The sequence below is a fragment of the Adiantum capillus-veneris genome, chromosome 19, assembly GCF_014529385.1.
Source record: "Adiantum capillus-veneris isolate H3 chromosome 19, ASM1452938v2, whole genome shotgun sequence".
In the NCBI taxonomy this organism is placed as follows: Eukaryota; Viridiplantae; Streptophyta; class Polypodiopsida; order Polypodiales; family Pteridaceae; genus Adiantum; species Adiantum capillus-veneris.
This window is the reverse complement of record NC_140949.1, coordinates 112,212,638-112,284,726: the sequence shown is the minus strand read 5'-3', so window position 1 is coordinate 112,284,726 and position 72,089 is coordinate 112,212,638.

Below are 72,089 nucleotides of genomic sequence, written 5' to 3'. Positions count from 1 at the left end.
AATGTGGATCGTTTGCTCATGTGAACAGCATATCTTGTTTGCGCATGGTGCATTTTTTATGCACAAGTATGGATCGCTTCAAATTTTTAGCACTCAAGGCATGGAGAAGTCCCATTATCGAGCAAGGGGAGTGTTCTTCAAAAATACTCGACATGGTGGTGGAATGGTGCAATCCAATTATTTGGAGGAGATGTTCAACTGGTTTTTTCGCACAACATTTGCTCGTAAGCTCACAATGGAGCATGCGCGACAATCCAAGATTGCTATTGAAGTGCGCAAATGGAGTCGTCAAGAGCATAGCAACAAGTGGAAAATGTCGCAAGGTCCCACCAAGCATGCTGCATGGCGGCGATGCAGAGTGCGACAAGGATCAAAGTGGATACTGCGCGAGTCACTAAACGTGAACGCAGGGTCCAACTCTTAGCGACATGTTTATTTTAAAAATAATACTTCTTTTAAAAAAATTAGTGTGAACAGGGCCCTTTTTAAATGGGCCCTTATAAATATTGCATGCTCTCATAAATCACTCATTTCTTAAGAACATGTGAGCTCTTACCAACGAAATGGCGCGCACCAAACAAACCGCGAAAGAGCATCCGCCTGCCAACAAAAACACCCTCCAAGGATGTGAGAAGCCGTCATGGCTTAAAGGCACAAGAAAACGACCACGAACACCTGGCCGTTCCAGGAACTCTTCTGGTAGTGGGCATGGTGGTAGGGCACGAGAGTCATCAAGGACTGTTGAATCTCCACCTCCTCAAGATATAACACCTAGAAAGAGAATGAAGCAACGTGCCCAACGCTGGAGAGAAGCAGAGGGCCAGCAAACATTAGAGTCCGATAGGGAGCAGCCGTCGCGCCCCCAATCACAAGCAGGACCATCCAGGACTCGGGTGGTCAATACAGACACCGAATCAGAGAGTGAGCCACCATGGCTACGAGAAAACATACCGCGCACACACCGGGTGGCCGTTGGGGGGAAGACATTGCCTCAAGGCAAGGGAGTTCTCCCCACACGACAAGATCGGCAACCAAGGGAAGAGGAAGAATCAAAACAGGCTGCAAAACCAACCCCTAAGCATGTAAACAGACGCAAGTCTAAGTTTTTCAAGAAGCCTTCACGCCGCCCGCCAGCAAATGTGCAAGTGCCCCCAAGACAACCGCAGCGACGCCGAAAAATAGCAAGGGCATTTGCAGAAATCCGCCACTACCAGAAGACGACGGAGCTCTTGATTCGACGCGCCCCCTTTGCTCGCACTGTGAAGGAAGTGCTTCAAAGCTATGGAAATCAGTATAGAATGCAAGCAATAGCGCTAGAGGCTATTCAAGAAGCTGCAGAGGCCCACATCATTTCAGTGTTGGAATATACCAACCTGTGTGCCATTCATGCAAAGTGAGTGACAATACAGCCAAAAGATATGCAGCTTGCACGACGATTGCGACGAGACTTCGAGCATTAGCCGAAGTTACCCCTCTTTTTGTATTGCACATCCTTATCTTTGTAATGATTTGACTTTCCAATGACAATATGATCAACATTTGTGTCTACTCTGTCTATTATCTTTGTAATTTCAAGTTCTGTATGTAATTGTAGTCAATTTCAGTAAATTTGTGCATTTTAAGTAACCTTAGGGTTAGATAAGCCTACAAGGGGCAGAAAAAGGCCTGGCCACAAGGGCGCGCAAATGGTCCATCCAAAACTGATGGATGGGCCATTTGCGCGCCCTTGTGGCCAGGCCTTTTTTTGCCCCTTGTAGCCTTATCTACCCCCAAGGGTACTTAAAATAACCAAATTTACTAAAACCTATTGGTTTTGCATCAATATTTTATATGGATCCTTATGGACACCTTTTTTTGGTCATTTCAAGCTTTGAATTCCTTATAGGATATCAAAACTAATAACATATTGTGAAACCAAGTGTCCAATGTAATTTGACTTTTTGGTGCAAGGGTGTAGTAGGTAGAGCAAGTGATAGTTTGCTGGAAACTTCATTTTATAATTGATTTGAGCTTTTCAAGTGTCCTTGAGTGTGAACATATACTGGAATTGCCATAAAAAGGTTGCATTTAAATGAATGATGCAAAACCAATCCATTGCAATAAATTTGTGCTTTTTAAGTACCGTAGGGGGTAGATTGGCCTATAAGGGGCAAAAAAATGCCTGGCCACAAGGGCGCGCAAATGGCCCATCCAAAACTGATGGATGGGCCATTTGCGCGCCCTTGTGGCCAGGCCTTTTTTAGCCCCTTATAGGCCAATCTACCCCCTAGGGTACTTAAAAAGCACAAATTTATTGCAATGGATTGGTTTTGCATCAATATTTTATATGGATCCTTATGGACACCTTTTTTTTGGTCATTTCAAGATTTGAATTCCTTATAAGATATCAAAACAAATAACATATTGGGAAACCAAGTGTCCAATGTAATTTGACTTTTTGGTGCAAGGGTGTAGTAGGTAGAACTAAAGCAAGTGATAGTTTGCTGGAAACTTCATTTCATAATTGATTTGAGCTTTTCTATTGTCCTTGAGTGTGAACATATACTGGAATTGCCATAAAAAGGTTGCATTTAAATGAATGCTGCAAAACCAATCCATTGCAATAAATTTGTGCTTTTTAAGTACCCTAGGGGGTTAGATTAGCCTGTAAGCTGCAAAAAATGCCTGGCCACAAGGGCGCGCAAATGGCCCATCCAAAACTGATGGATGGGCCATTTGCGCGCCCTTGTGGCCAGGCATTTTTTGCAGCTTATAGGCTTATCTAACCCCCTAGGGTACTTAAAAATCACAATTATACTCAATTTGACTTCAATTACATACCTTGAAATAACAAAGTCAAAAAACAATTCATATCACCAATTGAAACAATTTTCAAGATTGAAAAGAATTTGCAATATAGAGAGACAATTTCAAATATTTTTTATTCCTTCTAGCACGGTGATTTTACATCATGTACCTGAGGAGTTCAGAATTTTTTTGACCATTTCCTGGCGCCTATTTTGCGCGTAAGGCAACTCCCCAGTCAAGAGGGACTGCGCTATGGCATTTGGGTCAGTTGAGCCAATGGAAGCATGTATCCCTATCTGGGCAAGCACTTTACCACGAAAGCCAGTGCCAAACGCTGTGCATACAAGGGATCTACGCACTAGGAACACTTGATGCGCAGTTTGAGCAATGGTTCTCAAACACAAAAACTTGCTCAAAGCTTTTAACGACCAAGTCATAAAATGGGCTTGGGGAGTAAATTCATTATGGATAATGGCCACATCGCCAGGGGGGAGTTGTCCGAGGTAATGCGCAAGGGAAGCTTGAGGTCCAAAGCCCGTCCGCTTGCCACCCGTCCTTGCAGCAAAATCATCAACCTCCACAACATCCTGTCATAAACCGATGAAGGTTGAGAAAAAAGACAACGAAGGATAAAATAGTAACATGAAAATTAGGTACAGTTTACCTCCTGCTCCTTGTCATCCTCCTCCCTGTTGCCCTTTGCATCCAAGTCAATGGTCCCATGCACCACAGATACAAGCTTTGGATCATCAGATGGGAGGTTGCATAATGGCATAGGCATCCTAGCAGCCTCAACCTTGGCTTGCGTGGCTTGGAAATCTTCATCAGCCACGTGCAACTGCTCTGCTGCCAGGACCTCCGCACATACAACTGCAATAGTGTCAGCAACAGAGTCCCCATCTGGCAAGAGCTTGCTTTCTAGGGCATCTGGCGTATTGTCTAAGGGACATTTGCTGCTGTTGCATAGCACGCTCAAGCATTCATCCATGCGCAGGCCAAATGCTTTTTCCAAATCATGCAGGAACACAAACTCCTCCCTATCCACTAACACTGAGGAGAAGCGGCTAATTTCTACCTCTGGGATAGCCACATCCGTCAGTGGTAGTGGCACTGGAGTGTCACTAGGGCCAGCCGCAACTATGGATTTCTCAACCACTTCCTCAAGACCCCTAGGGTACTCCAGCTGGTGTGCTTTTCCTTCCGCTGCAGGGTTCATGGGGATAACCTGCTGCTCCTTGGTGTCCTTGATAAAGGACCCAACTTGAAGGTGTGGTAAGCGGAGCTCCTCCAAATCAGGTTCCTCGCTCACCAAGAAGATAAATGTTGCGAGCCGAGAAAGGTACTCCACCCCCAACTTGCGCTTCTTGAGCGCTGACACCCTAGGGGCTTGCTCGTCCAAGTAATGGCTTGCATTGGTTGCAATTTCTTGGAATCGTTGCAACCGCTTGGCGAATGGACGATCACCTTTGTGTATATAGCGCAAAAGATCGCAAGGCACCCAGATCCCTGTATGTGGGGGGATAGATACAGAATATTTTATGATGTGCTCCTCCATGAACGCAGAAATCTCCTCAAATGCATCCATGTGAAGGGAAACTGTGGCGTCAAGTTCGGGGAGACGAGTAAAAAAGGTGTGGAGGTCCAACTTCCCTTTGTATTTGGTGTCCTCGAGGAAGAGGATGAAGCGTGACAAAGGGGTGGATGTGGGTACAGATGTAGAGGCTGTGGCAGCATCCATGTTTAGCCTGGGGTGTGGATAGAGAGTGGAGGAGCTCAAGAGTTGCAAAAGTGAAAATAGTGAATGAGTTAGGTGGCCCCCCTTTTATAATGTACCCTTTTTTTAAGACATTAAAAAAAAAAGGCACTTTCACCAAAAAATGATTTGTCATCCCAATGCAAAAAATTATATTCAAAGGCATGATTTGCCGAAGCAAATCATGTTGATTACAGCGGGGATCAATATGAAAATTGCAAGAGTTACAAAGTTATAAGATCGATAGCATAGTTCCATCTATCCCCCAGTCCTCCTCGACCTTCAATTTGTCTTCCATTCTCTTCCCAATCTGCGGAAATTCATAACAATAAGCATCTAATGATCGGCAAACCATGATGTATTGAAAATGTGGTGGAAGGATTCTCACCTTGTGACCTTGTAAACGAAATTGTGCTTGTTGAAGGGCCTCAAAACCCATAATAACCAAATGTTCTCGAACATTACTGAGAGTCCAATCCTTGTTCACTTGGACTGCCTCCAAAGCATCGTTGGGCATCTTCACTGCAATGTCAAAGCTTGCAATAGCGCCGTCTACACTCTGTAAGGGAGTCCACACTCCAAGCTTGCACATCCAACGATCATAGTGAAATCGTATGTACAAGGAGGTGCGGGATTTCAAATAGCGCATTCCAATACCTGAAGCTCCAACCTTACAACGGTACCGGTCCCCGTTGTGCATGCCCTCCACAAAACCCTAGTCCTCTTCTAAAAGCCTTCCTAATTCCTCGTAATGCGCATCTTTACATACAAGCATTGTGGTAGTCTCCACAAATCCAAACTCTTTAAAAATGTGCACAAAACAATGAATAGGCAAACACCAGCTCAAGCCCACAGACCTAGAAGCTTTAGAGTATTTCAAAGAGTTTTGAACATCCATTATCATCTTTTGCTTGAAAGATGCTACCGACCACAAATCTGGGACCGGCCACTCCATACTTAATAAGGAAGTTACTTTGATGGGTTCAAGCGTTCCAAATGCTTGTGTAGAAGTAGGGACAATATAGGAGTGAGAATAGAAGAAAATCCTTCTTTGAACCAGTTTGGTTGGGCAAAGATGCGGGAACATTATTGCTCCAATATCCGCATGTATAGCATTGAATGTGCCGGAGAGACTATGTAGTGGCTGCTCCTCCACCAACGTGGATGGAAATATGACTATAAATGCATGACAAATGTTAAGTATGAATCCATAATAACATTACAATGTGATTTCACACGTAGCTTTGTATTCTCAAAACATGTACTTACAATGTGTTGGAAATCGAGGTGGTTGTTGCAAGTGCATGGTTGACATTGAGAAAACATGTTGCACAATGGCTATGGTCCCCTTGTCTTTGCGGTTCTTGAAGCCAAGGAGCTTTCCTTTCCAATGAAGATCCAAGTTTGCACGATTCCGCACACGATGAGGGCCAACAGCAGATGGTTGCATGTATACCCAAGCACCTTTGGTGAACTCTTGTGGCACCCACTCATCATCTACACCTCTAGTGTTGTGGCATGCAAGTGCTGTGACCTCATCCTTTGGTCGCCTTTGCGAAGTAGAGTTGGCCATGGTTGAGCAAAGCAAACTAGGAGGAGGAGAAGAACCTTGCTTGTTGCTACAATGTAGGTGTGATAAAGTGATATGAGAAAATGGTCAACCCTTGTGGCAATGGGAGGAGAAGGTGGACAACCCTTGCTTGGTGTGGCACTGGGAGGAGAAGGTGGATAAGCCTTGCTTGGTGTGGCACTAGGAGGAGAAGGTGGATAAGCCTTGCTTGGTGTGGCAATGGAAGGTGGTAGGGGAGGAGAGAGGAGCTTCCTTGCTACAGCAATGGAGATGGTGTAAAGAGAGAGAGTGTTGGAGTAGAGGATGAGTGTGATGGTTGCAACCAAGGAGGGATTGGAAAAGGGGTTTTAGAGAGAGAAAATCCCTTTTTGCATAATAACTAATTTTGGGGGAGCTCTGGATAGCAAAAAAAGATTTTTTAAAAGTTTTTTAAAAATTTTGAATTTTAGGGTTTTTGGATGCACGTTTTGACTTTTTGAGATCAAAAAATGCTTTTTTGACCATAAAATAGTTTTAGGGGGGTTTTCAGAAGATGAAATTTGAGTTTTGAAATTTTTGAAAAATTTCAAATTTTTGGGATTTTTTCAAATCCGGATCAAAAAGGAGGGAAGTTGGAGGTTCCATATGGCCCACCCCCCCCCCCCCCCACCCCACCTTCTCACTAGGTAAGAGCCCATTTAAAAAGTGTAAGACTACTTTGTCCCCCTACATTTTTGAGGGCATAGAGTGTGTCCACCACCCTCTTCTCATTGGCTGGCCTCTAATTAACCTTAATCCCAAAGGGCCCCTAGAGGGTTCATATTTTTCCTAATGCTTACGAAGGGCTTGAAAACACTAAACAGGTAGACTTGGCTGAACCAGGAGAAGAGCTTAGACTTGCTTACATTGCAAATGACCTAACAGAAGAAGAAGAAAAGCTTTTGTTGAGATTGTTAAAAGAATATCGAGATATCTTCGCTTGGTCTTACAAGGATCTCAAGGGTGTTGATTGTTGAAAGGACACCCTTTAAACAACGTTTCCATAAAGATTCTGTAAAGATTCTACATGAAGATGGTGATGAAGTAATGAGGATTAGGATGGATGCAACATGAAGATACGAGTTCATGGACGTCATCGAATATCTCGTTATTATTATTTTGAGCCATTACAGCCACTTTTGTAATGTTTACGGGAACCTCATATTTTAAGTCGGCACTTGTATTTTGGCCGCAGATGCTTGTATAATGAGTAAAGCCAACTCAGTTTCTTGTAATTAAGCTCTGTGGAAGTCTAGGGACAATTCAGGTCATTTGGCCGGACATTAGGTTTGAAGGCTTGGTATATAAGCTGAAACCTAAGGCTTTGTAAAAAACACATTATGTTATCTCAATTAATATACAATCGTGCGTTCTGCAGCACAGGGTAGTGAGCTTCATGTACACACACTGTCGCGCACACTAATCACATTGCAGATATGAGAGTAGGAGCGTGTTAGCATCGAGGAGCTCTCCGCGTCGACACAAGCAATGCAAGCCGAGGACCACATCGCGAGTCTGCCTGCTACGAGCTATATTTGGTCGTAAGTACCTCAAACGACATCCGATCTGAATGATCAAGTAGTCATTAGAATCAAGGCGAGAAGCTCTTCGTGTTGATGTCTTTGTAGATCAGTTCCAGACACTTTGAAAATTGTTATTTTGAGTCTATCGCGATAGCGATTAGAGGTCTTACAGTTATGGTTTTCAGGGTTTAGGTGTTTGGCCATATAGGATATGTCCTTGTGAGTCTTGCCCTCCAATTTCGAGTCATTCCAATATGATTTGAGACTGTTTCGAACTCGTAGTGTTTCGTAGGATGCGTTGTCTGTTTCTTTGCTTTATGGTAGTGTTGTGGTAGGATTAGTGACTGTAGAGTGTTGTTAGTGTCTAGCTCAGGGTTGACAACCCAGAGATTGCCTCCATGCCCTAGTCAGGTCAGCTACGTCCTTGGATTGACAGTTTGTTGGTATGTGTTCTCGCTGTGCTCCATCGTCCGTCGCAGCATACCCGCTAACATTGGCGCCGCTGCCGGGGACGAAGCGCTTAAACTAGCGTAGACCACATAACTCGTGTTTGATAGTATAGCGTTTCTCTAGAGTTTTCTAGAGTGTTGTCACCATTTGCCTTCTTAGTGGGAAGTCAGAGAGCGGATCTCTTGACTGAGGGATAGCCAGGGAGCCTGCGTCTCGCCGAGGTGCTCCACCATGAGGTTGAGGTATGGTTATATTATTTTGTTGTGTGTTTAGATTAGGTTTTATGGTTTGTGTGTTTGGTTGTGACTTATAGTTGTGAAGAACTTGAAAGAAAAAAATAATAAAAAACGCAAAAGGTAAGCAGGAGGTTGTTTGCTTGCCAGAAAGCAAAAACAACCATTCAACCATCCAAAGTAGGACTTTAGGTAGTGTAGGACATCTGATGTTGATCTAGAGCAATTTTGACATGAAAATGTGCTTGAAAACACAAAAGGTGGAATTGTGTTGATTATGGTAAAAGTGCTCTAAAATGGTCGTTTGAAAGCCGATTTGAGTGCTTGTTTTTGCATTGGAGACCTTAAGGTAGGGGGAAAACACAGATTTGGTCCAATCCGGAAAAAAAAAACTCTAAGAAACCAAAAAAACAAAAATTTGAAACCAAATCTGCAATTTTCAAAAAAGTTTGACCTCAAGACCTTGTTTTGCATATGCTCTAGAGCTTGTATGTGAAATTTCAAAGCATTTGCATCAGTGCTTGTGCATCTAAGTGGGAATTTGCTTTTCTTTTAGTGTAAGGAAGTGAACTGTGAAATGCTTGAATCCAAAGGAAAAGAAATCCAAATTGAATGAAACTTTCGGGATACGCTTCTAAGGGCATTGGGAACCAAACTGTCCAAAAACAGAGAAAAAAATCACTTCCCAGTGGCTCTCTGCTCAGTCTATCGCGATAGACTGGTGAATTGGAGATAGGATCACAATCAGGAAAAACCCCTCATACCACAGGTAAAACACATCAATACAAGGCTGCTCCCAAAAATTGAGTGTACTTGGACACCTGCTTGACCACCAAACCTCAAGTCTGGTGTTTAGAGTCTATGTTCAGAGACAAATTGGGTAAAGGGACTTGACCAAATTTCCAAACCTTGTGAAACTTGGTATACATGATCTACAGAGGGTAGGGAACACATTTGTGAAGAGAAAATTTGAAAAAAGTATCATTTTAGCATACTTGGTGAGTCTATCACGATAGGCAAAGAACCTAGTGATAGAAACCGAATTTTTGAAAAACCTCTGTGGCATAGCTTGGAAAGGTGCTATCAAGGACACATAAAAATTTTGAAGTCATTTGGACATCAGAAAGTGGGTCTAAGACCATTTGACAGGATTCAGGTTATAGAAAATACCAGATCTGTTCTAACTGACAAAGTAAAAGTCCAAACCACTTGAAAATTGGTAGGAGGACTAAGGAACGGCTAGCCAAGAGCAAATTCATGGATCTCCCCAACCCATCTCACCGTATACAAAACAACAAGACCATCCCATTCCTAGCCCACCCACTTGCAGGCAAAGACACCAATGAAGAGGCAGAGCCTGAGAAAGAGAAATATTCTGAGTCCACTCAACAAGCAGAATCTACACAAGAAGATGACCACCCGATGGAGAAAAAGAAAAAGAAGCCAAGACGGAATAGGAGAAGGCAGCAGAAGATACTCAAAAGCCAGATGAGAAAAAGGCAAGTGGATCTGGACAAGAGACTGATAAAGAAGCAGATGCGAAAAAAGCGCCTACCACTGCACATGAGACATAAACTGATCCAGAGAAAGAAGAAGGTCGGCACCTGAAGAGATAGTAAGGGCTAAGACAACACCCTCCACTTCTACTCAGCCAAAAACTGCTGAGACATCAAAGCCTCAGGATGGCCAAGAAGAAGACCGGCCATCTACCTCCACACAAGAACCACCAACAGTTACGACGCAGAAAGAAGCAACACATGAGGCTACAGGCACATCTCAATTGGGCACGACAAGAGGATTGGCAATAAAATAATGAAGTAATAATACAGGTCAATGAATACGCATGGTAGATGCAGGAAATGACAGAGAGACTCCATTCAGCAACTTTAAACCGCAACACAAAGGCACAAAGGAACTTGAAATGGTTATTGACTCTCTCCAAGGAGAGCTAGAAGACAAGATGACTATCATCACTGATCTCCAAAGGTAGGTGCAAGAGCTAAAGGCAGAAGCAAAACACAATCAGATAGCCAGAGATAGGCAACAAAAAGAAATGGAGGAGTTAGGTGATCTACTCACTAAACTGTCCGATGCCTGCAAAGCAAAATATGAGCAGCTGACAGAAGTTACAAATGAACTTATTACGACCTCTCGGTCAGCTCAAAAAATTCAGGTGCAGTTAGATGTTTTCAATGCTTCTTTGTAGTATTCTGAACAAAGGATCATTGATCAAGCCATTTTCTTATGGAAAATCAAAGAAAATCCATCCGTGGCCTCGATCAGAGGAACTGATGAAGTGTACAAGGCACTTGAAGAGAAAAACAAAGACCTAGAATTTGAATTAAAGTTAGAACAATCATAGCGCATGGACCTGGCACTGATGAGGGTTCAAAGAGAGGAGGAGCTCCTAAAGGAGATAACAAAACTCAAACGGATAAATCAACTAATTCGCAGAGATGGAAAACCAGACACGCAGGAAGAGGCAGGCACTTCAGAGCCACCACAAATAGACATACTCTCGGTCTCTTTTGCTGAGTTTGAGACACAATCAATAGCAGACCCAAGTGGTAATGAAGATTTTTAGATCAACATCACGGATGAAGACTCAGTGCCAATTGATGGTCCAGCTGTCAAAAGCTGGAGAAGAAGCACAAAAGGAGAAGATCACCCTAGGGTGGATGAGCAATGGAAAGCCGCAAAGGATTGGGAGTTGAGAGTTTTACACTCTGTCAACATCACTCAACTCACTCCCAATCAGATCAACGCTTAATGGCACCAACAATCCCTGTCGTACCCTCTCATCAAAGTAGAACTATTACAGGTAAATGAAAAGTTGTACAAGGATATGCAAGAAGATGGCACAGATGAAGACCACCCAAAGTGGAGGTTAAGCTGGTTGAGCAAGAATCCAAGATATCTGATTCTGTTCACAAGAGAACCTGCAGCCCTTCAAAGAGATCCAACATTCTGTCCTATACCCAGAGTAAGGACATGGCAAGCACATGAAGCACTGCAAAAGAAGAAGCCAACTTGGCTCAACTTCCCCAAGCTGCCAGCTCCAGAGAGAGGCCAAGCGACAAAGGAATACATTGTGAAAACCCTAACGGGCGCCATATCTTTCTTCAAGAGTCTGCCAGATCTCTCTTGTGCCATGTTATGTAAGATCTGCAGAATGCTACTCACATGTATACAAGTTTTTACTGAGCCTGAGAAAACAGGATCCCCTGGCTATCAATCTTGGAAGGAAACAAAGGCTTATGCTACGATCTGAGTGGGCAACCTTCAGAAGAGGCCCTTTAAGGATTCTATGCCAGGTGCATGCTCCTGCCATCGAATTAATATTGTAGCCTTTCAAGAAGCATTCTACACTGGATTCTTCACCTAGCGAACGAAGATATTTGTGCCGGTGATCAGCAACCTAACATCCAGGTTTGTAGGCTACTCAGTGGTGGAGCTGAAGAATCAAGTACCAATGCAATTTCTGCAAGTGCCTGACAAAGAACAAAGAATGAGATACCAGAAGGCACTGGATGCGCTTAAAGACCGCCTCGCCAGCCATCAACCCGAGACTATTTCAGCCTATAAATCTATGTCAAGGGACGACACATGCGAGGAGGGGGGGGATGTTAGCAGCAAGCTAACACAGACACCATTTTTTGGAGTTCTCTTTGTAAAACATTTATTATTTTTATGAATCGGGAATATTGTAACTCCTACTTTCTCGGATAAACTCTGTAATGAATGAGCCGGGGCTACAAGCTTCCAGATTGTATCAGCCAATCATTTCCCAGCTTTGGTAGAACTCTAGATCATTAGTTTTGACCACCCAAAAACCTTGGCTAAGGTATAAAAGCCAGTTTTTGTAGGTTTTTTTATAAGTTAGGGATAAGAAATACACAGGGTGAGCTGATGGTGCTCACTTCTCTCAATCTCGCGCTTCCTACTCCCTCTCTAGTTGTCACATTATGATTGAGTTTGTTGCATTACAACCGTAGGTAAGATCTCTACGCATTGACGTAAGCCATTCATAGTATTTCGTAGCTTTTGGCGTCGCCGACCCACGGCCTAATTTCATTATAACTAGGAATTTAGATTTTTAAATCGAAAACTAAGCATAGGCGGGCGGGGTATTGGGGCATCATTGCATTTAGATGCATTTTGGGTCGAAAACGACTAGGTCAAAAATCCATTACTGTTGATAATCGCGATTTTGGAACTTGACCTAAAGTGGGGTTTGAGACCATAGGCATGTGTGCTTAGGTCTTATAAACTTGTCCTAGAAGTTTCATTACGTTTGGATGTCATTTGATGCTGTAACGGATGTGATTTGCTTGCCGATGAGCAATTGGCTTTTGGTGATTTCAATCACTTGAGTGTAGCCTGAGTTAGATGCGAGTTTTTAGTTTTTTTCCGAGATATTGACAACCTCTTTTAGCCTCTATACACTAGTTGAGTCATCTTCGTCCCATGGTTTGACAAATTAATCGTGGTTCTCGCTAATACTGGCTCTCTTTTTTTTTATCCTAGCACGTACATTCGCTTGATATCATTGCCTCTTATATCTCTTACTCTTCTTGTCTACTTTTTTTCTTTTAGGTTGCTTTTGGTGTAGAATCACTGGATTTGTCCTCACTTGTGTCCTCTTCACTCCAAAATACACCATTATAGGACGTGGTACTTGTCCTTGAGGGTTTTGTTTCTCAACTTGAGCTAATATGCAAGTCAGATTCCATTTCAAGCTCAAAATCAATTTCTATAAGGTGATTTAGCCTCTAAGTCACATTGATCACAATCTCTCGAGGGACTAGTAGCCTGGATGTCATTCACGTCTTCACTCTTCATATCATCCGAAGAAATATGCATGGAACTTAACATATTCATTGGTGCAACTTGCAGTATTTATTCACCCTCAAGTGTTACCCAAGTTATTCCTCTATTGCCCCAAGTGTCTATGGTTGCTGCGAGGTGTACCCAATCAACCATTCTAGGTAGGACATCCATATAAGGAGAGTATTTCCCAATATCTAAGTCCTTTTTACATGTGTAACAATACTTCAATGAAGTTGACTGAATTGTGGTGTCTCATTGATTGTCAATTATAAACATGTTCCCTAAAGGGTGCACTCGACTGCTTACAAGATCAACTCAGATGACGGAGTCTTGGAACTATAAGTAGACATGATTTCTAGACCAGTCATGTACCATTTTTGCTTCCCTCATGAAAGGATGCCCTAAGATCATCTCAAATGACATAGAATGCTTGGAGAAGTCCATAACGATGAAGGTATGCCTTACCTTGTGTCCAAGGACCTTGATCTTGAGATCTTTCAACATTCCAATAGGCGTAATAATAGATACATTGGCCATTTTTACCACTACATTTGTGACTTCAAGATGATGTCTTTTCATAGATTCCCAATATTTGTTTTGTTACAATGCTCACTCGTGCACCACCATCAAGGATTCCCTTCATAGTTAGTCCTTTAGTAGTGATCATTAGGGTTGCATTAGATTCCTTACCTTCAAACTATTACCCCAACATGTTAACAAGTATTTCAATTCCTAAGCTTTCATCTAGTTTGGATTGTGGGTCCAAGCGTTCCTCCTCAATTGGGATTTCATTATGCCTACGCTTTTGTGAAAATTGTGTAGGCAGACTTTAGAAATGCTCGAAGAGCCAGAAATAGCTATGGATCCCTGTACAATTTAGACATGATATTGGTTCTGACTTCAAAGGCCATGGAATCCATTAATTTGGCAAATGTTCAAGGGCACTTTTTGAGATTCTAGTCCATGACCTAAGGCTGGTGAATATGTGATTCCATTTTAGGATGGCATCAGGTACCCCCTTGCTACAAATTCTTTCAATCAAGAAGGATTATGCTTACTTTTGGATGTTTTGATCTCACTTTCCTCCCAAATGATACTAGGTATGGCCAGTGGATTTGGATCTCCTTGAGGTTGTGGTTGTGTGGGGAACATTGTATCTGTAATCCCAATCCATCTAGGTTCTAGCTCAAGCCCTCTTTGGGTCTCCTCTACCAAATTATTTAAATGCTTAACTCGCTCAATCTCCTCTACACAGTCTGGGTAAGTCCCATTTTCTTTGTGGTTCCCTTGGGTTTTGGTCCTTGTGGCTTCTCTTGGAGGTTCTCGCATGATTTGGTTAGTCTTGAAGACACTCTTTGCATCATCGGTGATATGGGAGTGGTTTCCTCATGTCCTCTCGTAATCGTGTCTTTGCTTGATTCCCTCTTGTGGTGGTCCTCATTAGTTTTCTCCATGGTGGCAGTTTTAGTCTCCATGGTTTCTATTGAATCAAAATCATCTTCAAGATCATTCATACACACAAGGTCATCACCAATCCCTATGTTGTTCTTTCAACTAGGGCTTGAATTTGTAGCTTTTCGGGATCTCTTTCTTCGTGTTTTCTTCTTCCTTGCTTGGCCAATTGATGAAACATCTCTCTCTTCAAGGATGTATCGATCGTGTGAGTGCATTCGTTGGTACTACCGATTTAGTTTGTGGTGTCTCATTAGTAATCTTGATCAAGTTCAATGGTGTAAACTTTGGTGCATTTGGATTATTAGGACATTGAGCAATCAGATGGTCTATGCCACAACAGTTACAAGTGAGTATTGGCATTGCCAATGTGCTCCCTTGACTTGTTTGCAAGGGTGCAACATTCCTTTGATTCTAATAGGACACTCAACTACTCAATGTGGTCTACCACATCGTAGCACTAAAGAGGCGGTCTCTTGGCAATGATACTAATGCTTTGGCCTCTTGCTACAAGATCCATAGCTTGAATACATGCTTGTTGCAAGTCGAAAAGCGGCCTTGATTTTCTGGATGATGCTTGGGATATCCACAATTCTGAGGGCATTTTGGGCAAGGTGGACAAACAGTCAATTGTGTGCAAGTGTATGATAGCATCACAAAAATTAATAGTTTATTTCTACTACATAAGGTGGCATCAGGTAAAAGGTCACTTGGTAGCTATGGACCAAGACCTATGTCATGACGCTAGTAATTCCTTGCGGCGATTGAAGTAATGTGTGAAAATGAGCTAGCGATAAAGTAATGTCACTCTAAGACAGGTGCATGAGGATTTGATTAACGAGATCACATGCCTGCAACTTTTTTGCCAAGTGCAACATACGAGGTACTATGCTACACATCCACTAGTTATTGTGTCTATGGAATTTATGTTCTCATTGTGATCATTTTGACTCAATTCTTCTCCCGCTTGTTTTGTTGCACGTACACAATAGAAAGGAGACTACGGTAGTATGTGCACACATTGCAGACGGTTGACTGGATGTTGTGCATTGAATAGCTTGATACAAAGACAAATTCCATAGATTGCTATAACAAAGCACTTTACCCTAAACACAAGATGGCATATGAATGCCATTTTCTTAACAAGCTACACAACACTTATTGTAAACATTATACAATGATCAATACATAGGAAAATTTGCGCCCAATTTTCAATCAATAAGTACAAATGAGTACATTTTAGTGAGTGTTCTAATGATCTCCAACAATAGGTGAGGCAAGGGCATGAGGGATATAGGGTGAGGTAGGGGGAGATGGCTATTGTGGGGGTGGTTCTCCTTGGTGTGTAGAAGAAGTAGGGGCATTAGAAATGGGTGGAGGGTGATGAGGGGGCCAGATACTAGGAGATATATCTCGGGAAATGATGATGGGGAGAGACAGACTATTGTGTTGCTGTAGGAGCTCGGGGAGTATCTCCTAGGTTGAGGCCATGGAGTGGGCCTTGGTGTTGGTGGCACGAACGCATCGTGCAACCCTTCTAGGCACGTTTTTACAAGGTTGATCATGTTCTCGATCACTGTGACTGAGAAAAAATCAACATGTACATCTATATAATCTGCTAGTTTTCTAGCCTACAAAATCATTCAACCCCATAAATTAGTTTAAGAGTTTATAAGCCATGGATAGTGATTCAGGGACAAGCTATGAGTATGAGATTGATTTGGCTTATGACAAAGGCTACACAAGTATGGAGGAAGAGGAGAGAGGACGACATAAAAAAATTTAATAAAGGTTATTATTTTTACAAAGATAGTTTGTTTAACAGATTTTAAGAGGAAAGGGCTCATTATATTCCTTAAAAAGATAACAAATAAGGGATTTTTGAAAGTGGTTATGAACGCACTCAATATAATGTAACTATTGTGATTGTTTAGATTAGGGATCAGAATGGAAGCACCTCTATGAAATCCGATTGATATTTAGGCGGGAAGGATTGTTAATTGCACATACAACTGGCTTCAAACATCGGAGAGAACCTTCTTAACTTGCTTAGCGGATGGCTCAAAGCTTAAAACGGTACTTTCATCCAACCACCTAGTCACTGAGAAGTTGACTTTTAGTAAATATGATGGTAAGATGGATGCTTCTGCGATTTATTCTTGGTTGCATCAATTTAATGCTTACTTTGCACAACTAACAAGAAAAACAATAACATTAAAGTTTTGACTACTTCCATGTATCTATCGATGGGTGATGCCATTAATTGTATCAAGCCTGGCAAGCGGCATAGTTGACTGAGCATCTTGAGAATGCCGCGTATGGGGCACTACTATCTTACACTTGGAACGACTTCCCAGACAAGGTCAAGGCTCATTTTATACCACCGCAAAGAGGATTGGAGAGGCCTCAAGTAAAATGGCACTCCCATTATGTCTTTTTCTAACCGTATTTTGCTGATAGGTGTATGCAGATCGTAAGGAGGCTTTCCTCTTTATTTTGGACGAGTACATCAAATACGACATGAAATTCTTCCGACCCACTAACTACCATGACATCGTCAAAATCGCTCTCGAGCAAAAAATGAAACATAAAATAAGAACAAGTCAAGTACCCCTCAGACACAATAGAATGGTAAGAACGATGGTAATTCTTGTTCTTTGCAATCTCTCTCTTCACCTAGAGCACAAAACTCTTCGCCTAATAGTGATAGTAAAGGAAAGGCTAAAACTCAAAAAAAACCCTACATTGACACCTGATGAAAAATATGCTCAAGGCATAGTAGGAGGTTGTTTAAGTCTTGATGAAGAACAAACCAAGTATGGAAAAGAAGGAAGATGTTTTCAGTGTCACATTAAAGGTCACCGAAAAAGAGATTGTCCTAAGAAAGAATCCACAAAAGAACCCACATAACCGACATCTTCTGTTAGTGTCATAAATGAAGAAACTAATATGCCCCAAGTTTCTAATGATCATTTAGATGAGTCTCTCATGAAGAGTTATGGTCATGTGAATGGTCAATGTATTGTGATCTTGTTTGATTCTGGCAATATGCATGATGTGATTAGTGATTCTCATGTGAAGAGCACACATTTAGAAGCTATTCCAATGGATCCCATTGTGGTCTCTGGATTTGCCCCTCTGTCTGGATGTGATATAATTTTTGGCATGAAGTGGTTTTGTGAGTTTAATCCACAAGTTGATTGGAAAGAAAAATCTCTCTCTCTCTCTCTCTCTCTCTCTCTCTCTCTCTCTCTCTCTCTCTCTCTCTCTCTCTCTCTCTCTCTCTCTCTCTCTCTCTCTCTCTCTCTCTGTCTCTCTGCCAAAGGTGCCTCTCCCATGGTTATTCGCTATGAGAAGAATATTTTTTCATTGTCATCAATCTATCACTCTAATATTTTGAAGGAGGATAAAGCATGCAATCCAAGAGTCTCTCTCAGTACACAGTCACACAATTCAGAAAAGAATCAATCATTGCATGACAAGGAACCTCTCTCTATCATTCATTCTCTACAGCCTAAGAAGCATTTTTTTCATGATAGAGATTTAATTGTTCGTAAGCATCATCAGGCCTTCCAATGGCTCCAGTTTGTACTGAGAACACCTTGGAGTGACCATGAAGCTAGATGGTTCCAGTTTTGTGAGAAATTTGACTGTTTGATTGATTATGTTCCTAGTAAAACTAACCCAATTGCAGCTACGATCAGTCTCATGAAGGACAAATCTTGGCTTTTGAGTCGAGGTCCACAGTACCCATTCAGGAAGCATCTTTTGTTTGCATGAATAGTCAATATGTATTTGTTGAGTCTCTCATTCGTGACAGTCTCTTGTATGTTAGTCACCATCTTTGTGGGTTACCTTCTCATAGGAAAGCCATATTGCACGATGCACTTGATTCACTCGTGAATGAGAATAGAAGCATGAACCGCACCTTAAAAAATGTATAAAGCTGGCATTCTAGGAATAATCAATGTTTCACCATTGTAGGTCATGCATAGTTATAGAGAATGGGCATTTTCAAGTCTTCGTTCCTCGTTCTCATTTCAACTTCCCGTTTCAAATCCCCGTTCCATGTTTCAAATGTGAGTATTTGTTACAGAGAATGGAATTTCATGCATGTTGCCAATCCCTTATTCCCCATTTAGATTTGCTCTTCTGAGTACCTATGAGGTCATGTCAATAAATTTTTCATTCTCATTCCTTGTCAAGACACAGTCACCGCAAATGCACTAGCATGATTGTCCATCAGGCATTGGTATTCATTCCCTTTATGGTGTGCTAAAGTCAACAGTTTTAGGTAGAAAGGTCAAGTTTAAATTTTTGGCATGTATTTGTTGAAAGGTTTGGCACTTCCTTTGATTTTTATCTAAATTCCACCCATGGTCATTTAGGAAGCATAGTTCTTCCGAAAAGTAAAAGATGTGTCTCTAAAATTGTGGTTGATGTTGTTTTGGGGAGATCTTTCAAAGGAGTTTTATTATTCTACATCACTTTTAAGTTTTGGTGTGGTCCAAAGAAGCAAGCACTACAGTCCTTTTTGAAGTTCAAGTATCGCAGCACCCACGCAGCAGAGTGGGGCAGCAAAGATTACTTCATAGATAACTTGGTTGTTGGCGGACGACATGGAAGCCAGACAACTCAGTATCAATATCTCACCTTGAAAAGGGGGGAATGTCATATGCACATCTAATTCAATGTGGGATGTGGACAAGCTAATTCCTATTTCTAGGGTTTAGGACAGTCTAGGAAGTGTTTTGGCACCCTTGTGAGCAGGACGTGCATGTCCAGGCACTTTAGAGTAGCTGCATACCCTACTAGGCATATGCATTGGGGAGTGTTCCCATACAACACCATTAGTGCCAAGCCTAGGTAAAAACTACATGCGATGCACCTCTTATTAATAGTTCTCTAACTTATTAAAGTGACATTCTAGAAAATTTCCCCAAGGTCATGGGGGGTCAAATAGCATTGCTCAACCAACATGAATTGTGTATATAAGTAACCCGGGGGGTCAACTCTTACGGCAAGAAAATTACCCTCAAGTACCAGTAGTACTACACCACAAGGCCAGCGTTTTTAACACCTATCCTCAACGTTTTCAACCCCCAGTTAAGCATTTCTAGCACCTTGGAACTCAGAGTTTTTCAACATTCCAGCCCATCGCCATGACAAGATAAGAGCTAGGAAACATTTTCAATTCCAAAACTTAGTTCAGTTCATTATCACCATCAAGTTGCATAATTCAACCCTCTGAACCACTAGCATTTTCATAATTTAGCCCTTAGCCTCGCGATTCCGCGAGCATCTACCACAAGCACCCATCAACATTTTAGCATCTAGGACCATTGTATCAGCATTTGTGCAATCTAAAGCAAATACCTCTCTAGCGATAGAGAGGGGGGTCCCTTGGAGGGGGTTTGGGACCCCATCTGGTCTCAATCGTTTCTCTCTCTGTAGAAGGCGAAGACAGTTTCAGCAGGTGGGAACTATCTCCTGGAAAGCCGAACAGTGGAGAAGTAAGTAATTACCACGGCATTTACCACAGTAACTTCTAGAAGGCTATAAATAGGACCCATTACATTGTAATCGGGCTTCTTGCTTCTTACTTCTGAGTTCTTTTGGCTTAGCCTTTGAGTATTTTCCTAGCTACAATCTCTTCGCCTGTAACCTTGTAGTCATTACTACTGTAATCATTTGAGCTTCAAACCTTTACACCTTGTACTGATTGTCCTGAATATGAATCTAAAACTGCAACCACTTTTCCAGTTGTCCAGTCTATCTCTCATTTCAGTTTATTATTTCAGTTCAAATAACCATTTCAGTCTAGTCTCTGGCCTCTATTCTAGCTTCACTGACTGAATTGACGACTTACCATTAGCTCTAAATTCTAAGACTGGAATTAGATTTGTGAAGAGATCAGCTCCAATTCCATTTTGGCAATCACGACGATTACATCTATTTGCTCATTGACCAGAAAACTCTTCTCCCAGTTAGAATTTTTAGCTGAAGGATGGCACCCAAAACCAGTCGTGACCAAACACCATCACACCGCGTTGACCCTGTCCCCGAGGAATCAGAACGTGACTTTGATCCTAAGAAGGACCTGGTGACTAAGACTGAGGCTCAGGAGGAGCACAGTCATGTTGGTGTTCAAAGGTGGGAAGAAAGATGATCCAGATGTTCATATCCAAGCCTTTGAACAATATGCTGAGTTGAAAAATATTGATGAAGATGAATGGGGTGAATACTTTCCTCACACATTAAAGGATGCAGTAAGGAAATGGTACTACCATTACCCAGCTTGCCAACTCGGATCATACAATAAATTGCTCAAAGCTTTCAGACTGGAATATTCATACAACAGAGGAGATGAGAACATCCTCTGTGAACTAGACAAGATAAAGCAAGAAAAATTATCAGTCATAAGTTATGTTGAGAAAATCAAGGAGCTAACCAGGCAGCTGCAGGAGCCACCATCAGAAAAGAGGCTGCAAGCTTGGTTTTTAAATGGGTTCTGCAATAAAAAGCTTAGGGAACAAGAGGTACATGCACGAACAAAGAAATTCAATGATATGGTGCAACGCGCCTTGAAGCTAGAACAATAGGCAAAGAAGGAGAGGAGTCACAAGAAAAGGAGGTCCAGTAGTAGCAGTTCTTCCATTGAGAACTCTAATTCTAGTAAGGCCTCTAGTAGCTCTCAAAGCAGCTCAGGTGAAAAGAGCAAAGACAAGGCCAAGAAGGAGTCTTGGTCCAGAAAGATTGATGAGATGGCCCGACAAATTGCTGAAAATCAGCCAGACCAGACAACCAGTTAGAAGAATGGAAACTTGGTGTTTGAAATATAAATCTAAAGATCATGTTTCCAATGAATGTCCATAGTGTACCTACTGCAAAGCATATGGTCATTGGGCAATCAACCCAACAGAGACCAACTAGACCAGTATAGGGGTCAGCAGTTGGGAGATCAGCAAGTTGGGGATCAACAACTATAGCAACATTGAAGATTCACCAGTACACCAGTCACAACACAGTTTGGATGTGAAAGGTAAAGGTAAAGCTGTGACTGAGATTTTGAAAGGTGATGAGCAACACTCATTACAGCTCATCACACTGAATAAGAGGCTAAGACATCAGTAAGCTCCTATAACTAGGATGTATCTGGAGGATGATGTTCTTCTTTTTGATCTGGAACGATTTCAGTGACTATATATCAGCGCCAAAGAAATGATCCAGCATTGGAAATCAGCCGCTTTTCATGATCAGGAGTTGTGCCAACTACCCGAGCATACTAGCAAAATTCCGTTGCTAGAGAGAGTACCTCAATGGGCACTAACTGCTGATGATAAGCTGGTTAATCCACACTGGTAGCCGCAGTCTACTGCAGACTGTCATTCCCTAGCCATTGAATTAGAGCTCCTGCTGGGGAACATGCCGACATATAAATGTATGAAAGAGGTCATAAGTCAATTAAAAGAAGTTTTACTGCAATACAAATTGCCGGGGGATTTCTGGATGAAAGGGTACAAGCTATTATTGAAGATCAGACTTCCAACAATAAGAGACCGCGAACTCAAATGACAGTAGGGGAGCAGGCAGCTGCTCTCCAAAGGCTTTTTCAGCTAGTTCGAGCCACAAGAAAGATGATGAAGCAGGAGAACTAGGCTATCCTCAACTTTTGGAGGTTGTACCTGATTCTCCAGTTATCCTATATGCATTGCTTGCTAGAGAGACTGAGATGCCTAGGTTTTTCCCAGTGTTATATCCTCAAAATCAAGAACCAGTGGATCGGCTCACATACTATAACATTACTGATGATCTTTAGGATTGGTATGAGAGATCCACTGTAGAATGGAAAACTTGGCAGAAACTGATCAATGATTCTCTACAAATAGATGATGTATTGGAACTGCAAGGAGAAATGTAGAGAATCAAGTTATGTATGGGGCAGTGGAAGATCCAGCTCAAAAGGTCTCACCAAGATCACAAATCAGTTGCTCCAGCTTACTGTGGAGTCCTCTAAGATTCCTGAAAAGGATATTACGGCGAAACCAAGTTTGGGGCCACTGTACAGAGAAATGGTTGAGATACTCTTTGACGCTAGAATTAAAACAAATCAGCCTCTCCCTGAAGGATGGCTCCATACGGCTTCGCATTCTCATAAATTGTCTAAATGCCATCCGACAAAGGGTAGACGTACGCTGTATGATCCCGACACCAAAACATATAATCCTCTCACACCTTATGAAGTGGAGATGTCCACTGCAAGGCGGGATCAACTTGAGTAGGAGGCCATTTATCGACTTATCAAGAAGGACAATGCTGGCAATGGAACTTCTGAAGCACCAGCACAAAATAAGGGCAAGAGGAAGTGGGTTCAGTGGAAGGATACTGGGTAGTTCCATCTCAGAATCAGACAGTGGATTTTCCCAGTAAGGCGCTGGTATTTCTTTGGGTGGACACCCTTGGAATTACAATTATATCAACAAGCATGAAATATGGTATAAAGCTAGCAATACCAAGAGAGCTAGCAACTCCAGAGGAGTACTATCATGAGGAACATAGGCCAACTCAAAGGGAACATCGGCCTACTCAGGAGAAACATAGGACAACTCATGAGGAACATCGACCGACTCAGTAAACAGACATATGGGTTTAGGGTTTAGGGTTCGGACCTCAACCACAAATCCAAATGGGTTCCTCAACACCAATTCAGAATCAAGCGGTGTTTTAGAAATTTTGGAGTTATACCAAAATTCAAGAAATGAGGGAAGGATGTAGAAGGCGAAGACAGTCTCAGCATGCGGAAATTGTCTCCTGGAAAGCCGAACAGTGGAGCAGTCAGTAATCACCACGGCATTTACTGTAGTAACTTCTACAAGGCTATAAATAGGACACATTACATTGCAATCGGGCTTCTTGCTTCTTACTTCTGGGTTCTTTTGGCTTAGCCTTTGAGTATTTTCCTAGCTACAATCTCTTCGCCTGTAACCTTGTAATCATTACTATTGTAATCATTTGAGCTTCAAACCTTTACACCTTGTACTGATTATCCTGAATACGAATCTGAAACTGCAACCTTTTTTCTAGTTGTCCAGTCTATCTCTCATTTCAATTTATTTTAGTTCAAATAACCATTTCAGTCTAGTCTCTGGTCTCCATTCCAGCTTCACTGACCATTTACCAGTAGCTCTAAATTCTAACACTCGAATTAGCTATCTGAAGAGATCAGCTCCAATTCCACTCTCTCTCCCTCTCTTTCTCTCTCTCCCTCTCTCTCTCTATCACTCACGCACAATATCATTCTCTATTCTATCGAGTCTATTGCACCTTTCTCATGAAGTAAAAGGAACATTGAGTACTCACTGAGCACTCATCTTGAGCATTCACCATCAATCACTTCCACTACACATACCCAATCATAAACCCTTGGGCTCGTGGAGCATTCACATCAATAAAAGGTACAGACATTGGTGTTCATAAATTCTTGCCAACCTCAAACGTTGGAGCAACAACCTGTCTATCGTGTGAAGAGGAACCCTCTTCCTTGGTGTCATTCGTCCTATTAGCCATATTGTAATTCCAAGTTCCTCTGCTTTGTGTCTTTGCCAAAAACCAACCAACACCCACTTCTTGATTCTGTCTCAACAACCAAACCATGGAACCGGCTCATAGACTTGCTAAAGGGTGGTAGACTTTAGCTTTCACCCAATCTTTGATTGAAATTTACGACACAAAGAAACTACTCGAATAAACTTGTAATTGGAATTTAACACTTCAAAACAACTACAACTTGGCAGCTACAGTGCTTCCAAATAGACAGTGACACCACGTTGGCCCCAAAGCTTGGCACCCCTTTTGGTATTTCTTTATTTAAATTAACTTTAGAGAAAAACTTGTAATCCCCTATGTGTTGTCTGGTCCCACTTTTATTGGGCTGAAAATGGCCTATTCTAGCCCAATTTCGGCAACATAACTAGTGTAGGAGGTTTCACAGACAAAATCCCCATGACAAAGGTGACTTCTCCGGCACATTAAAGAACTTTCTTAAACTTGGTGAGAAATTACAGCACGTTGAATTCTCTTATTTTGGCCTGTAAAATGCACTTGAACACCTGTATGGCGATTCCCTAGCTTCCCCGAAGCTCCTGGGACTATTAGGGATCAAAACCCTAAACTTGCAAAAATACACAGCAAACTGTAATTCCCTATTTTGAACTCCATTTTGCGTGCCGGTCGCATCCATAGCAAGCCCTTAAGTGCCCACACTTGTCCTTTGATTTGGACGATATTTCTTGCGAGAAATCTCTTCGAATCAACGTGTGTCTACGAGGGATTAGCGACTAGCTAATTCAATATGTGTACAAGAGACTCTTGCTCGGCAATAGCGCATGAACCCACAAAACTGTACATACAGCAGAGTAGCCGTTGAGCTGGGCATCATGTTTCTGTATTCAAAAGATTGAGAGGTGCAAGAGAGCAGAATCATCATGCTACATCAGATAGAGGAGAAGGCACGCTTTCTATTGAAGTTACATCACCTACACCAACCACTCACACACACAGTAGCATTAAATTGACCAAAATCAGCCTTCTCTCTCAATTTTGGGTGCCCCCAACTGAGATATCTTGCAAATTAGCTCTGGAGCCATCAAGTGTCTGGTTTGCCCTTTTGAGTTAAATTCCTAGTGCCCACCAACTTATAAATTGTTGTGTGGGGCTTGAATGACTTTGAACTGAGTCTAGCCACCCTTTTACTACTTCGATTCCAGTGTCGATCAGCCCAACCATCTCATGGCGACCTGGCCTTCATTGTTACGGGTGAAACTCTTGGTTGTCAATCATTTCACACTGGCCATACAAGGTCCGGCAAATTGCGACTTCAACAAGAGGGTCCCAACAATTAAATAAAAAGAAAGGGAAAGAAACCAAAAACTAAGGTTAGTGGTTGCCTCATGACAGCATTTTCAAGCCTGCTTTACGTGATACACTACAACATAACTTCAAAATATAGACGTAGTATATATCGACGACCGTACCTTTCCACACGGTTATCGACGTACTTGCATCCCATCGATATATGCGTTGGAATATCAGTCAATATGCACGTGGAAACATGCGTGGCAAGGCATACGTTTCCACACGTATATCGACGGATATTACCATGAGTATATCAACGCAGATTTCGACGCAAAAAATTGGGGAAAAAAGGAAACCCGCACGCAGGCGGCCATTTTCGCCTGCAACGTGATCAGATCTCTTGGCGAAAACCTGCTGCGTAGGTATTATGAAACTCTCTCCCCCCCCCCCCCCCCCCCCCCCTCTCTCTCTCTCTCTCTCTCTCTCTCTCTTTCTCTCTGAGAGCGGTGTGTGTGTGTGTAGGAGAGAGAGAGAGAGAGAGAGAGAGAGAGAGAGAGAAACGTGTGTGTGTGTGTGTGTAAGAAACTAAAGAGAGAGAGAGAGAAACGTGTGTGTGTGTAGAAAGTCAAAGAGAGAAAGAGAGAGAAATGTGTGTGTGTGTGTGAATAAGAAATTAAAAAGCTAGAGAGAGAGAGATGTGTGTGTGCATGTAGGAAATTAAAGAGAGAGAGAGAGAGAGAGAGAGAAATGTATGCGTAGGAAATTAAAATTAAAGAGAGAGAGAGAGAGAGAGAGAGAGAGAGAGAGAGAGAGAGAGAGAATGTATGCGTAGGAAATTAAAATTAAAGAAAGAGAAATTAAAGAGAGAAATGAAATGAAATGTTATATTAAAGTCTTCAAAAGGCCAAAGTGACCTATGAGACCAGAAAGGTACAATGTGGTGGATCTGATACAAAGTCAGAGTAACAAGATGACAAAATGACAGAGTAAAATATTATGGAATCCTAAACTGCTAGGTGTGGACTAAGCAACTAAAATAGCTAGCTGGGATAAGTAGATCATAGGAGATCCAGCATCGGTTGCTGGCCGATCTCATCAATCTCCTCCATGGTCAGTAGTTGGTCAGTAGTCTGACCGGGCGTTGTGCATGTCGATCCAAAGTGACCTGGATCCTCTGATGCAGCCTCTGTCAATGTTGTGTAGTCCTCCGCAGTCGTGGGCGTCTGGATCTCCCTAGCTCAATTGCTCGTTTGATCAGTATGCCTCTGGTGTAAAGCGACGAGCGCTGCTATGGTAGAGAGGGAGAGAGACAGAGATGTTCGTATAAATTAAAGAGAGAGAGAGAGAGAGAGAGAGAGAGAGAAGTAAAGAGTGATATATATATATATATATATATATATATATATATATAGAGAGAGAGAGAGAGAGAGAGAGAGAGAGGGAATTAGAGAGAGAGAGAGAGATAGGAAAATAGAGAGAGAGAAAGATATAGGGAATATATATATATATATATATATATATATATATATATAGAGAGAGAGAGAGAGAGAGAGAGAGAGAGAGAGAGAGAGAGAGAGAGAGAGAGAGAGAGAAAGAGATAGGGAATAGAGAGAGAGAGAGATAGGGAAGTGGAGAGCGAGACAGAGAGAGAGATAGGGAAATAGGGAAATAGAGAGAGAAAGAGAGATAGCGAGAGCGAGAGCGAGAGAGAAAGAATGAGTGATAGGGTACGTAGATAGAGAGAGAGAGAGAGAGAGAGAGAGAGAGAGAGAGAGAGAGAGAGAGAGAGAGAGAGAGAGAGAGAGAGAGAGAGAATTAACTAGAGATATCTATAGAGGTAGAGAGAGAGAGAGAGATAGATAGCTGATAGAGAAAGTCGGCGTGAAAGAGTTAGATTGGCTGACCAATTGTGTGAAAAGGACAAAAACTCTCTCTATCTCTCTCTATCCCCCTCTAGAAGAAACTATGGAACTAAAAGAGGCAAAGGGGTTTTGCCCGCTACATGCATTGCCATGTACACCTGGGAGTGCACGTATGTGTCTACCCATACAGGATTTGACCAATAAAGACGAGATTTGGACCTAGTGGTCCTAATCTCCGTACACCTCTGGACCGAGGTGTACAGAGATTGGGCAAGACTAGAGAATGCGAGGTAATTTACATTGTGAGGAGTATATATATTAAAACAACATTCATAATCATTTTAGATGGCAACCTCATCAACTAACATGGAGGAAAAGATTGCATGCTCGTGCACGCTCTGCAAGTATCAAATCCTGCGTAAGCATAGGATATGTAATGAGCATGTGCACAAGTACGGAGAGTTTGCTAGAGAAACCGTGCAAAATCTACGATACGACTCCTACGGAACAGGCATTGATTTTTGCGACATAGCACCTACATTTGAGAGAGAGAGAGAGAGAGAGAGAGAGAGAGAGAGAGAGAGGAGAGAGAGAGAGAGAGAGAGAGAGAGAGAGAGAGAGAGAGAGAGAGAGAGAGAGAGAGAGAGAGAGAGAGAGAGAGAGAAAGGATTATGCGTGAAGGTCCGACCAATATAGAGCCAAGGATGGAAGCAGAAAAGGGCTTACAGATAGAAGACGACGGCATGGAGGAGATGCTGGATGCCTTCTTCCAGACAAGCGAGGAGAACGCTAGCGAAGCAGCATCAGAAGCCGTGCGCCTATCTCCTGAAGACATGTTGAGGAAGTTGGCACGTCAACCAATTATGAAGGTGCCAAAATATATGTGCTTCGTACTTGTCTAGTATTTTTTAATCTTCAGTCAGTGTACGGGTGGCCAGATGCAAGCGTCACTGCTTTGTTTAGGTACGTAATTTACAAAAGAGATTTCCCGATTGCAATGGTGACGTGCTTGGGGAGCTTTTTGATTTAATGTGGCTTAAACAGGTTGTTGCGGGAGAAACTTCTCCTGGCTGGCAATGAAATTCCTCCCTCCAGGCTAGATGCAAAGCAACTATTGACCTCAGTTGGCTTGGACTACAATAAGATTCATGCATGTCCAAATGATTGCATTCTTTTTTGCAATGAATTCGCATATTGTCCGTCATGTCCTAAGTGCGGAGAAATACTCTACAAACAAGATGCGGTTGGCGAGATAGTGCCAGCTAAAGTGTTGCAGCATTTTCCTATTATTCCTAGGATAAAAAGCATGTTTCGTTGTGGTTCCATTGCAAAGTTGATGCGGTGGCATTCTACGAATAGATCCACTGACGCAACATTTAGGGTGCCCGCTGATTCAAAGGCTTGGAGGCACATTGAAGATACCTGGCCACATCTTAAGAGTGAACCACGCAATCTGCGTTTGGGCATGGCAATGGATGGATTCAATCCATTTGAATTGAGAAGCTCGTCATGGAGCACTTGGCTTGTGTGCCTTATCAATTACAACCTCCCACCGTGGCTTGCCATCAAGAAGGGTCATTTGATATTAAGCTTGATTGTACCTGGTAAGTTCAAGGCAAAAAACATGGATGTTTATCTAGCTCCACTAGTTGATGAGCTCCAGGATTTATGGCATGGGATCGACATAGCAGATGCGGTTGAACCAGTAGGACAACAACATGTAAGGATCCATGGACTTCTTATGTGGACTATGCATGATTGGCCAGGATACGGAGAAGCTTCTAGTAATGGTTCTTGATTTACAGAATTCTCACTATTCGCAAGCACTTTGCCTTGGCCTGAATCATGCTTTAATATATGTAGGGCTTACAACTTCGGGATACAATGCATGTCCAATTTGCGGGCCATCTTTGGATGTGCGCTATTCTGCCTCTCTTTGAAAGAAAATTTATCAAGGCCACCACCGTTATCTTCCAGATGGCCATCACTTGCGTGAAGGTCAGCTTGGTCGCGTTGAATGTCGTCCTATGAATGTACAAGAGTGGCGTCGTCGATGGGAGCAACACGGGGGGCAACCTGTTCCAAGAATGAAACGTTTGTCCATTCTCCATACGTTGTTGTAGTGGGGTGATCTACTAATTAACCATTTGCTGGATCCAATGCATATATTCAAGAATGTGGGAGAGCTCCTCTGGAAGACAATCATGGGAATGAAAGACAATCGAGCTTCACGAGATGATTTGCAGTCAGTTGGAAAGATGCAAGAGCTGTGGCCTTTTACCAATGCAGCTGGCCAAACAAAGCTTCCGAGAGCGCCATGGGTATTGCTAAAAAGCAACGACAAGTTAAAAGGGTGATTTCAGAGTTCAAGACGCCAACAGGATATATGCTATGTCTCAAGACAGCATTCACCCGTGACGATCAACTGTCAGGACTGAAATCGCACGACTGGCATAAGTTCTTGCAATTCATTCTTCCAATTGTGATCAAGGGGTGTTTAACAGACGAAGTGCGGACCTGCATATACAAGATTTCAGAGCTAGTGCGGTGGATCTCTTCCAATGAGATACGAGAGGAATCTATCGCAGTCGCATGGGCTAACTCCATTGAGGCAGTTTGCATGATTGAGAAGTATCTACCCACGAGCTGCCTAACTATCCAAATGCACTTGCTCGTCCATGTAGTAGATGAGGTTGCACTGGCAAGTACAGTCCACAGCCGTTGGATGTTCTTTCTAGAGCGATTCATGAAAACACTTAAGGGTTTTGTTCGCCAAAAAGCACGTCCAGAGGGGAGCATGGTAGAAGGATGGCTGGTGCAAGAGTCTCTTGTCTTGACGATCGAATTTCTATGCGTTTCTGACCCATAAATTCCTTGACTGTGGAGCAATGAGGAGGATGCAAGACTGGTGGGACAGGAGCCGCAAGGGCAAGGGGTGCCGAAGAAAATGAACGACGCCATGCGAGAAAAGATCATGAAGTTCTGTATACTAAATTCAGAGCTGATGCAAAAATGGCTTGAAAGGTATAAAGAGGAGAAAGAGAGACGCAATAGGGAGCGACATGATTTCATGCGAAGCCGAATGACTAGAGGCTTACCCTTGCCAGACTATCTCGCTTTTCTGCCTGAATTCCCTACAATGGCATGGTTGGACAAGACAATGAGAGCAGCTTGACAGATCGAAGACCCATATCTCTAGAAGAGGAAGGACTGGCTATTGGATGTGACTAGAAGTATCATACATACATGGCACTATGGTCGCATGGAAATCATTTTAGAACACAACAAATTGATAGCAGAAGAAACACGTTTGACAATGGGGTAATGGTTAGTTTCATGCAAAAGAGCAGGGTCAGTGCCAGAGACACGAATGAGAGCACTAGCAACTTGGATTACTGTGGTATGGTGTCAGATATCCTGAAAGTCAGCTTCAGGCGGTTTGAGATGTTTTCATTGGATGTGAAGTGGCTCAAGGTGATTACTTCGGGTCGCAATGCAACGGTACACAGAGATGGAAACAAGCTTGTGCAAATAGATTCTACAAAGGTTTGGATAGATGCGAGTGACACATTTGCTCTCCCCGAACATTGCGAGCAAGTGGTCTTTGTACCGGACCCTCGAGAGCGACAATGGTGGTTTGTGGTTCAGGTTGCTCCAAGAAATAAACAAGTATTTGAAGGGCAAGAGCTCCTGGAGGAAAGTCGGTCAAACGACGCAGATACTATTGTGACATTAGATGAGATGGACGAAGGTATGGTAGAGGAAGCTGACAGATATACGAGGGATGACGCAGACGAGGCAAACATGACACTTGTAGATGAAGATGCAATGGATGAAGACAATCTGCCAAAACGAGTTGGGGCAGAGTTATGTCTGCAATTAGAGATAGATGATGATACGATGCAAGATCTTATCGATGATGCCTCACTCGTCGAGGCCTAGGCCTGTAAGTGTTTGTGTGAAATGTTGATTTAAAATTAAACTTAAAGTTAATTTAAACAAAGGTGTTCTGACGCTTTATTTTACTTTCTTTGTGCAGGACTTTAGTATGGCAGACCAGTTTCCAGATCCCGCTTCTATGAGTGCAAATGCATTTATAGGCTTCGTCACACGGATGACGCCCAGTCAGATGGCAGAGGCGTCTCAGTACTGGGTAGCCAGAGGCACGGGTACTATGCCTCTAGGCTTCACACCGGAGAGTCTGACGCCTATGGGGGGGACGCCTATGGGGGGGGGGGACACCTATGGGTACGACGCTTGCAAGGTCTCCCATCACGTCCGCTTCGACACCTAGGGGTGCGGCAGAGGCAGGTACGTCCTCATCTCTGCAGCACAGGCGCACTCTCCAATCTCGGCGATCGTCAGGTGGAGGTGGTGGTTGCTATGGAGGAGAGTCCACAGATTCTTCGACCCCTCCTCGCTCACGACCCCCGTCCTCCCGAGGCACACCTCTTGACACACCTCTTGGTACACCTTAGACACCTTGGGGGGCACACGATCCTAGTGCCTCCAAGCTCTATATTGTATGGGCAGATGGTTCTGTTGATATGGATAGAGTCGGGACTAAGATGAGACAACGGATTTTCCAGATCGCGGAGCTGTAGTTTTCGACCAGCATTCTGACGCCTTGGCCTGAGCAGGATCACGACAAAATCAGTTATATAGTGGAGACCGTCATGAGAGAGTATCAACCTGCTCAGGGTTCAAAGGATCTTCCAAGGAGGTGGATCAAGGGTGTTGTACGGGACACCGTGAAACATCGACGAGATGCATCGGCAGGCTTTCATGACCGGCTTGCCGAAGCCTTCGGGCATCCCACATGAGACGTGGCAACAAATCAGGGAGGATGAGCGGACAGCGGACACGCGGTTCAGACAGCAACGTCAGGCCACGCAGATATGACAGATGACCATGGGGACATCTCATCTTGGCAGCAGAGGCTTCGACACCTTTCGCTGTGAGTTTTTGAGTTTCCAATGCAATCCTAGCTATGGCGTTTTTTTAAACGTGATGAATCATGTATTCTTATTACTTTGATTTTTGTATAAACGCAGAATCTTGCAATGCATCGAGCCCCAACACGCCAGGAGGAGACAGATGGATATCGCAAAGGTATCTATGAAGTATTCAATGATCTTGATGCTTCAGGAGAGCCTGTAGACTGGGAGGCCTTAGAGTCTCGCTGATCGATTGAGGTAAGATGTTAATATGTGTGAGTTTATTTGATTAAATAAGTATATGTGACGTAATATCAATACTAATTTTGTGACTTGTTCTATGTGCAGGTTGTGATGCCTAATCATCAGTGGATTTCATATATATGCTTTGTGAGACACAGACACGCTTATGTGTCTCTTTTTTGTATAGACGTATATGGTTATGGTTATTGTTCAAACATGGTTATGGTTATTGTTTTCCTTATGGTTATGGTTATTGTCATTGTATAGATATGGTTATGGTTATTGTTCTTGTATAGACATGGTTATGGTTATTGTTTTGTTTATGGTTATGTTTAACTTTCTGGTTATGCTTATGGTTATTGTTTTGTTTATGGTTATGGTCATTTGCATTATGGTTTTGATCAATATGGTTATAGCTGGTTATGGTTTTGCACAAAGTTTGTTATGGTTATGGTTTTAATTTGGTTATGGTTTTGCACAAAGTTCATTTCATTTCTTTCATTGGCCACTACAGCTGTAGTAACTTGAGCCCTCTCTGTCGAGCAACAGAGGAAAGACGAACAAGCTTTTGGTATCATTCTAACTTCCTTAGAAGACAACTTTATTTATTATTTGGATGATGTTGATTCTTCAAGTGCTGCCTGGATAGAGTTAGAGAAGCTTTTCGGTGCCAAAGCTAATTATTCAAAAATGAGTTTAAAAATGGAATTATATTCTCTTCACATGCGTGAAGATGAAAACATTGCAGCTTTAGCTAATAGACTAAAGAGTATTAAAACTCAACTTGTTTATGTCAAAGCCCCAGTACCAGATGAAGATCTTATAGCCGTTTTTTGAATAGCCTCCCTGCATAATTTTGTCAAATTGTCACCATTTTAAAGGAGAAGGATCCTCTGCCTTCTTTGGATGGTATTTTTAACTCATTGCAGGAATAAGAGAAACGAGTACCACGAATTAGCTCTTTTGTACCGACTACATATGTAGCTCGTGGCTGCACTTCAATTGCAAATTCAACCACGCCTACTACTAGCACTAGACCTTGTGCGATATGTGAACGCAGCAATCATCAAACGAAGGATTGTTTCAGCAAAAATCCTTGCACCCATTGTGGAAAGACTATTCATCCTTCGGACAAATGTTTTAAGAAGAATAAACAACAGATCAATATGGTTGAAGATGATGAAAATGGTGAAACATCAATGCTTTTCGTAGAAAGTGATGTCCTGTAGTTTTCAGTTTGTCTTTATTTTTCCTTTATGTCAGTCCGTTATCAATAATTGTACGAGTAATAGACATTGCCATGAAAATAAAGTGGTAAGGCCACCCTTTGTTGCTTGGTTGGGTTCTGGTATGTCTCACAGTGATGGTTGTTTGAGGGAAGTGCAATGGTCTCGGTACTCAGAGACAAAAACTAACGCTATGATATTGTACTGTAATCCTGTGTAAATATATATAGCCTTTTAGGCTTGCCATGCAATGGCCATGCAGACTGGAACTGCCTGCTATAGGTTGTGCCCATAAGGCTTAGACGCACAAGGGCTTGCATACCCAACATATTGCACTTTATCTTAAAAAAATATAGCACTACTTTATTCTTTCTGTATTTTTAGTCATTTCTCTCTTTTTATTGAAATATGTAATTGACACTATTTTCTTCAATTAATTGTTTATTTTTTAGGATACATATGGCTAAATTTATTTTTTTTTGAATTATAATCGGTGTTTTGCTCGTGTGCAGGACGACTAGGATGATCGTGGCCCTTCAAATGGCCCTGAACGTGTTCGGTGGCTCAAGGACAAACTTCTTGTCCTTGCGCCAAGTGCAAAAGGGAAATCCATTGATTGAGGCACATTGCTTTGGAGCACGTGGGGTACAAAGGGCTTTGGCATCCTCAAAAAAATGCTCGGAGAGATGAGCACGCCGCTCACCCCTCACTTAAAGAGGTTCCCCATTGGTTTGTGTTTGGTGGTGGTGTACTAGTGCACAAGGCCGAACGATTGAAACAAGAGCTATTGGATGAACTAGGCGTGGTGCATGGTGACTCTCCCACTAGCTCTACTTCAATAGCGCCTCCTCTGGTATCTTTGGAGCACTTTGAGGTAGAGGATGAGCACATGTTCGACATGTGTGATGAGTTATTGGCTCATGAATGCAACATGTGCAAGGAGGATTGTCATACATGCACTCGATGGGCAAGGACAACGGAGGACAGATTGCTAACGAGTACCTGAACACCTCTTTATGATGGTTCACAGTACTCAGTGCTATGGGCATTGCTGGAAGTCCTCAACTTGAAAGCGAAATTCAGTTGGGGCAATGCAAGTGTCCATGCACTCCTTGGGTAAGTTCATTATATGGCTTTTTATACATCTCTCTTGCTCCATGGTGCCTTCTTGCAATTGTAATAATATGCTTGTTTGTTGTAGCTTGATGGGAAAAATGTTGCCAAAAGATTACCACATGCCTCCGAATCGTCGATGAGCTAGATCAAATGTCACTACACTTGGCATGGAGTATGAGCGCATCCACGCGTGCATCAACGATTGCATACTATACCGCAATGAGCACACACATGCTATCTCATGTCCCGTGTGCAAGGAGGCACGCTACAACACCGGAGTGAGCAGGACGCACCTATCCCGCAAGGTGTTGAGAAATTTTCCATTAATCCATCACATTCAACACATGTTAAAAGCAGGTCTATCGTGGAGCTTCTCATGTGTCACGCCAACCACCGCTCAAATGATGGAATGATGTGTGTCCCTAGCGATTCACGTGCATGGAGGCACATCTAAACTCAATGGCCAAAGCTTGGGTTGGAGCCTCGACACTTGAGGCTTGGGTTAGCAAGTGATGGTGTCAACCCCTTTGGCACTAAGTCTACTTCATGGAGCACTTGGCTTGTGGTGATCGTCAACTACAATATTCCACCATGGGAGACAACCAAGAAGGGAAATATGCTTCTTTCCTTGCTTGTGTCAGGGAAGTACAAAGTGGTGAATATTGATGTCTACCTCAAGCCCCTCATCGAGGATTTGGAGGAGTTATGGAGAGGCATCCCTATTGTAGATGTCTCACTTGCAAAGGGGGGAGAGAAGCCATTGTGAGGGGAATCCTTATGTGGACTATGCATGACTATCCTGGGCTTGGAGATATTTTTGGTATCTCCCTTTACTTTCTCTCTCTATTTCTCTTCCTTTAGTTTGAAGCTTCTCTCTAACAATATGATATGTATGAAGGGTTGTCCACATCGAGCCACAATGCATGTCCTACTTGCGGGCCATCATTGGTGACAGATTGGTTGGATGCCTTGCACAATGTTATCTATCCAAACAACCATCATTTCTTACCCCAAGGTCATAGCAAGCAAAAGGCTCCAAAAAATGGGAAGACGCCTCTAAAGCTCATGATGGCAAATTGAGAAACTATTTGAGAAGATAACTACAACAACAATCCGGCTCCGAGTACTTCACCAAAAGATATGTCAAGGTATTCTATATTTTTAAGGCTTCCATATTGAAAGTACTTCAAAATAAAACACCTCTTGGATACCATGCACATATTCAAGAATGTAGCCCACACCCTGTGGGACCACATTATTGGCAAGGACTCATTGGGGGCGAGGGAGGATTTGAGGGTCTTGAAACGTCTCCTCACCTTTGCTACTCCACTCCGTGCCCCCAATGGGAAGATTGTGCTTCCTAAAGTGCCATGGCTAGCCAAAGAAGAATTGGACCAAGTGAAGGGTACCATTGCGTCTATTCGCACACCAATAGGATACATGAGGTTGCTAAGGGGAGCTTTCCGAAAAGCGAAGAAAGATGGAAGCGTTCAATTGTATGGATTGAAGTCCCATGATTGACACAAGATGCTTCAGGTAATGTCCCTTTCTCTATTCTCTCGATTTTTTATTTTTTAGAACACATATGATTTGTGTGTATGAATTTCTCTCACTTTTCCTTCCTCTAATTTACATTGTAGTTCATTCTGTTGGTGAGTATGTGCATATGCCAAGACAAGAATGTGAGGGATGCTATTTTTAAACTTGGAGAGTTGGTAAGGTACACCACAAGACTCCACTCAACTACACTTTTTTATGTACACAATAACCTCAACTAACACTTAGTGTATTCTTGAGTGTTTTCTTGCAGATTTGTGAGCTCCAAGGAAATTGAAATAGATGCTATCCCTGCTGCTCAAACACTTGCAACAAAAACTGTGTGTGCCATTGAGGATGCATTTCCTCGATCGGTTCTTCTTAGTCAAATTCATCTCTTGGTTCATGTGGTTGAGGAGATCGCTATATGTGGAGTAGTGCACGCACGATGTATGTTCTTTTTAGAGAGGTTTTTAAAGACTCTCAAATATTTTGTGCAGCTACGGTTTTAACCAGAGGCATGTATGGCCGAAGGGTAACATGCATTTGTTTACATCTCAGATTATTTGGCACAAGTTGATCCTTCAATGCCTCGCATGTGGTCAAACAGGAGGATGCAAGGATGACTTTAGACTTGCCAAGTGGAAAGGGAAAATTATTTAACATGGATATGAATCTATCCCTAGTGGTCAATAACTTTTGTATTCTCAATGCAAAGGTTATGACCAAGTGAGTGGACTTGTGGACAATGGCAAAGGCAAGGCGTTTGTAAGAGAGAGAAGCATGGAAACAAGTACATGGAGGAAGAAGGGCACCCCCAGTGCCTAGACACCTTGCATGCTTCCCAGATCTCATTAGTGCGGAGTGAATTCATGAGAGAATGACCGAAGCAAAAGCACGCGGAGAAGACATCACTGACAAAGAATGGCAGTATGCATAAGGCTGCATACCAAAGGTAGAGTACTCATATACCTAAACCATATTGTATAGTTTTTTCTTGATTTTATCTTTGTAATTGATAAAATATATTTTCCTATTTGTAGTGCCTTTCCTTTAACTCTATGTGGTCAAAGGGTCATCACTTTCGTACGTGCCACATTGACAAACGTAGAACCACCATGGAATGTGGCATCATGGGCAACTTTGACACATGGTGATGAAGCTAGGTATAGGGAACTATTGAAAGGATACTAAAGATTAATTTTAGAACCTTTCATACCTTCATCTTCGAGTCCAAGTGCTTTGCAAATGTGTCTAGACGGCATGAGAATGGCCTCTACATGGTGGACTCTAGTGTGCATCACACAGGGAGGTATGACAATTTAGTTTTGCCACACAATTGTGAGCAGGTGAGTGACTACCTTTTTTATTCTTATTTGCTTGTAGCATTAATTATACCAATGTTACTCACTTTGAGCTTCTCTTCTATAGGTCATCTATATCCCCACAATCCACCAACCAAAACTTTGGTTCGCAATTCCCGTAACTCCCCACTAATAATGTGGAGACCATCTTCGACCCTCTTCCACCTCCTACTTTGGATGAGGGGAAGACAGAAGAGAGGGAGATTGATGATTCAAGTCCGATGGCCGCAAGTCTTAGTGAGGATGATTGTCCTCATGATGATGATGATGATGAGATGGAGGATGAAAAATTCAAAGATGATGAACCCAACGCATCCACAAACGACAATTCTATTTCTCTCTTTATTGATTTAGGAGCCATGACTTAGAATTGGATGACTCTTCTTGTAGGGATCTTTTGGAAGATGATTCATAAAAATTTTGTATACTTTAAGTTATGAAATTTTTTGGTCGTGTCATCCATTCATCTCTCTCCCCCCCCTCTTCCTCTCTCTAATTTTGTGAAGCATGCTAAATTATGTTAATCAAGTGATAGTGATTAGTTTAGCTATAATCAAGTGTAATCCCACATAGATAACTTTTGTTCCATGTTTTCATATCTTTTTTTTTTATGTAAAAATTTCATATAATGTTCTTTAATTTTTATTAAGGGAGAGGAAAACACCAAAATTTGAGAGGGAGGAAATGTTTAAGCCAAAATTTGAATATTTAGGCACTAAATTGGGCTTTGGAAATCAACGCGATAATTTTCGTGGCAATAACAGAGGTAACTATCTCGATAATAAGCACGGAAATAAACGCGGTAATATTTGAAATGAAAAAAAGCCCCCCCCCCCCCCCCTCCCCCCCCCTCGCCCTTCTCTCTCTTCCCTCTCCAATTGATTTTGGACCCTCTCTCTACAAAATGCGGTAAAAGGCCGTGGTAAACAATTAGAGATTTTTATAATGGAGTGCACTTGTCCATAGTTCCATGCTCTAATTTTTTCAACTGCGCCAATGCACCTACATAGACACACATGCAATACAATAAGACACAATCAGATACGCCCTTCCCTCTCTCTCTCTCTCTCTCTCTCTCTCTCTCTCTCTCTCTCTCTCTCTCTCTCTCTCTCTCTCTCTCTCTCTCTCTCTCTCTCTCCTATTTCATGCCGTTCTCGTTGATGCTTGGATTAACCCACCTGCACAAATTCTAACATCACTTGCCCTCAAAGAGCCTTCACTCTCTCTATCTCGAATAGTTGCCACCGGATGAGCTACCTCCGCTACTCGCGCCCATCCCTACTGCGACATCGTGCTCGGACCCGCCCCTCCCAACTGCGCCATCACCCTCAAAGCCGTCCTTCCTTGCAGCACCATCGCGCTCGAAGCCATCCCTCCGTACTGCACCATCGGTCTCAAAGACTTCATTCTCCTCTCTCTGTAGGTCATGTGCCTTGCCTGTCTATGCTCACATATGCCCTCCCTGTTGTGCCATAACCTCAGTTGCTGCACTCCTCACACTGGCGCCACCTGTCTCGCATCAACCTCACCTCATCATGATACTATCTGCACTACACACACTCACAAACTCAGAGTGTTGCGCTTTGTCCTCAGCACCAATACACAAATATTATTGCATAGCGCTCCAGATACAATACTACTTACCACTGCAATGCAATTATAATGGATTGCTCGAGCACACAAGGCTACCTCATACCTGGTATTTCTTCACACTGCCTCCCAAAAATCAGCACTCTAAGCGCAACACGAATGCAATATATATAAGTATCATGTTGCCGCCTCCAATCTCCTTCTTTCGCCTCCTACTCGTGCATGGTGGTTGTGGACGTGTGACACTGCCCAACATTCACATCTTGGACCCACACGCGTGTCGCTACAGCTCGCCATACATATGTTGTCCAGGCAAGAACGTCGCTTTGTGGAGATAGATAGACAGAGAGAGTGTGTATGTTCCATGAAAAACCACATGTGCCGCTACCACCTGCGACAACCCTTCTTCTTTGGACGTTTCAAAGGTATCCTTCCAGATTCGTCTTTCCAACAATTTCTTCAAAAGCGTCCACACATACTACTACTACTCGATCTACTCTCCCTTCATTAACCAAAATCTACATAGATTCCCTAAGTCCTTCAAGACCAAGCCTCTCTTTCAAAAGGGTAGGACTCGCACCCAAGCCGATGTACACATGCGGCCACCAATCAACTAGCCTAAACTAGTCCAACATACACGGGTGCTATTTATAAGGGCTCTTCAATAGTAAAAAAAAAAAGATGCCTACACCCCGCTCCCAAATCTGCACGTGTCAGCACATCCTGCTCCCGCCTTTGACATGCGTGTCCACCTACGTGTCTCATTACGTGACCTGCATCGCTCTGCCCTTGCCCGATAGCTAGAATGCATGGTAGCTGTTGTCTCCATTTTGCTATGTTTCGACACCTGGCCCTTCCCTTCCCTTTCCTTTCATTCCTCAACACTCCAAAGCATCTTGCCAATATTCTTCTCCGTTTTTAAAATTTGGCACACTTATTTTTATTAAAATATTAAAAGATATACCTAATGGCTTCAAAAAAATTAAAAGGTATTCCTAATTCAGAGATTCCCTCAACAACAACAAAACAATGCGCTAGTCTACATCACATAGCAACATGCGATGACGAAGCACGTAGATTTGTAATGGTATCATCTAGACATGAGAAGGATAGATACAACATTGCGTGCGCACCCGCGAGAGAGAGAGAGAGAGAGAGAGAGAGAGAGAGAGAGAGAGAGAGGACACTTTAAAGAGAAGAAAACACTTAAGGGAGAATAAAGGAAAAGAGAAACACAAATATAACAATGTGAAGTCTCCCACCTCTTTATATGGACACAAAAGGTCTTTTGACTTTCCACCTTCATCTGTCTTTTTATTTCCTAAACACACCCTTCACTTACGCACTTAATATGTTTTGAAAGACTTTTTATTTTTTTGAAATTGGAGAAACATAATGATGCGCTAGTCTATAGCACGTAGCATTGGCAATGACAAAGCACGTAGATTTGCAAAAATATTAGCTAGAAAGGACGAATACAACATTGCAAGAGAGAGAGAGAGAGAGAGAGAGAGAGAGAGAGAGAGAGAGAGAGAGAGAGAGAATGAGAGAGGACACTTTAAAGAGAAAAAAGGGTAAAAGAAAAAGAAAGGAGAAGAGAAACACCTCTTTACATGGACGCAAAGGGTCTTTTGACTTTCCACCTTCATCTATCTTTTGACTTTTCACCTTCGTTTGTCTTTTCATTTCTTCAACTCACCCTTCACTTATGCGTGCGCTGTTAGCAGCAATCTAACACGGACATCCTTTGTCGAAGTTCTCCTTGTAAAACAATTATTATTTTGATAAATCGGGAATATTGTAATTCCTATTTTCTTGGTAAACTTTGTAATTAATGAACCGGGGCTACAAGCTTTCAGATTGCATCAACCAGTCAATTCCCAGCTGTGGTAGAACTCCAAATTATTACTTTTGACCACCCAAAAACCTTGGCTAAGGTATAAAAGCCAATTTTTGTAAGTTTTTTGGAGAAGAAATACACAGCGTGAGCTAACGACGCTCACTTCTCTCCTTCTCGCGCTTCCTACTCCCTCCCCGGTTGTCACATTGCGAATGCGTTTGTTGCATTGCAGCTGCAGGTAAGAGCTCTACACATTGACGTAAGCCATTCACAGTATTTCGTAGCTTTTGGCGTTGTCGAATTTCATCATAACTAGGAATTTACATGTTCAAATAAAAAACCAAGCATAAGCGGGGTATTGGGACATCATTGCTAAGCATTTAGATGCATTCTGGGTCGAAAACGACTAGATCAAAAATCCACTGCTGTTAATAATCGCGATTTTGGAACTTGACCTAAAGTGGGGTTTGAGGCCATAGGCATGTGTGCTTAGGTCTTGTGAACTTGTCCTAGGAGTTTTGTTACGTTTGGATGTCATATGATGCTGTAACGGATGTGATTTGCTTGCCGATGAGCGATTGGCTTTTGGTGATTTCAGTCACTTGAGTGCAGCCTGAGTTAGATGAGAGTTGGTAGTTGTTTTCCAAGAGATTGACAACCTCTTGTAGCCTCTATGCACTAGTCGAGTCAGCTTTGTCCCATGGTTTGACAAATTAATCGTGGTTCTCGCTAATACTACAATAAGATAGGATGGTGAGGTTAGACATGCGTCCCACATTTGGCGCCACTACCGGGGAACGAAGAGACCTAAACTAGAAAAAAACACGAGTGTCTTGTGTAATTGTCCTTTAACTTCCTCTAGGTCCACATAGAGTTCAAAACTTTCTTTTAGAAACCGCATAGCTTAAGATTGTCATCTTTTGCTGTGTAGAGGTAGCTTGGAAGTAATCGTACTTGCTGAGTACCTTTAGGACTGTAGGATCGTAGATTTAGATTAGGATTTGAAGAATGATTGGTAGACGAGACAAGTCTTAAGATCAAGACTCTGAAAAACATAAAAAACACACGAAAGCGAGTCCATTGCGTGAGAAACTAGGAGTAGGGTAAGTAGGATCCGAGGTGGATTTCATAACATTGCTCTCTCTGAAAGAATCAAGTGTGAGTTGTTATGTAAAGTTGCAGAATTTCATGTCTACGACTAGAAATAGCTTGAAAAGACTCGTATTCACTCAATCTGACTGGAAAGTAAGCCTAAGAGTTGTCCGAACCAACGGGTAAGCTCAAAGACACTTCGAGGTAAAAATTTCAAGAAGTTGACCAAAACTATGATTATTTACGTTTTCTTGACATTTTAGGTCAAATTAAATTTTGACTTGATTTATATGCTTAAAAAACATCATAAAAAAACTGTCTTTGAGAAAATTGCAAAAAAGTGATCATTTCAAGCCTCAAGTTAATAATCGCAATTATTAACTTTTTGCTCTAAATTGGCCAAAATTTATACCATTGACTCATGAGTCATTGCATTGCTAGTTTTGAGTAGGCTTTTCTAGCCTATTTTTTAGACACATGTAGGATGTGGACCTATGAGGTCACCTTCTCTCTCTAGCGGAGTAAAGAGGTGTGGCCACATCATCAAAAACGTGGATCACTAAGAGCCAAAATTTGACTTTTTTTTAAAAAAGTTATTTTTACTTATTTTTGACTTAAAACTCCCCCTCAACATATATCCATATCAAAAAAGTATTTTTTGACCTTTTTTTAAACTTACAAGCACTAAAAGTCCATTTTTTCAAAAAAAAAAACTCCCCCCCCCAAAAAAAAAACCGTTGTTCTCTCTTCCTCCTCCCTCCACCCTCCTTTCTCCCTCTCCTCTCCCTCCCTCCCCCCTTCTCTCCTCCTCCTCCCCTCTCTCTCCCTCTCCCCCACTGTCCCCTTCTCTCCTCCCATGTTCCTCCCTCTCCCTCCCTGCTCCCTTCTCTCCTCCTTCTCCACTCTCTCTCTCTCTCTCTCCCCCCCACTACCCCCTTGTCTCCTCCCATGTTCTTCTCTCTCCCTCCCCCCTCTCTCTTTTCATCCTTTGCTTCCTCACGCAACAGCTACCATGGTGCTCAAGGACATCACAAATCGTATGCATACATATTTTCTTGTTCGCAACATTTGCACCGAAGGCCGCATGTGAGGGTGAGTAGAGGTCATCCTAGGAACGTCGTACCATCGGTGAGATGAATGTTGATGGTTCTTCAATATCTTGCCAATACAATCACATATTTGAATAAAACACCCCTTTATGCAAGGTAACAATATACTTCTTACTTTTGATTGTGTTCTTCTTATCTGTAAGGTTTCTAGTTTCTGAAACCTTAAAGATTGTATAAAGCTTAATCAAACTGATATGATTATTGAAAAAGCAATGTAGACTTGTCCGACCGTGGCAAATATTGGTATTTTTGGAATCTTAAGCACAGCAAACCCCAGGCTAGAAATTTTTAGAACAGAATTCCGATAAAATCTGAAAAAGTTACGGGCTCTGAAAGGTTACACTATGAATTTAATTAGTTAAGTAAAAGTGAATGGTTTCAGTAATTATAACTGCTAAAGGCTTTTTATCTTAAGGTTCTAGAAATTGCAGATATTTCCAAAATTAATCATTAAGAATCAACAAACTAGCAAAAAATCAATTCTGTGTATCTGGGGGACTGTGTGGGATAATGATGAACTCTCCCATACTAGATTTAGCAGTAGGGGGCGTTTTCTGACCTCTAGGGTTGCTTGGGATGCGAATTACTACCATTTTCTAGCCTGTGAGTGTCCAGAAACCAATAAATATGACCCTTACTTCACAATTTCAGACAGAGACTCGGAGCCTTAGCACACTCTCTCTCATCTAGAGAGACCGATACGTAGAAATCACTAGAGATTAAGCTCTAGTTCGTTAAGTAAACGGTAATTAGCCTAATTCTTCTAAATTAGCAAAGCTAGATTAACCTATTTTCTTAATAAATTAAAGATTAATCCTATGTATACTCAAAAATCTTCTCTTAATTAAATATTCTCTACTGATCATTGTGATTAAGCTTAGGGATATTAAGCAAATTAATTATTATATCATATTACGGTTGAAATTATCTATTTTAATCATAAATTAATGAAGATTATACTAATTAAGTTTAGATTAAGTTGAGATAATTATCAGAGCTGTGTTAAACCGTCATTAAGCTAGGAAAATTAACTTATAATTTTTTCATTAATTTTCATAATTAATTCAGTAGAATTACACTATTTGTGGAAAAAAATAAAAAGGAGAAATTAGAAAATTAACCCAAAAAGCTTTGAGATAATTTTCAGAGCTTAATCATATCTTAGAGAGTCCGTGATAATTATATTAAGATCAAATAATTAATTTACCTAATTATTTCAGCAAACTTATACTATTTCTTAGACAAATTAAAAGAGAGAAATTAGTAAATTGATTCAAAATGATTTGAGTTATTTATCAGAAGTTAATTACATTTTAGGAAACGCATGATAATTATGCTAACCTCAGATAATTATCCTAGTAGAAAAACACTATTATTGAGGGTAAATTAAAGGGGAAAATTAGTAAATCATGTGCTATGACTACATGCTATTTATTAGAGCGAGATTATAGGATAAAGAGGCCGTGATAATTATGTCAAGGTTAGGAAAGTAGTATAGATATTTATCTAAGTCAAATTGTACTAATTCTAGCTAAAAACTAAAGGGGAAAATTAGTAAATCATGTGTTATGATTACATGCTATTTATAAGAGTTAGATTATATCATTAAAAGTTCGTGATAATTATGTCAAGGTTAGAAAAGTAGTATAAGTATTTATTTAAGTCAAATTAACCTAATTTTAGCTAAAAATTGAAGATGGAAATTATAGAATTAATTTGGAAAAGAATAAGATAATTACTAGAGGTCAAAAATATCTTTATTTACTTCTGGTAATTATACCATAGTTAATTAGTGAGGTTAGGAAATTATAATTGACCAAAAGTTCTATTTTTAGCAAAAGATTAATTAAAATAAATAAACTTTGTGGTCAAAAGTTTTTAGGAAAATTATAGTAAGTGTAAACCTATGATATCAAGTTGAGGAAATGAAATCTTTAAGAGAAAATAAAAAGAATAAATATTAAGCCCAAAATAAGTAGATTCTAAGCTTAAAAGTCGATGGGAAAATGAAGAAAATGATATAGAAAATTATAAGGAAATTAGGAGAGCTTAGAAAACCCTTAGGTAAGTGGTGGAAAAAGTTATCATACCTATATAGACAAATAAGAAATTACTAGGTAAAGAATTTACCAATTAAGAGTATAAATTTAACCTTGGATGGGTTACAGTTGAATACAAAGGTTAAGTTTAGATTTTGAATTATTTACCTAATGGTTAAACGTCCTTTCTATAAGGATAAGAAGTTATGGCACCTAAAGGCACCCAAGAAAATCCTACATCTGATGATGAGGACGTAGCTCCAAACCAAACTAGAGGCGTCGCATGACGACGAGGCCGGGCCTAGTAGTAGGCCTACGGAGGAGAGTCTTCAGGTGCCACCGCAGCAGCAGATGACCAATCAATCCCAGTGGGTTTCCCATTATTCAATTAAATCTTTAAATAGTTTAAGTTCTTTTATAAGTTAGCATTGCATACGTAAGGAGTGAGTAAGAATTAGAAAAGGGATAATTAACCAAAAATGGAAGGTAACTTCCAACGTGCATTTGTTTATAAAGTAGGAAAGAATTGTTTGGGTTAAAATTGGTTGAATTAGGAAAGATACGATTGATCATCCTTAAGACAGCTTGTCTCAAGACATCTCCGACTCCTTGGTATAAATTGATGATAATGATTGGCTTTCTAGCCACGGATAAGTCAGTTACCCCCATGAACGATGAGTTTCTACTCTGTGTCATGTCTTGATTTTTCTACATAAGTTAGGATACCGTTTTTTATCCTAGGGAAGCTGCCCGGTTGTATGGGCAACTGGTTTGGTGTATGGGCACCCGGAACCTTGGGTGGGGGTTTATCCACTCCGGATTATGAATAAGGAATGGGTGTTGTTTTTTTTCACCCTTAGGTGGTCTTGAGACAAGAAGAGTACTGGTCATGGTTATTATGGACAAGGTTTTGATTGACAGTACCATGTCTTAAGTTTAAAGATGTCTGTTTGCTAAAAGAATGTTTTCAATACTGTTTTCAAGGGTTGTTTTAATAAAATCCTGTTACGAAGGATAAAAGGAATCATTATTTTAATCGTGATAAGAACATGGTAGTAATTAAATAACAAAATAATCATGTGTGAGTGCGGGGTGGTAAGTGGGGATTGACTAAGGTTGTCAATCATGGACGGGTGTTTCTGATTAGTCACGTAACTATCCATCCCTGCGCACTAAAACGTTTAGAAAACTTCTTCACTTGGAAGAGGAATCTACCAGCGGCTGTGCCCTCACATATGTTAGGGGGGGGAAAGCGTTGGTTGAGGATACCTTTGCCAAAATTGTGAAAGTTATAGGGCCGAAATAGTTTCTTGGACTTTTAATACGTTGTCCTGTTTCCGCTGCGAGACAGGACTAGGTCTTCTTCTAAGGCTATAGACCCAAGCCATTGTCAATGGTAAATGTCTATTCCTTGGATTTTTCTTTTTTAGAGACTCTGATTTTTATCAGACCTAGAGACCTGTTAAGGATCCCATCCCGATCTTGGTATTGGTGGGTTGGGGATCTCACATTATCATAAACTTTGAAGTCTAAGGAGTTGCCTCCTTGGTATAAATTGATGATAATGATTGGCTTTCTAGCCATGGATAAGTCGGTTATCCCCATGAACGATGAGTTTCTACTCCGTGTCATGTCTTGATGTCTCGACATAAGTTAGGATACCGTTTTTTATCCTAGGGGAGTTGCCCGATTGTATGGGCAACTGGTTTGGTGTATAGACACCTTGAACCTTGGGTGGGGGTTTATCCACCCCGGATTATGAATAAGGAATGGGTGCTTTTTTTTCACCCTTAGGTGGTCTTGAGACAAGAAGAGTACTGGTCATGGTTATTATGGACAAGGTTTTGATTGACAGGGTACTGGTCATGGTTACTATGGACAAGGTTTTGATTGATAGTACCATGTCTTTAGTTTAAAGATGTCTGTTTGCTAAAAGAATGTGTTCAATACTGTTTTCCAGGGCTGCTTTAATAAAATCCTATTATGAAGAATAAAAGGAATCATTATTTTAATTGTGATAAGAACATGGTAGTAATTAAATAACAAAAGAATGATGTGTGAGTGTGGGGTGGTAAGTGGGGATTGACTAAGGTTGTCAATCATGGAGGGGTGGACATGATTAGTCAGGTAACTATCCATCCTTGCACACTAAAATGTTTAGAAAACTTCTTCACTTGGAAGAGGAATCTACTAGCGGCTATGCCCTCACATATGTTAAGGGGAAAAAAGCGTTGGTTGAGGATACCTTAGCCAAAATTGTGGAAGTTATAGGGCCGAAATAGTTTTTTGGACTTTTAATACGTTGTGTCGTTTTCGCTGCGAGACAAGACTAGGTCTTCTTCTAAGGCTATAGACCCAAGCCATTGTCAATGGTAAAGGTCTATTCCTTGGATTTTTCTTGTTTAGAGACTCTGATTTTTATCAGACCTAGAGACTTGTCAAGGATCCCATCCCGATCTTGGTATTGGTGGGTTGGGGATCTCACATTATCATAAAATTTGAAGTCTAAGGAGTTGCCTCTACTTGTTTTGTAGTGCTTGGCACAAAGGCTGCTTTTATGCACAAATAGTGAAAGGTTGCAGGTTAGAGAGGCCAAGTGTCACCACTTTTCCTCTAAAACAGTCTTCTTTGTTACATCTTACAGGTAGGTGCTTCAAAGCCATGCTTATTAGGGGTGGTAATCTCATCCTAATGTATATTTTAGGATTGTTTATTCCCAGTTAGATAGAAATACTTGCAAATTTGTACAACATATACTTAACAAGTATCTTTATTATACAGCTTGCAAATGTTGAATTCATACATGTTTTTGTTACAAGGTGACCTCTTGCTATGCTAATTGAGTGGCGTTGTTTGCAAGAATGGCTCAAGGAACTGGCATAACATGAAGCTTTTACGGTGGCACAAAGCTCTCCTCAGCGGCAATGTGGCTCCTACTACACCAAAAATCATTATGCTAACATGGAGAGATCCCTAGTAGGACAATGCAAAAAATTTTCATCAGTAGCAACACACCCTTTCCTAACATGAGGGCACTCGTACCAAAGATATTTTTATGTGATAGGTCACCCCATGAGCATACCATGTCATGGAATGGATGTAAGAACTATGACCGCACTACTCCTTGGAAGTTGTTCACAGATGTATGTTTATCAAAGTTAATGAGAAGAAATTTGGACTTTTTTGTTTGTTGATATGTAAGAGCACTCTAGGTCTACCATATTTTAGATTGTTTGATAAGTTAAATTAGATTTGTAGTCATTCAAGGTGTAAGTTTTTTTTTGTTTGGTAAGATTGTACATGAGAAGACATGATAAAGTATAAGAGATCTTGACGGAATAAACCTCGATTAGATTCATACCATGCACTTGTGACACTAGACCTTTCCTTGAACCCTTGGATTTCTATCGTTGTGGGAAGTCCAAGGGTGGTCTATTTTTAAATTTAGCAATACCTTTTTTTTAAAGGAAATTTTGGTTATTTTAAAGTTTGTACACAGTGTAGGAGTTCATTCTGATTGTTTTCCTTCGGTTTCAATTTTTGATAGAGGACACTCCTTGGAAGCCACTTTTGAAGGTGTTAGGGTGAGATTTTGAGAAAGTTTTGTATGTAGGAAATACAGTCCTTAACACAATAAAAAACATTGGTTCTTTGAGTATTTTCAGATTCCATGGTTTTAATGCTCGCTCGAGCCCGTAGATTAAGGAAAAGTTAAGAAATGTCTGTTTTACATCATTTTTTAAGAAATTACCAACTTGCACGTTGATTTTTGGAGAATCCGAGTAGGATATGTTTTCTTGCATCACACGATGGTCGAAGAGCGCAACGAGATGAACAAATTTATGTGAGACAAACCCAAATAGATTCAGAGCCAATTGAACACTAGAAGCTCTTGAATTATGGCCATGCATCAAAAAAAGTATTGTACTTGTCATTTTAGGGCCCCAGGGGCCCTCAATATGAGGGGCCATAAGGGCGTGCAAATTTTGGATGGCCAATTTGCGCGCCCTTGTGGCCCCTCATGTTGAGGGTCCCTGGGGTCCTAAAATGACAAGTATAGGCCCTTTTTTATGCATGACCATGAGATAGAAATTGGGCAGTTTAATGTATTCATAGCAAACTCCCCTCTTGCCATTTTAAGGCCCCAGGGACTCTCAGCAAGAGGGGCCACAAAGGCGCGCAAATTGGACATCCAAAATTTTTGGATGGCCAGTTTGCACGGCCTTGTGGCCCCTCTTGTTGAGGGTCCCTGGGGCCCTAAAATGACAATTATAGGCTTTTTTTAATGTATGGCCATGAAATAGAACTGGGCAATTTAATGTGTTCATAGCAAACAAACCCCCCCCCAATGGCAGATACCTAAACCTTGTATCATGCTTATCAACCATTTTTTACTTCCTTGTGTCCATCCCCTGTTCTTGGAAATATCTTGGTCCCTATTTGTCCTTGGATGGCCATTTTGCGCGCCGTTGTGGTCCCTCTTGTTGAGGGTCCCGGGGGCTTCAAAATGACAAATAGGGGCTTTGTTTTAATGTATGGCCATGAGATAGAGGTGTAGTGATTGATGTCTGGAGTATTCACTATGTAAAATTTTCCTATATCATGTGCGTTCACCACAATGGATTGAAAGTAGCCCTTATAGGTGTTACCTACACATGTTTCTGTAACTTTACAAGAATATAAATTCCCTTCTGTTGAACAAATGTGCTATGTTACATATACTTTAGTGAACTCCCAAGGTCAAAGGCATCACAAATTTTGTGCACTCAGAACATTTAGCACTAGAAATCAACCAAACAAGGAGCCAATTTTTACTTCCTTGTGTTCACCTTGTGTTCTTGGAAATGTTTTGGTTAAGCCATTTCTTTGGTATTTAAAACCACATGTGACCCCTATTGTTATAGTATCCGACCAAAGGTTTCTTGATTAGCAGTTATATAGGTGCGAGTGATACATATCTTCTATGTTAACAATGCATGTATCTATAATTTATTTTTACACTTTCTCTATCCAAATGAGCTACATAGTAAAAATCAAATCCGCAATTCAACAATTAAGTTCACAAGGTGATAGCTATTGGTATGATCTTTAGAAATACCAAATAAATAGCTACCAATAGCGAATAAATAGGGATATTTAAAAAGGTTTGATATCAAAAACTTGTCAACACTACTCAAAAAGGTAGAAACTCAAAGGCTTTATAATATATAGGATGAAACAAGAATCAATAATAAGTCACCCCTACATATCTACACCTCCCTCTCAAGTTGTCATTTCTCTAAGTCAAGCTTGGCATATGCATAGTATGGAGACAATAACATTTTGGAAAGCAAGAATTTAGCTTTCTCAACTTTTGAAATGTTGCTATTGATATATATTCAACATCCCCAAATGAGGACATCTTGACAAAGGTTATGATCCACTTTAATAAGAATAACCATTAGGGATTAAACTGAAATCAAAATATTGCATGAATTTCTTCATGGTGGAATGATTAAGACTTGAAACTTCAAACATCTTACAGGCAAATCAGAATATCCATAAAAATCAACAATATTTCTCAAATCTGTATGAAACTCTAGTAATCTAAATTAAATACTCTCACTCAGTGCGACACCATTTAACAAAAAGAAATGTTTATATTGCATTTATAGAGGAATCAGCCTCATAAAAAGAATTACAAACGGAGACAATGTTGTTGCTGTTAGGATTCTCTTACAAGTATTTGTCTTTCTCATCTAGAGATTCATAGACACGAGTATTTGTGTGTCTATGACACTAGGTAAGATAGTAGTACTATAGGGATGGCTTTTCTAAGAGCTCCTAGAGAGTACCTATTGGTTCAAGATTCTACAAAAATCCTACTATTTTTATCAAAATCTTTTAACATGGTAATGAACGGTTCCTCGCGGAACAAAAATAGGGTGATTTTCATCTCTACACATGGTTGCTTGCTCATGTCCTCTCAAAACAAGTTGACTCTGTAAGTAAACAACAGATTATGTGAGCACAAAGTTATAAAGTACAAAATGATATCATTCTAATAATCTAATGACAACTATACAAAGAATACATTATAAGAAAAATCTTTGATGACTCTCCATAGATAGCACAACTTACTTACATCGTGAGACTCAATCACATGCTACAAAACTATAGATGGCGCACCAAAGCAATCAACAAAATAGCACCACCCGGTGTTATGAGGTGTGAAGCCTAAACATTGAAATCCATAAAGAGGTTAATTCCCTCCAGCATGATAAACTTAAAGATGGAGATGATCTTAAGCTCTAAATGTAAGCTACAAGGGTAGTTTTCTCACCATTCTATCTTTATGTTGGAGATGAATCCTTGCAATGCCCATGCACTATTCACACCTCCTATTCTTGTGGTATGTAAGTCATGTGAGTTGATGCTTTTTCCACCTTCGAGAGTAGAGGTTTCCATGTAGTGCGAGTGAATGAAAGTAGAAGGAGTAGAATCTTGTTTCATGTTGTAATGGAGGTGAGAGAAGGGAGAGAAGCTAGCTTGGTGTGGAACTATGTGGTGGGCAAGGGGAAGAGATGGGGGAGAAGCTTGGTTGGTGCTACAATGGAGATGGGAGAAAGCTAGTAGAGAGATAATGCTAGAATATAGGGGGTGCATGTGGTTGTTGCAGCCATGGAGAGCTTGGAAAAGGGTTTGTAGAGAGAGAAAATCACTTTTTAGCTATAGAATAGGTTTGGAAAGACTTTGGAGGGTGGAAAATGATGTTTTGATTTTTTTTGAAAAAATTTAATTTTTTGGAATTTTTTAGTGCACGTTTTTGCCTTTTGGAGGTCAAAAATACTTTTTTGACCATGAAATAGGTTAGGAGACCTTTTAAGGAGGGAAAACTTGTAATTTGAAATTTTTAGTGTATTTTTAAATCCGAACCAAAAAGTGGGGTAAAAGAGGTCAAAGTGGTCCCCCCCCCCCCTCCCTTTCCCATAGCCACCTCCCTTACCTTCTCACTAGGTAACAGGCCATTAAGAGGTGTAAGGCTACCTTGTCCCCCTACTTTTTTGAGGGTATAGAGCGTGTCCACCACCCTCTTCCTATTGGCTAGCCTCTGATTAACCTTAATCCCAAAGGGCCCCTAGAGGGTTCATATTTTTCCTAATGGATTTGGATCACTAAACTGGCAAGAATCTGGGTAAAAGCTAAAGTGTGTACTGACTTTTTGAATCTTGAGTGTGAATTGAGAAAAAATTTATCCAAACTTTTTGAAAATTGATTCATAGGCTTATATTGATGTGAAAAACATGTGTATATGCTCAGATGACCAAAAACTGACAAGATTTTGGCAAAAGTAAATAATTGCGATTATTTACATATGCCCTGTTTTTAAACTTTTCTGGCCAAATTGGCATACCACTAGCTTTACCATATTGTAATAAGCCCATAAACCAAATTTGGTAAGATTTGGATCACTGGATTGAAAATTGTGACAAAAATTGCAAAGTTAGTCTCCGGACAGATAATTGATGACCATTTGACCAAAAATTGTCAAAACTTGATGAAAATTGGCTAGTGACCTTAACATAAGGTGCTTAATAGATCTGTGTCAAAGTTGGGACAAAAATTTACAAAAAATTATCAAAAGTAAATAATCGCGATTATTTACATCTGCTTCAAAACTTAGTGATTTTGCAAATTTGGGTGTACCACAAGGTCAAGCTAGAACTTGTAGATTAGTTTACAGGTTGTAGATTAGAACTTTGATTTTGCTAAAGCTGAATCTGAAAGTCAAAATTTTGACTTCCATAGCACGATTTGAAGTGATATACAGAGACCAATTACGAGGGTTCTCAAGAGCTCTACTGTCCTTATAGAAAAATAGCTAATTTGATTAATTTTATACAGGAATCAGGTTGCAGACAAGGAATCAGTGGCTTGACAGAAACTTACAATTGAATCGAGTGGAAATTGACGACAAGTCAATCCAAGGTAAGTACTCTATCCAAGGCTTCATAAGTCTATATGAACCTTAGATCTGGTCGTGTAATAGGAAATCAAGGCCTATTCAGAGAAAACACTAGTAGAGTATCCACTGAAGAAAGCGTGAATCAAGGAAATTCCTTGCACACGATTCCTGAAGAAGTCTCAAACACTTTTTCAGATTCAACATCTGAAATGTCTTCTTACTCGACTCACTCCGAAACCGGAACGACAATGTTGTATAAGCATATACTCTCTTTTTACAAGACTAACCATCATTTACTTGGATCCTAACGAAGAGTATGCTATTCGCATTGATGACCATGGTATTGAGTTTGAAGAAGAGGTTAGGGCAAACAAACAAGGAAAAATGTACATGGATCGAAACGGAACTCAATATGTAGAAGTTGAAAATCCTGACGTGGTAGACAAATGGGGATTATAAGTAAATACTATAATCCGAGATATGTCAGCAAAAGAAGGACCACCAACTTTGGAATTCAAGGGATACGATCAAGTAGACTTGAAGCCTTTGAAACGGCTTAGTACAGATAATCCTAGGATCGGAGTCTATTGTTGGGAAGATAGAAACATAAAAGATCTTTTGTGGACTTCTCATGCTAGACCAAGACAATTAACGGCCATGAAGATCATCTATATCTTCAAGATCAAAGAGAAGGGATTTGCGGACCTACCAACTCACTTGTTTAGGGATTGTTATAACAACAACTTTGTTATGATGACTCTTGAGGAGGTAGAACAAATCAAATACCAGGGGTATTCCATACGGGATTGGATGTTGGGTCAAGGACCAGAAACCATTCCAAGAGACGAACATCGTGAGAGATCATCTAAGAGTAATGTGAAGAAACCAGAAATCACCTCATCACGTAGAAAATCGGGTGACACTAAGGCCAGTACAGGGCTACATGAGTCACTATTTCCGACAGATTGGTTTGAAGGACTCGGAACAGGACCAACTCCGAGAAGACCTGGAGTTGAACCGAAAAGACGTGTCAGACCAGCTGATTTTTAAAAATAGGTCTGAAAATACAATGGATCAGGGGATCCATATGACTAGTTAGCAAGCTTTAAGCAAGTGCTAAGAGCAGAGCGTATATTCGATGTCCATACTCAATTCGAGGGGCTTGGAATGACATTAGAAGGAAAAGCTTTGACATGGTTCCAAAACATTCCACCAAGGTCGATCATGGACTTGAACACATTAGCTCAAGGATTTGTAGCTGCTTGTTCTAAAACGGGGATTAAACATAATACGGTAGCTCAAATCTACAGCTTTAAACAGAAACATGGTGAGTCTGATAGGGATTGTGCAACTCGAATGAAACAATACATTGCCAGATGCCCAAAGATGGAGATACCCGCAGAAGAGCGACTTGTCTCATTGTTTCTGGAGGGATTGCTAAACAAATAACTTCATGTTATAGTCTATAGTAAAAAGCATACAACCCTAGAGGTGTGTGTGTCTGATGCTATCGACCTAGGAGACAATTGTGAGATCTTCAATGAAGAGGATGTCCCTAAGGATAACCAAAGCGAGAAGATAGCACCCACAAAACCAGCACAAGTGGAAAGGGCTGTTGCGGCACCACTCTCATCCATAGAAGATATGCTAAAAAGGATGAATCATGATGAACAATATGCAAAAATCACCTATGAGAGGACCAAGACAGGGGATACCCCCACAGGGACAACCAATTAGGCCACAAAAATGGTGTGAAATCAAGGGTAAATGGACCAGCCACGAGACCCATGAGTGCTACTTCATACCAAAGTATGATGGGAATGTTCAGTACGTGCCCATGAGGCCCCAGGGACAACCCATGTATAGATATCAGCCTAATATGGCCCAAGTTCAAAGACTACCAATGGGTATGGAGAGACCTCAACCTGTGTTGGGACAACAACCTCCTTATCCAGGACATAATGTGGTGCCTGTAAAGTATATGCACTCAGAAGAAATCATAGATGAACAAGCATTAGTGCCTATTACACCCTATGCAGAGCCTAGTCCATCTACAATAATGGTAGAGGGAGATTGGTATAGTCCCCATCCACCACGAATGGAGGAAACCATGACTTATGCTCCATCAGAGCTCGCACCAATGTACTATGTAGCTAATCAAGGTGTCAGACCTCCCATGGGCAGACCCATGATGAAGCCCAGAACAGGAAACTGTCATAACTGTGGTGCTGATGACCATTGGAAGAATGAATGTCTAGAGCTTGACAAAAACCTCAAACCAATTGAAGCCTATTGCTTACAATGTTGCAAAAAGGGAGGACACTTTTTGGAAGATTGTCCTAAGAATCCTTTGAACAAGGGAAAAACTGTAGTCAACTTAGTCCAAGTGATGCCTAGTAGCTCATCAGAGAGCGAACCGATCAAAACAACAAAAAAGGGGGTTATCGACGTATATAGCGACTCTCAACGTCGTTATACACGTCGATATATATGCATCCTTGTGAATCTATCACAAAGAGCGTCGATATACGCGTGGAAAGGCTTTATTAGCGACGCGGATAGCGATGCGGATATCAACGCTGGTATAGACGGGTATAGCGACGCATATATCGACGACCATAACAGTAAAAAAAAATTCTTGGACAGAGGGCAGGTAGCCTGGCCTGTGCCCAATGAAAAGATGGACACAGGCACCAGAGCTAGACTTCCTGCCCTCTGCCCAAGAAAGCGAGCAGCACCAAAATCAACCGTGCTCCCGCAGAAATTTCGGCAGAGTTCCCTTCGTTTTTACATAAACTTTTCAAAAAAAAAAATCATGTATACGCCTCCTACATGCTATCCATGTAAGATCTCACATGAGATTTAAGGCCAATGACCATAATGAACCATAACCATAACTTAAAAGCATAACCATAACCATAACTTAAAACCATAACCGACCAATATAACCACTTTGATCATAACCAGAAAGAAAATTAACAATAACCATAAGCATAACCAAAAAGTTAAACATAACCATAAACAAAACCTGAACCATAACTATGTCTATACAAGAATAGGAGAAATAACCATGTCTATACAATGTCAATAACAATAACCATAACCATAAGGAAAACAATAACTGTCTGAACAATAATCATAACCATATATATATGTCTATACAAAAGGAGACACAGAAGCGTGTCTGTGTCTCACAAAGCATATATATGAAATCCGGGCCACTGATGACTAGGCGTCACAACCTGCACATAGGACAACTCACAAAATTAGTATTCACATATACTTAATTAAATCAACTCACACATATTAACGTCTCACCTCAAGCGATCAGCGAGACTGTAAGGCCACCCAGTCTACAGGATCTCCTGAAGCATCAAGATCATTCAATACTTCATAGATACCTTTTCGATATCCATCTGACTCCTCTTGACGTGTCGGGGCTTGATGCATCGCACAATTCTGCATTTATACAAAAATCAGAGTAATAAGAATACATGATTCATCGCGTTTTAAAAAACGCCATAGTTAAGATTGGATTAGAAACTCACAAACTTGTAGCCAAAGGTGTCGAAGCTTCCGTTGCCAAGATCAGATGTCCCCCTGGTCATCTGTCGTATCTGTGCAGCCTCACGCTGCTCTCTGAACCACGTAGCCGCTATCCGCTCATCCTCCCTGATCTGAAGCCACGTCTCGTGTGGGATGCCCGAAGGCTTCGGCGAACCGATCCTGAAAGCCTTCCGAGCTGCATCTTGTCGATGTTTCACGGTGCTTGATCCAGCTCCTCGGAACAATGTCAAAACCCGAAGCAGGCTGGTACTCTCTCAGGATGGTCTCCACTATGTAATTGACTTTGTCCTTTTTCTGCTGATCCCAAGACGTCAGAATGCTGGTCGAAAACTGTAGCTCCGCGAGCTGGTGAATCCGCTGTCTCATCTCAGTCCCGACTCTATCCATGTCAACAGAACCATCTGGCTGTACAGTATAGAGCTTGGAGGCACTAGGATCGTGTGCCCCCCAAGCTGTCCGAGGTGTGCCAAAACTTTGATGTCGAGAGGTGTGCCTAGGTAGGAAGGGGGTCGTGAGCGAGGAGGGGTCGAGGCATCTGTGGACCCTTCTCCACAGCAACCACCACCTCCACCTGACGATCGCCAAGATCGGCGAGTGCGCCTGTGCTGCGGAGATGAGGACGTACCCGCCTCTGCCCCACCCCTAGGTGTCGAAGCGGCCATGATGGGAGAAGCAGGAATCGTACCCATAGGCGTCCCCCCCCTAGGCGTCGGACCCTCGGGTGTGAAGCCCGGAGGCATAGTACCCGTGCCTCTGGCTACCCAGTACTGAGAAGCCTCTACCATCTGAGCAGGCATCATCCGTGTAACGAAGCCCATGAATGCATCTTCACTCATAGAAGCGGGATCTAAAAACTGGTCTGCCATACTAAAGTCCTGCACAAAGAAAGTAAAATAAAGCGTCAGAAAACAGTTGTTTAAATTAACTTTAAGCTTAATTTTAAATCAACGTCTTCACACAAACACTTACAGGCCTAGGCCTCGACAAGTGAGGCATCATCGATAAGATCTTGCACCGTTCATCATCTATCTCTAATTGCAAATATAACTCTGTCCCAACTCGTTCTGGCAGATTGTCTTCATCCATTGCATCTTCATCTACAAGTGTCAATTCTGGCTCGTCTGCGTCATCCCTGGCATAGAAGCCATTTTCCTCTGCCATACCTTCGTCCATCTCATTTAATGACACAGCAGTATGGACGTCGTCTGACTGACTTTCCTCCAGGAGATCTTGCCCTTCAAATACTTGTTTATTTCTTGGAGCAACCTGAACCACAAACCACCACTGTCGCTCTCGAGGGTCCGGTACAAAGACCACTTGCTCGCAATGTTCGGGGAGAGCAAATGTGTTGCTCGCATCTGTCCAAACCTTTGTAGAATCTATTTGCACAAGTTTGTTTCCATCTCTGCATACCGTTGCATTGCGACCAGAAGTAATCACCTTGAACCACTTCACATCCAACAAAAACATCTCAAACCACATGAAGCTTACTTTCAGGATATCTGACACCAGACCACAATAATCTAGGTTGCTAGTGCTCTCATTCGTGTCTCTGGCACTAGCCTTGCTCTTTTGCATGAAACTAACCATTACCCCACTGTCAAACGTGTTTCTTCTGCTGTCAATTTGTTGTGTTCTGAAATGCTTTCCATGCGACCACAGTGCCATGTATGTATGATACTTCCAGTCACATCCAATAGCCAGCTCTTCCTCTTCTAGAGATATGGGTTCTCCAAACTGTCGAGTTTCTCTCACTGTCTTGTCCAACCATGCCATTGTAGGGAATTCAGGTAGAGGAGCGAGATAGTCTGGCAAGGGTAAACCTCTAGTCGTTCAGCTTCGCCTGAAATCCTGTCCTCCCTATTGCGTCTCTCTTTCTCTTCTTCGTACCTTTCAAGCCATTTTTGCATCGGCGCTGAATTTAGTATATAGAACTTCATGATCTTTTCTCGCATGGCGTCGTTCATTTTCTTCGGCACCCCTTGCCCTTGCGTCTCCTCTCCCACCAGTCTTGCATCCTCCTCATCGCTCCACAGTCGAGGCATTTCTGGGTCAGAAACGAATAGAAATTCAGTCGTCAATACAAGAGACTCTTGCACCAGCCATCCTTCTGCCATGCTCCCCTTTGGACGCGCTTTTTGGCGAACAAAATGTTGGGGTAAGCCCAACTTGTGGTGACAAAGTGGTGTCTATCTATGAGGCTTGCATAAATTGGTTAGACCGGAGGTCCCTAACACCTTAAGGTTTTGGGGTCTGGATGGCTAGACCAATTTGTGGAACGTCACAGTTAAGCGCATATAGCGGGAACAGTACTGGGATGGGTGACCTCCCGGGAAGTTGTTGCCCTCATGACCTACAACTGGTATCAGAGCCATGGTTCAAAGTCCAACCTCTGAGTCCGTGGAACAGGACATGTTGATGTTGACTTCAACCTCTGAGCTAGCTCCCGGCCACGTTGAAGCTCTCAACCTCTGAGCCTAGAAAAAGGCGGAACACGTTGGTCCTCAAGGAGACGGGAAAGTCCCAAGTTTGGCTTAAGGGGGCGATTGTTGGGGTAAGCCCAACTTGTGGTGACAAAGTGGTGTCTATCTATGAGGCTTGCATAAATTGGTTAGACCGGAGGTCCCTAACACCTTAAGGTTTTGGGGTCTGGATGGCTAGACCAATTTGTGGAACGTCACAGTTAAGCGCATATAGCGGGAACAGTACTGGGATGGGTGACCTCCCGGGAAGTTGTTGCCCTCATGACCTACACAAAACCCTTAAGTGTTTTCATGAACCGCTCTAGAAACCCTTAAGTTTTTTCAAGAACATCCAACGGCTATGGACTGTACCTGCCACTGCAACCTCATCTACTACATGGACGAGCAAGTGCATTTGGATAGTTAGACAGCTCGTGGGTAGATACTTCTCAATCATGCAAACTGCCTCAATGGAGTTAGCCCTTGCGACTGCAATAGATTCCTCCTGTATCTCCTTGGAAGAGATCCACCGCACTAGCTCTAAAAATCTTGTATATGCAGGTCCGCACTTCCTCCGTTAAACACCCCTTGATCGCAATTGGAAGAATGAATTGCAAGAACTTATGCCAGTCGTGCGATTTCAGTCCTGACAGTTGATTGCCACGGGTGAATGCTGTCTTGAGACATCGCATATATCCTGTTGGCATCTACCGATGGTTTCAGAAGGCATAAAAGCCATTTTCGAAGTCCGTTTGCGTTTTTCCGTAGAAAAACGCAACCGGATTTGACCTACGGCTTGTGTATTTGGCGTTTCTTCTATCCGTTTGACCTACGGCTTGCCATACGTGCTCTTGACATTGCCTAAAGACTACCTAATCTTCTACGGATGGTTTCAGTAGGCATAGAAGCCATTTCCGAAGTCCGTTCGCATTTTTCTGTAGAAAAACGCAACCGAATTTGACCTACGGCTTGTGTATTTGGTGTTTCTTCTATCCGTTTGACCTACGGCTTGCCATACGCGCTCTTGGCATTGCCTAAAGACTACCTAATCGTCTACGGATGGTTTAGTAGACATAGAAGCCATTTTCGAAGTCCGTTTGCGTTTTTCCGTAGAAAAACGCAACCGGATTTGACCTACGGCTTGTATATTTGGCGTTTCTTCTATCCGTTTGACCTACGGGTTGCCATACGCGCTCTTGACATTGTCTAAAGACTACCTAATTGTCTGAGGATGGTTTCAGAGGGCATAGAAGCCATTTCCGAAGTCCGTTTGCGTTTTTCCGTAGAAAAACGCAACCGGATTTGACCTACGGCTTGTGTATTTGGCGTTTCTTCTATCCGTTTGACCTACGGCTTTCCATACGCGCTCTTGAAATTACTTAAAGACTACCTAATCGTCTACGGATGGTTTCAGTAGGCATAAAAGCCATTTCCGAAGTCCGTTTGCGTTTTTCCGTGGAAAAACGCAACCGGATTTGACCTACGGCTTGTGTATTTGGAGTTTCTTCTATCCGTTTGACCTACGGCTTGCCATACATGCTCCTGACATTGCTTAAAGACTACCTAATCATCTACGGATGATTTCAGTAGGCATAGAAGCCATTTTCGAAGTCCGTTTGCGTTTTTCCGTAAAAAACGCAACCGGATTTGACCTACGGCTTGTGTATTTGGAGTTTCTTCTATCCGTTTGACCTAAGGCTTTCCATACGTGCTCTCGACATTGCCTAAAGACTACCCAATCGTCTACGGATGGTTTTAAAAGGCATAGAAGCCATTTCCGAAGTCCAATTGCGTTTTTTCGTAAAAAAACGCAACCGGATTTGACCTACGGCTTGTGTATTCGGCGTTTCTTCTATCCGTTTGACCTAAGGATTTCCATACGCGCTCTTGACATTGCCTAAAGACTACCTAATCATCTTCAGATGGTTTGAGAAGGCATAGAAGCCATTTCCGAAGTCCGTTTGAGTTTTTTCGTAGAAAAACGCAACCGGATTTGACCTACGGCTTGTGTATTTGGCGTTTCTTCTATCCGTTTGACCTACGGCTTGCCATACGTGCTCTTGACATTGCCGAAAGACTACCTAATCATCTACGGATGGTTTTAGTAGGCATAGAAGCCATTTCCGAAGTCCGTTCGTATTTTTCTGTAGAAAAACGCAACCGGATTTGACCTACGGCTTGTATATTTGACGTTTCTTCTATCCGTTTGACCTACGGCTTGCCATACGCGCTCTTGGCATTGCCTAAAGACTACCTAATCGTCTACGGATGGTTTAGTAGGCATAGAAGCCATTTTCGAAGTCCGTTTGCGTTTTTCCGTAGAAAAACGCAACCGGATTTGACCTACGGCTTGTGTATTTGGCGTTTCTTCTATCCGTTTGACCTACGGGTTGCCATACGCGCTCTTGACATTGTCTAAAGACTACCTAATTGTCTACGGTTTGTTTCAGAAGGCATAGAAGCCATTTCCGAAGTCCGTTTGCGTTTTTCCGTAGAAAAACGCAACCGGATTTGACCTACGGCTTGTATATTTGGCGTTTCTTCTATCCGTTTAACCTAAGGCTTTCCATACGTGCTCTTGACATTGCCTAAAGACTACCCAATCGTCTACGGATGGTTTTAGTAGGAATAGAAGCCATTTCCGAAGTTCGTTTGCGTTTTTTCGTAAAAAAACGCAACCGGATTTGTCATACGGCTTTTGTATTCGGCGTTTCTTCTATCCGTTTGACCTACGGATTTCCATACGCGCTCTTGACATTGCCTAAAGACTACCTAATCATCTTCGGATGGTTTGAGAAGGCATAGAAGCCATTTCCGAAGTCCGTTTGAGTTTTTCCGTAGAAAAACGCAACCGGATTTGACCTACGGCTTGTGTATTTGGAGTTTCTTCTATCTGTTTGACCTACCGCTTGCCATACGCACTCTTGACATTGCCTAAAGACTACCTAATTGTCTACGGTTTGTTTCAGAAGGCATAAAATCCATTTCCGAAGTCCGTTTGCGTTTTTCCGTAGAAAAACGCAACCGGATTTGACCTACGGCTTGTGTATTTGGCGTTTCTTATATCCGTTTGACCTACGGCTTGCCATACGCGCTCTTGACATTGCCTAAAGACTACCTAATCGTCTACGGATGGTTTCAGTAGGCATAGAAGCCATTTTCGAAGTCCGTTTGCGTTTTTTCGTAGAAAAACGCAACCAGATTTGACCTACGGCTTGTGTATCTGGCGTTTCTTCTATCCGTTTGAACTACGGCTTGCCATACACACTCTTGAAATTTCTTAAAGACTACCTAATCGTCTACGGATTATTTCAGTAGGCATATGAGCCATTTCCAAAGTCCGTTTACGTTTTTCCGTAGAAAAACGCAACCGGATTTAACCTACGGCTTGTGTATTTGCAGTTTCTTCTATCCGTTTGACCTACGGCTTACCATACGTGCTCTTGACATTGCCTAAAGACTACCTAATCGTCTACGGATGGTTACAGTAGGCATAGAAGCCATTTTCGAAGTCCATTTGTGTTTTTCCGTAGAAAAACGCAACCGGATTTGACCTACGGCTTGTGTATGTGGCGTTTCTTCTATCCGTTTGAACTACGGCTTTCCATACGCGCTCTTGATATTGCCTAAAGACTACCTAATTGTCCACAGATGGTTTCAGTAGGCATAGAATCCATTTCCGAAGTCCGTTTGCGCTTTTTCGTAGAAAAACGCAACCGGATTTGACCTACGGCTTGTGTATTTGGAGTTTCTTCTATCCGTTTGACCTACGGCTTGCCATACGCGCTCTTGATTTTTCCTAAAGACTACCTAATCATCTACGGATGGTTTTAGAAGGCATAGAAGCCATTTACGAAGTCCGTTTGTGTTTTTCCGTAAAAAAACGCAATCGGATTTGACCTACGGCTTGTGTATTTGACGTTTCTTCTATCCGTTTGACGTACGGCTTGCCATACGTGCTCTTGACATTGCTTAAAGACTATCTAATCATCTACGGATGGTTTCAATAGGCATAGAAGCCATTTACGAAGTCGGTTTGCGTTTTTTCGTAGAAAAACGCAACCGGATTTGACCTACGGCTTGTGTATTTGCCGTTTCTTCTATCCGTTTGACCTACGGCTTTCCATACGCGCTCTTGACATTGCCTAAAGACTACCTAATCTTCTACGGATGGTTTTAGAAGGCATAGAAGCCATTTCCGAAGTCCGTTTGCGTTTTTCCGTAGAAAAACGCAACTGGATTTGACCTATGGCTTATGTATTTGGGGTTTCTTCTATCCGTTTGACCTACGACTTGCCATACACGCTCTTGAAATTTCCTTAAGACTACCTAATCATCTACGGATGGTTTCAGTAGGCATAGAAGCCATTTTCGAAGTCCGTTTGCGTTCTTCCGTAGAAAAACGCAACCGGATTTGACCTACGGCTTGTGTATTTGGCGTTTCTTCTATCCGTTTGACCTACGGCTTGCCATACGTGCTCTTGACATTGCCTAAAGACTACCTAATCGTCTACGGATGGTTTCAGTAAGCATAGAAGCCATTTTCGAAGTCCGTTTGCGTTTTTCCGTAGAAAAACGCAACCGCATTTGACGTACGGCTTGTGTATTTGGCGTTTCTTCTATCGGTTTGACCTACGGGTTTCCATACGTGCTCTTGACATTGCCTAAAGACTACCTAATCGTCTAGGGATGGTTTCAGAAGGCATAGAAGCCATTTCCGAAGCAACCGGATTTGACCTACGGTTTGTGTATTTGGCGTTTCTTCTATCCGTTTGACCTACGGCTTGCCATACGCGCTCTTGACATTGCCTAAAGACTACCTAATCGTCTACGGATGGTTTCAGTTTTAGCTGCTTAGTCCACACCCAGCAGTTTAGGATTCCATAATATGTTATTTTGTCATTTTGTTATTCTAACCTAGTATCAGTCTACCACATTGTAACTTTCTGGTCTCATAGGTCATTTTGGCCTTTTGAAGAGTTAACATAACATTTCATTTCATTTCTTTCTTTAATTTTAATTTTTTACGCACATTTTTCTCTCTCTTTAATTTCCTACACGCACACACTTCTCTCTTTCCTACACACACACACACTTCTCTCTCTCTCTTTCCTACACACACACACACGGCTCCCTATCTCTCTCTTTAATTTCCTACACGCAAACACACTTCTCTCTTTCTCTCTCTCTCTCTCTCTCTCTCTCTCTCTACACACACACACCGCTCGCTCTCTCTCTCTCTCTCTTTCCTACACACACACACACACACCGCTCTCTCTCTCTCTCTTTCCTACACAAACACACACACACACACCGCTCTCTCTCGCTCTATCCTACACAAACACACACACACACCACTCTCTCTCTCTCTTTTCTACATATACACACACACACAAACCGCTCTCTCTCTCTCTCTCTATCTCTATCTCTTTCTTACACACACACACGATGTGGGGAGAGAGAGAGAGAGAGAGAGAGAGAGAGAGGGGGGGGGGGTTAGCGGGGGGAAGAGTGCCATAATACCTCGCAGCAGGTTTTGGCCAAGATCTGAGAACGCGCGCGTTGAGGGCGAAAATGGCCCCTTCGCGCGGGTTCGGCTTTTTTTCCCCCAAATTACTTCAGTCGATACCTGCATCGATATACGCATGGGAAAATTAACCTTTCGACGCAGGTATCGACGGTCATATCGACGCATATATCGACGGACGGTAAGTACGTCGATATGATCGTGGAAAGGCACGGGCGTCGATATACAAAGCGTCGATAACTTTGGGTTATGTTGTAGTGGATTGTTCCAATCAAAGTAATCACTAGAGCTCAAGGAAAGAAAAAGAAACACAATTCCTCTGATGATTCGGCGAACACGAAAGTTTCTTCTCAAAGAATCAAAAGGAGCAGAAGCAAAAGATATGAGATGAGAAAACAAAAACAATGGGTTGAATCCGAAGAGAAAGCAAAAATTCTAGCCCAAGATAAGTTGGAAGAAACTGGCAGTGAATTCAAGGAAACAACCGTGAAATTTGGAGAATCCATTATGGTTGATAAAATTTTTGAGCCTATCAATGCCGCCTTGGAAGCCTACCAAGCAGGACTTAAAGCAGGCCAAAACATGGAAAACAAATGAAAAAACTATCCATCTCCAGACATGGAAGCAGCTAAGCTGGAAGCTTATCGAAATTTGGTAAGAATCACGCAAGAAATGCTGGATAAACAGAAACCCAAGCTTGAAAGTATTGCAAAATCGGAAGAGCTTGCGGTAGAAGAAATGAAAGCAAAATCAAATTGGTGGCAGAACCTCACCTTGAAACAAATGAACCAGAGCTTTTAGTGCCGGACAGCGAAGATACCTTAGACAGAATTCCATTCGTAGAGGAAGACTGGCCAGGACACTTATGGAAAAAGGTAAGAGAGATCAATGATGGGAGCCTAACTTTAAAGTCAGCTCCTATAGAGGAAGTCTGGTTGGATAACCTACCACCTGATATGAACATGGATTTACAATCCTTATACGGGGATTGCAGATCGGAGGCTTCAGGGATGTCTAAACCAATGACATTAAAAACATTACCTTCTTACTTGGGAGATAACGAAGATGAATCTATCATTTGCAAGACCACTCAAGTAGAAAGAGCCAAACAGACCCTAGAAGTAGACAACATTCATTCAATCATGTCTACACCTATCCAATGCACTCTTACCTTCGGAGAACTGTTGAAACTCAATCCATACTTATGGAATGATTTACAGAAAACCCTAGAGAAGGTGGGTATAACGGGGTTAATCTCTAAGAATCTGGGAAACTCGAAAAATGAAACGGAAAACAAAGAGATTCGATCAGTTCCTATGAACAACGTCGGAGAATATTATGAAGGGGAAGAAGGAAACACTATCCTCCCCGTGAAATATAATGACATTGAAACCATGGCAATACTGGATAGTGGAGCTGGCATAGCCATAGCCACTAAAGCAGTATGGGAATCCTAGGGCCAGGCAGCCATTAGACAAACGCGAATGAAATTGCAGTTGACTGACGGGCACATTGAAATACCACTAAGGCTACTAGAAAAAGTGAGAGTCAACTCCTGTGGAATTGAATATCAACACACTTTTGCCATAGTAGACTATGGGAAAAAACTCAACTATGAAATCATATTGGGAAGACCTTTCATGCGACATGTATAGCTTATCCAAGATTGGGGAAACGACTATTTGAACTTGAAGCAAGTGGGATCTATAACAAGGGTCAATCTAAAAGATCACACCTATAGAGACGTCTTGAAAACACCCATCCAAGAGTTTGATTCAGTCTCTTCGGGTGAAACTAAACTCCCATCTTGGTTAAACAAAGACACTCCTATTTGGATGTGCGGAGCTTTAGAAAAGGAAGCTTGAGACGAGAGGAATGTATCCTAGAAAGGGAATGTACAGACGAAGACGAAGTCTACATACCATAACCCTTTGCAGAACATTTATTCGAACCATTCGAGTGGACTCAAATATTAGCGACAATGGATGTATGTGTGAATACGTCTATGCTTACTCAATTTTGCAATGAGGATGGCTACGACATAATTTCCATCCAAATGATGTCAGTCCTTATCATTGAAAACAATGATGAGGAAACAAAGGACTTGCTGAAAGCTCAACAAATCTTCTCTGACCTCTATTACGATGCAATTGATGATTTAGATGAATACTCAGCTACCTCAGAAGATTCGGGATCAAAAAAAGAACATACGAGAGCTCAACTACTCTTAAAGGGAGGGGAGGAAAAGTTTTTTGACTTTCCAAACCATAAATCAAGAAGATGAAAATGGTATAGAAGAAACAGAGACACTAAAATTGTGAAAGCACGACCTATGCCATCAGTCTCCAGTAAAACACAATTCCTGATGCAGATAGATGCTAATGATTGTGTCAAGGACAAAATAATTGGCAAATATCCTTCAAACGAAAAATCAAAAATGTCTCAGACATCGAGAAAAATAAGGAAGGGTACTCATGAAGAACATCAGGATAAACAACCACTCATGACCACAGTCAAGCGGAAAAAGAAATATCAAGAGTTGAAAAAATCTCTAAAGGAGATATACACCACCGAAATGGAAACCACGGAAGAGAATGGTAAGGATGTAATGCATGTTCCATCCCATTACAAAAAATATACTCTCCAAGATCGGAAAATCATAATTGAACAACCTGTTAGGGAACTATGGAAACAAGGTGAGTCTTATAAAGGACCTGAAAACACTAAAAGGGTAGACTTGTCTGAACCAGGAGAAGAGCCTACACCGGCTTACATTGCAAATGACCTAACAGAAGAAGAAGAAAAGCTTTTGTGGAGCTTGTTAAAGGAATATTGGGATATCTTCGCTTGGTCTTACAAGGATCTCAAGGGTGTTGATCCAGAAATCTGTCAACATACTATACCTATGAGAGATGATGCAAAACCAAGTAGACAGAGACCATACACTTATAACGAAACATTTGCCAGAAAGATCAAAGAAGAGATTGAAAAACTGAAGGAAGCCGAATTCATTTACAAAATTGAACACACTGATTGGGTGTCTCCAATTGTGGTGGTACCTAAGAAGAATGGGAAATTACGAGTGTGCGCTAATCTCAAAAAAGTGAATGCAGCTACCATTAGAGACAACTTTCCTCTTCCGATAACTTAGCATGTTTTAGAATGAGTGGCAGGAAAAGAAGCTTACAGTTTCCTAGATGGCTTTTCGGGATACAATCAACTTTTGGTAGACCCAAAAGATCAATATAAAACTGCTTTTGCAACAGAATGGGGTATATTTGCCTATCGGGTTATGCCGTTTGGGTTAACTAATGCTCCAGCCACATTTCAGAGATTGATGAGCCATGCTTTCAAAGAGTATCTTTGGAAATTCTTAGAATTATACATGAATGATTTAGGTGTATATTCATCAATCCGATCTGATCATTTTGAACTCCTCAGAAAGGTATTCGAGAAATATAGACTTTACAAGATTTTCTTAAACCCTAAAAAGTGCACATTCATGGGAAGACAAGGGAAAATCCTAGGACATATAGTGTCTAAAAATGGCATAGCCACCGATATTGAAAAGATTCATGTCATTGCTGAATTTCCTAGACCAACAACAGTTAGAGGGGTACAAGCCTTCATGGGACATTGTGGATATTACTGACGGTTCATCTACATGTATGCTATAATTGAAAAACCCATGTATAGCTTGATAGGCACTTTGAATGGACCGAGGAATGTGAATAATCCTTCATGAAGATTAAGCAAGCTCTCACCTCAGCTCCAATATTGAAAGCACCCGATTGGGATAAAGTATTCCACGTACATGTAGATGCTTCAAACTTTGCTATTGGTTGTATACTAGCTCAACAAGGAGATGGAAAAATTGACTTTCCTATTTCTTATTCTAGCCGACAATTGAATATGGCAGAAAAGAATTACACCACCACTGAAAGAGAAGGACTAGGAATGATCTACACCGTTAAAAAGTATAGACATTACCTATTAGCCAACAAGTTTGTGTTCTTTGTGGACCACCAAGCTTTGTTATATTTGGTCAACAACCCATGCAGTACAGAGAGAATAGTGAGATGGTTCATCATTCTTCTTGAATTTGACTTCACAGTGGTTGTAAAAAAAGGCACTACACACCAAAGAGAAGATCATTTGTCAAGGATTGTTTCAGGGGAGCCACCAAAAGGGGTAGATGATGATCTACCAGATGCCTATTTTTTCTCCGCGAAAATGTACCTAGATGGTCGGAAAAAATTGTGTCATTGATGAAAATAGCTCAAGTGGATTTACCACTTCCTATCACAATTGATTTAATTGAGTAATCAGCTATGTATCAATTACTAGCTGGGCGGCTATATAAAATAAATCGAGACGAGATATTGCTTTTATGCATTAACCCTGAAGAAAAGGATCAATACCTAGGTCAAGCACATGTTACCATACTAGGACTTCACTTTGCGAAAGACCAAACTATGCAACGAATCTTAAGACTTGGAGTATTTTGGCTGACTATGAGAAAAGATGTTAGATCTTTTGTAAAGATTGCCCTCAATGTCAAAAACAACCACCCATTCCTCATGTAGTATTGTTTCAAATGTCACTTGCTCCCAAGTGGAGTAACTATCTGGCTACTTACTTATCGAGTCAAACATTTCTAGAGGATATAAGTAAACGTCGTCAAAGATCAATTGAAACAGAAGCAAGAGACTATGCTCTCATTGGGAACCAATTGTATCAAAGAGGGAAAGATCAACATTTGCGTCTTTGTGCTTGAATGAAAATGAGTATATTCCGATGATAGAACAAGCACATGCTGGATTAGCTGGAGGTCACTTTTCTAGTGAAACCATCGCAAGAGCAATCTTAATGGCAGGCATATGGTGGCCAACACTTTTTGCAGATGCCAAAGAATATGTTCGAAGGTGTCATGCTTTTCAACGAGCAAAAATGCCAACACGAGTAGACATCATGCCCTTAAGACCAATAATGGGGGCTAGAGCCTTCAGAAAATGGGGTATAGATTTTGTTGGACCGATGTAGCCACCTGCTTATAGAACTCAAGATCAATATATCATTGTAGCTACGGACTATTTGACCAAATGGGCCGAGGCTAAAGCGACTCAAAAGAATGATGCCAGAACCACTGCTGCATTCTTATATGAGTATGTATTCGTAAGGTATGGACTGCCAATAGAGATTGTCAGCGATCGGGGAACTCATTTCTTCAAAGAGATACTAGAATATTTGCTTAATGAGTTTATGGTTATCCATAACAAATGAGCTCCCCATCACCCACAAGCAAACGGACAAGCTGAGCATACAAATAAAATTCTTAGCTCGGTACTGACCAAAGTGGTTAGTTCAGGAAGGACAGACTAGGAAATGAATCTCCATGCTGCTCTATGGGCTTATCGAGTTTCATTCAAAACAGCTTTAAATGCTACATCCTTTAACCTTGTTTATGGTCTTGATTCCATACTGCCAATAGAATTTCTATTGCCAACATTAAGGGCAGCACAGACTCTTGAGTGGATTGGACATGAATTGTCAGAAAGTCTTGAAGATTTGGAAAAGCTAGACGAGCAAAGGCTAACTGTAGTAGCTCATATCTATGCACAAAAGCGAAAACAAAAATAGTTGTTTGATTCCCACTTAATCACCAAAATTTTCAATAAAGGGGACTTAGTTCTAATCTATTCCCTTAAGCAACACATTCCCAAGTTTAAGAAAAAGGAAAATGGACCATCTATCATTGAAGATGTATCTCCAAGTGGAGCAGTAAAATTGTCACTCCTAGATGGTGAACCAATGGCTAATTGGATTAGTGGATGTCGTTTAAAGAAATACAATTTTCCACTAACCAATGAATTGCTAGAGAGAATGCATGCAGCCAAACAAAGGAAGATGAAGCGATAGCAGGTTATTGATGAAGCCCAAGAGGAAGCTAGACTTCGAGTACTCAAGTGTAAAGCTGCTCTTAAGAATCAACACATACCAATTCCCATCAACAGTTTGGAAATAGATGATCGACAATGGGAATTACCTAAAGACGCAGTTTCAACAGATGACAATTGGTTAGATGGAATGGATCTGCGCATCAAAGTACAGCTCAACAATCATAGCACCAATCCTTTGGTAGACATATGAGCTAAAGTTAATGCAGTTATTCCACATACAGAAAGGCAACAAGTCAAGCATTGACCGCAGAAATAACGACAATCAAAGGATGCAACAAGAATCCAACTCCAAGAGTAGTCAACTTGAACGTGGTAGTACATGGATGCTCATGTCTGCATCAGTTTGTATGCTTGCCAGATGAACACATGAATGAAACGATGATTCTTGGCATTCCTTGGATGCGTACATACAAAGCAGTACCAGATTGGGATACGAATCAGCTAAAGCTATCACTTAAAGGAGGGCAACTCATTGTTCCTATTGCACCGAGCAAGGAGGAATGGAAAACATGCAATCAGAAGACCAATCCACGAAGGAAATATTCTCCATGTCCTCGACAACCAAATGCTACAAGTAGCATGCAAGGAATCAGGAAAATTTGGGTTCCAAAAGCACAACTTGTGGATAAACTAAATCAAATCTGGGTGCCTAAAACTTCACCAAAGAAACAGAAGACGATTCCAAGGATTCGAGTACCGAATAGAGCATCTATGAACAAGGAACCTAGCATGAAAAAGGTTTGGAAGCAAAAGGAGCACTTATCTTTTCCACACACCACGACACCAAACAAACAGTGGTGAGTTAAGTCTCAATAGACTCTAAAACACCATGCACCAAGCAGACCAAGCTACCAATGGCGAGAAAAAGCTTGACAACCGTCTAATGTGCTACTAACAACTCACGCAATCAGCATGCTTAACACCCTCATGGTACTATCAAACAGAGAGCATAAAGGCTACAAGATTTTCTTTTTGGAAGACATCAGCAGCAAACCTCGACATCGAAGACCCTTGAGTTATTTACTCAAGACCCATCTCTTGCACAACATATTGAGTTAAATTGCATTGATCTTCATAACATGGTAGAGCCAATCACGGCTATGCATAGATACAACTGTTCAACCCATGCACGCCATCATCCCGGAGAACGCCATCTAGGAGGGGTGGAAGGGTACTACTAAATACTAAGTAATTAAGGGCAATG